Source organism: Phoxinus phoxinus (assembly GCF_949152265.1).
Source record: "Phoxinus phoxinus genome assembly, chromosome: 4".
In the NCBI taxonomy this organism is placed as follows: domain Eukaryota; kingdom Metazoa; phylum Chordata; class Actinopteri; order Cypriniformes; family Leuciscidae; genus Phoxinus; species Phoxinus phoxinus.
In genome coordinates, this window is record NC_136879.1 from 15,415,997 (window position 1) to 15,488,085 (window position 72,089).

Consider the following 72,089-nt stretch of genomic DNA (forward strand, 5'->3'; position numbering starts at 1 on the left):
GCCATTACTATGGAAAGCTTGTTTCCGCCACAGAATAAAAATTAAAAAAGGTAATTGTGACTTTTTATCTCACAATTCAAACTATTTTTCTCAGAATAGCAAGATAATATAAACTCGCAATTTTGAGAAGAATTGTGAGAGAAAAAGTCACAAAGTTTGTTGGATGAAGAATGCAAATAGTGTGTTTTTACTTCACTCTCGGTGTAAACAGGCCCTCACCACATTTAAGGTCAAAGACATGGCTTTGCTAATATCTTTTTCACGTGAGAAGGAATACCTGCTGAGATCTCATCTGCATGCTGTTGACCTGGACTTACCTGTGTAGACTGGATGACAGTTAGGTCATTGATGCGAGCAAACCCAGCTCCCATCGGGGCTCTCAAGCCTGCTGTCCCAAACGTCATCCTGGAGCACAGCCTCCTCCTCAGCTCCACCGCACGGCCCTCTCGCACCAGACACTCGATCTGTTCCCGAGTCTGAGGATTCTACAGGCACAGAAACTCATGTTGTCAGTTTAAATTTCATGCAAGTTTTTTGAAAGGGTTAGTTCACCCAAAAATGACAATTCTGTCATCATTTACTCACACTCATGTCAATCAAAAACCAGAAGACTTCGGTTAATCTTCTAAACACAAATTAGGACACTTTCAATGAAACCGGAGAGGTTTTTGACCAGGTAACCAACCAAACTTAGAAGATCCAAAAAGGTCATAAAGGCATCATAAAACGATATAAGCGGTTTAATCCAAGTCTTGTGAAGTTACAAACACTTAATATGATGAAGAGATGACATTTAGATTTTTATTTAGATCTAAACAATAATTGACACATAGCCTACATAGAGTGAATCACATACAGTAAACAAGGAAGCTCAAACGTTGTGTGTGTGTGTGTGTGTGTGTGTGTGTGTGTGTGTGTGTGTGTGTGTGTGTGTGTGAACCACTGAAGTTTGTTCTAGCATGTGAACGCACAAGCTTCTTTGTTTATGTGATGCACTATGTATGTATGTTTGTTTATATGTGAACGAAAGCATAAATTAAATACGTTCATCACATAAAGTGGTTGTGTCTCCGTCCTCACAAAACTTGGATTAAACCGTTCGATTTATTTGGATTCGTTTTACGACGTCTTTATAACCTTTTAGGAATTTTGATAACCTGGACAAATCGTCTCAGGATTCATTTAAAAAAAAAAAAAAAAAAAAAAAAAGTGTTATTTGGAAGGGATTTTTAAGGACAAACAGGATTCTGGTACACCGCAGGCCATATCAAATGTTAAACAATTGATCAGATCAAAAATCAATAATGTGCTCGCATATAAAAAGTGGGAAGCACCAGACACTCTTCCCAGCATTTGTTCGGATCAGTAATGATGAGTCAGCGCTAATGCATCTAATCAGATTTTATTTCAACAGTTTGTTTAAAAAATAAAATCTGTTGCTTGAAAGCTTATCTGTGGCCTAGACTGAACAGGCTTTCAAATAATCCAAACATGTAAGCTAGCTGAGCCACCCAAATATGTGAACACATGAATGTCTAAATAGCATTGGAAGTACACAATCAGTAAAAGTACCGCTTAAACATATCACGAAAGGATAAAGAAATGTGTTACTTTCCGTCTATTTTTGCTGAGCTAATGGCATTTTATTACAACTTCCAGCTAACAGCTGTGGTGTACTACTATACACACCAGTCATCCAGTGCAGGCCGAGTTTGACATTTGCAGGAAGAGGTCAGCCAGACATATGACTATTATATTTGCCTCAGCTAAAAAGAACAACAACAAAAAAAACTAAAAAAGAGCTGCAAACTGTACTTATATCAATACAAAACAAGGTGTAATTTCTGAGAATATCAACAAAAAAGCTTTTATAATAATGGATCACATTCTCTGAAGGCGCTCAATATTTAATGTGCAAGCTCCCTTTGGCATCAAATCTCTCTCTCTAAAGAATAACAGATTGACAGAGAGGCTGGTCACAATGACTATGACATCCAGTCATTCAGGACAGGTAACAGACATGCAGGATGACACTTACTCCATAGTACTTACTTCGATCAACTCATATAGGCTAATGTAATTATTATTTTTGGACAAGTGCCTTACAAAAAAAAGTATGTAAATTGACCACCAGAGTTTTTGGTAACATGTTTCTGGATATACTGTCATAGAAGCATTGTATTTCTGGAAGAATCTTAGAGAACCATGTAGAAATACCATGAAGCAACTATTTTACTGTTGGCCATCTGATTTCATCACTGAGTCATGGTACAGCCACAGTACTAGTTGTAACGGGGACATTACCATGCTTTTTGTAGACAAGTACCAGATAGTACCATCTGTGAGTTCTTGGGCAGTAAGTTACCATGGTACAGCGATAGATAGATACAAATACAATGTGCTTTTCATACCATGGTCCTTAAATTCACACGCCACATGATGTACATGGTACTCCAAGGTGATTCCAGGAATACTGGTACTACTATGGTACATTATTCATAGTGTTTCAAATTACCATGGTATTACATTCTGATCTACCACAGGCCAATATTTGAATGACTCAAGTTGGTACTGCAATGCAGTGAAATGCAACGTGATATTGAATGTTGCAGAGGCTTTATCTCTCAACTTTGCATTTTATGGTCATGACACAAAAATGAATAGCATTTATGAGCAGATGCCCTACTTAAAAATGCATGCACAGCCTCACAAAAACAAACAACGTCTGAACAATATGAAAACACTTTACAAAGCGCCTGCCAGTCGCAATGGTTGGCATTGGCAACCAGTCCTAATATCAGTGTGAGGTTTAAAACTAGTTGCCTTCTCACCTTATCCCAGGTCATCCATTGACTGATCGCTTTGTCCAGGACCGGGTCCCCAGTGCTACTGAGACACTGTGAGTTTGCGTTGAGGTCTCCGTTAGACCCCATTTTAGCGGTAGATCCCAGACCTCAGATTCGTGCGTTACCTCAAACCCAGCTGCTTCGTTCAAACCGGTGCGACTGAATGTTATTGCGCACAGCGTGCTCGGAAATTAAAGATTAACGGCGTGACGTCACCATTCAAATAGGTCACAGAACAGACCTTCAAGTCAACTCAAAACAAGACTGGTGTCCGTCACGTTAGCGTTCATGTCCACAGGGCGAAATGCGAATCACATTTGAATCCAAATGGTTTTAAAAGCTAGATTTGCTGATGACTACAACAAATAATTCAAGACTAAACTCACTGCAGCTGAATAGTTTACTTTAGAGCTAACAGCATTTCCTCAGTAAGGGCAGCTAGTGAGCCACATGCAGTTAGCATTGATGGCTTTAGCCGAAGTGCGTTTGTTGATAATCGGAGGACAGTTCCGTTATGAACGCACGTTACGTCACAAAATATTCTGTAAATGTTTCTCTGTGTCTATAAGAGTGTTGATGTGGCTTATATCACGTAAAACTTACTGCGGTGTCCATCAAACTTTTTAGCTAAGATGTAAGGTTAGAGACATGGGTGGGATGGGCTTGGAGGATGCTGGGAAATTGATTTCTTCCCCCCCAATGTTTTCAACATGGTATTGAGCCCCAGTGAATTTTTAACACTGCTTCTTGTGGTTGTTTATAATGTTATATTGTAATATTTAATATTTTAACGGGACATATTATTGATCTTTAAGATGACAAAAGTTTAAAAATATTAATTTTTAGATTATGTAGGCAGGTGACCATGCAGATTTCTGAAATGAATATGAGGACATGTCCTAGCTCAGGGGTCAAAATGTCATTAAAATCTCACTTTCTATAACGCTTCAGTTTTAACTAAAGTGTGAGGTAAAATGTAGCTAAATAATATTTAACAACTGTTACAATAGAAATGAGGACCAAGAGTGACTCAAATTACTTTTTTGTTCGTTTGTCAAATTTCACCATTTCAAATTTTCAAAAGATGAAATGGATGAAAATAACCCAAATATAATGGTATAGTATATTCATCATCAACTAAGAACAAGTCCATATTTGACAATAACATGTTTCCATTTGTATCAGATTCTGGCTCTGAAACTTTTGCTTTTTATATATTTTATTATTTTGCCATTGCCCCACACTCAAACCTTCAATTGCACGTATAAACGTTGATCATCTAAACAATAAGTGATACAAATGAGTGAAAATTTCATAACATTTAATTACATTTAAATTTAAAAATAAGATTTGGCAGATTTGACAGACTTATGTTGCATTCTAGGTAGCCTATTTGTGTGCATTTTATCAGTTATTGCACTCCTTGAGAATTTAACCAGGATAGTCTACTGTTCGATCAGGAACACTTGGTGGTAGAAATTGTCATTACTTTGATTTTATAGATATTATGGATTTTTATATTAGTTTGGTAATATAAGTACAATGTGATGGCTTGAGCCAACATTTACCGCACTGTACAATTTCCATTCAGCAACTCTAAGGGTGATTTGAAACGTGTCTTGTTGCTGCTACTGGTAGAATTTCTAAACTGAAATCAGATCAATTATTGAACTATGGTCAATTTCTGATGCTTAAAGGATTAGTTCACTTTTAAAATGAAAATTCTGTCATCATATACTCACCCTTAAGTTGTTTCACCCTTAAGTTGTTACTGACATTCTTCTAAATATCTTCCTTTGTGTTCAGCAGAGGAAAGAAATTCATACAGGTTTGAAACAACTTAAGGGTGAGTATATGATGACAGAATTTTCATTTTAAAAGTGAACTAATCCTTTAATTTATGGATATTCCTTATGTTTGATAAAGATGTCTCAGAGTCTGTTGCTCAGTTCTTGGGCTTGTGTGAGGCGTTCCAGTCGCTTCTTTAGATCAGCTCTCCTGCGTCCTCGCTCTGAGTCTTCATTCAGCAGTTGGACCACATCTGCCCCGTTCCTCAATTCTAGCATCTGATGCCGCAATTTCTTAGCTGCGTCCTTCAGCATGAAGAGAATTATCAGCATGGGCACATAGTCTGTAAGGCGTTGATAGACAATCCATAGAGATAGGACAAATTACGATGGCATTCACTTGAAAAATAAAGATATTTGAGCCACCTTTTGGGGTTGATCGGCCCTTTGGTGAACCTCTAGTGCCAATGCACTCACCCAATACATCTGACCTGGATCACATAAAAAAACAAACAAGGGGTTTTCACAGCAATGCCATATAGAAAATTATTTTTGGTTTCCCAAATAACCTTTTTTCCACCACAAAAAAAGGTTTAATGGATGACAGGTTCATACATAATGGCAACGAATAACCTTTATTTAGAACCTTTATTTAAATATAGTGTATGTTTAGGTACCCTGAAATGCGTAAACACTGTGACGATATGAAAACATAACTGTTTGTTTGGTTTCCCAACCAACACGATACAGCAACACTGACACAACCAGCATTTTGGGAAGTTGTGGTCAACCAGTGCCAGATGAGTTGGCTGTTTGCATTTTTGTTTGGAGACACATAAAGAACACACTTAACCTTTAACCCTTACAGTAAATGCATACCTTGGGTCTTTAGTGACCCGGGATGTCATTCACTAAACCCTCCCCCTCATTTTTATAATTTTTTTAATTAGACATCAACATTCTTAGAATTATTCCTCAATCTATTCATTAAAAACAATACAACAAGAAAAAAACATTTATATAAAAGAATGTATTTTTTATGATTTATTTTTGTAAAATGTGTTGCTAGCGACCTGAGGTATGCAATAGTGTAAGTATATTACTGTGCAACAATAATTTATCTTCTGGTCACTCAATAAGTGCAAATCACCTTTGTTCCTCCAGGTGGCAATGTCTGACAGACAATGATGATGTTGTGGAAATTGCAGTAATTTGCAAGAGACAACTTCTCACTTTGAGCACACAAGTAAGTGTGTCGTTTATTTAGAAAGTAAACAAAACAACCGAGCAATGGCGCTGACCAGCGTCATACGTCATCACGCTTACCGAACCTTTTAAAGGGACCGCGATCCCTGAACAGTTATGCAGAAACACAGTGTACAGAACTACACTTAATAACAAAGGTGAATTATGTATGTCACATCCACTACACACGTCCCCCCAGAATTCACCATATCAGAAAAAACAAACAGTCAACGGGGAGGTGGGCGTATCAACCGGCCACAACGACTGCGCTGCACCAGAGGTCGAGGAGACCCCACTGCAGCCGATGTACTGTCATTACACGGGTGAGGGTCATGGAGCGTGAGAGGCTTGGGTGGGATGGGAGCACGGGGTGGGGGCAGAGCAGGAGGCCGTCCACGTCGTGGGGGCTGAGCCAGGTCAATGGGCCTGGTTACGTCCAAATGAGCTGGTTTAAGGCGGTCAATGGAGAGTCGCTCCGGTTTGCCACCCCTGTCCACCACAAAGTGTTTGTCCCCTGTCTCCAAAACCCTGAATGGGCCCTCGTAGGGCGGACGTAGCGGTCCCCTGTGGGCATCGTGGCGAATGAAAACATAGTCAGCTGTTTGAAGCCCAGCGGGGATGTGCGACTGAGGGAGGCCGTGACGGGAAGTAGGAACAGGTGCAAAAAACCTAGCATTATCCAGTAGCGTAGACCGCTGGAGAGTAGCAGACCAGGGAACCGTGGTGCTAGGGACGAAATCCCCTGGCACACGCAGCGGCTGTCCGTAAACAAGTTCCGCTGATGAGGACTGAAGGTCCTCCTTTGGTGCAGTCCTGATGCCCAGCATCACCCACGGGAGCTTGTCGACCCAGTTGCTGTCTTTGAGGCTGGCACGCAGGGCAGCCTTCATCGATCTATGAAAACGTTCACAGAGTCCGTTAGCCTGCGGGTGATATGCAGTCGTGCGGTGGAGTTTCACTCCGAGGCTCTGTGCGACAGAGCCCCAAAGATCAGACGTGAACTGCGCGCCTCGGTCAGAGGATATGTCCGAAGGGGTGCCGAAGCGGGCAATCCAGGTGCCAATAAATGCCCGTGTCATCTCAACAGACGCCACCGATGTCAGAGGCACAGCCTCAGGCCAGCGGGTGGTCCTGTCAACCATGGTTAACAGATATGTGAAACCTTGAGAGGAGGGCAGAGGACCAACCAGGTCCACGTTTACGTGGTCAAAACGCCTCTCAGGAACCGGGAACAATTCTAACGGGGCTTTAGTGTGGCGGTGTACTTTGGCCCGTTGGCACTCAACACAGGTGTTAGCCCAGTCCCTAACGTCCTTCTTGAGGCCGTGCCAAACAAACTTTGCTGCAACAAGTCTCTGTGAAGCTTTCACACCTGGGTGGGAGAGACCATGGATGGCATCAAAAACTTGTCGTCTCCACTCCGAGGGAACGATTGGCCGAGGACTACCTGTGGAGATGTCACACAGGAGCGTTGTGCCAGCATCGCCAAAAACCACGTCCTCGATCTGCAGCCCTGTAGTCGAGGTTTTCAGATGTTGCACGTCTGGGTCTGTGGACTGAGTCGTGGCCATGCGGTTGTAATCCAAACCAAGATGGACCGCCCCTGCCACAGCCCGTGATAAGCAGTCCGCCACGTGGTTGCTCTTACCGGCAACGTGCTGCAAGTCTGTGGTGAACTCTGAAATGTAAGACAAATGCCGTTGCTGGCGGGCGGACCACGGCTCAGCCACCTTGGCCATGGCAAAAGTCAGCGGCTTGTGATCCACAAAAGCAGTGAAGTGTCGGCCTTCCAGCAGGGAACGGAAGTGTCTAATGGCGAGGTAGAGACCCAGCAGCTCCCGGTCGAAAGTGCTGTACTTCCGCTCACAAGGGCGCAGCTGACGGCTAAAGAAAGCCAGCGGCTGCCAGGCCCCGCCGACCCACTGCTCGTAAACAGCACCGACAGCGTAATCCGAGGCGTCCGAGGTGATGGCAATGGGGGCTGTATGAGAAGGATGCGCCAGCATGGTGGCGTTCGCTAGTGCTGTTTTAGTGGCATCAAAAGCCTTGACTCTGCTCTCAGTCCAGTCCACAACGTGTTTGGGTTTGCCTTTCAAGGCCTCGTGCAAGGGCCCCATGAGCTGAGCGGCTCGAGGGATGAAACGGTGATAAAAATTCACCATGCCGAGGAACTCCTGCAGGGATTTGACAGTGAGAGGGCGTGGGAACTGTATGACTGCCTCCACCTTTGATGGGAGAGGAACTGCCCCGTCCTTAGTGACTCTGTGACCTACGAAATCGATGGTGGAGAGACCGAACTGGCACTTGGCGGGGTTGACAATTAGTCCATGGTGGCTAAGCCGCTCAAAAAGGGTTCGGAGGTGCGCCAGGTGCTGAGATTTGGACGTGCTCGCTACCAGGATGTCATCCAAGTACACAAAAAGGAAAGGCAGGTCCCGCAAAACAGAGTCCATGAGGCGCTGGAAAGATTGGGCTGCGTTTTTAAGGCCGAACGGCATGCGCAGGAACTCAAACAGATCAAACGACGTGATCACTGCCGTTTTAGGAATGTCCAGTGGGTGTACCGGCACCTGATGATATCCCCGGACGAGGTCCACCTTGGAAAAAATCACCTTGCCAGCCAGATGTGCTGAAAAATCCAGTATGTTCGGGACTGGGTACCGGTCAGGTGCCGTTGCCTCATTAAGCCGCCGGTAGTCGCCACACGGGCGCCAGCCGCCACCAGGTTTAGGGACGATGTGGAGGGGTGATGCCCACGGGCTGTCGGATCGGCGTACTATGCCCAGGCGTTCCATGTTTGCAAACTCAGCCTTTGCAATGGCAAGCTTGGTCGGGTCGAGGCGCCGAGCGCGGGCATAGACAGGTGGACCAGTAGTGGTGAGATGGTGCTCGACACCATGCTTTACAGTAGATGCAGAGAAAGTGGGCTGAGTGAGGGCTGGGAAACTGGCCAGTAGACGGTGGAAATCATCGGAAGCTGAGAGCATGCTAGACAGTCGTATGGAGTCTGCTTCGCTGAGCGTGCACGTATAAGAACAAAACGTGACAGCATCAATCAGACGGCGGTTCTTTACATCCACCAACAGTCCATGTGCACACAAAAAATCAGCGCCGAGGAGGGGAACGGCAACCTTTGCAGTGACAAAGTCCCAACCGAACTGCTGTCCTCCGAAACACAATTCAACATACCTCGTTCCATATGTGCGGATGGGGCTACCGTTGGCAGCTTCCATAGGGGGTCCGTGGCTGTCGGTCACCATGTCCAAACGGGATGCAGGCAGGACGCTCCTTTGTGCTCCCGTGTCGCACAGAAAACGGCGTCCGGAGATGCTATCGCGGATGAAAAGCAGCCTGCCTACGCGGCCGACACTCATGGCCACTACTGAGCGCCGGCCCTGGCATTTCCCGAAACACTGAAATTGCATGGTGGACGGCATTTGTTAGCCTTGGTTCCAAACTTTGCATGATAGAAACACAATCCTGAGGGCTGTTGGGTGCCAGAAAACTGCTGCCGACGAGCAGTAGTCGCAGCAATGAGTGCGGAGTCGTCCCCCGTCACCGAAGAGATGTGCGCGGGAAACAGCGCAGCCGCACAATGTCCCTGACTCGCCAGGAAAAATTTATCAGCCTCTTCAGCTAGTCTACGACAGTCAGTGATTGTGGTGTTGGCTAATGCAGCTCTCACTTGGGAAGGCAGCTGACGCAGGAAGAGCTGGATGAAAAGAAAATCAGGTCTGTGTTCACCCAAAAGATCCAGCATACGGTCCATGAGCTCGGACGGTTTGCTGTCACCCAGTCCTTGAAGTGAGAAAAGCCTGCTGGCTCTCTCAGTGTCCGACAGTCCAAACGTTTTCAACAGGTGGGCTTTAAGAGCTGTACTTCTCATTTTCGGGAGGATTTGTAAGAAGGCTCACCACTCTGGATGCTGTTGAATTTCCGAGAGCAGACACAACGTAGTAATATTTTGTTGTATCCGCGGTGATCTCACGCAACGCGAACTGCGCTTCAGTCTGGGCGAACCATGCCGATGCAGACGATTCCCAGATTTCGGGGAGTTTGAGGGTGACAGCGTTCGCGGTCATGATCGCGTTGTGTCTCTGGATGCGTCCAGCAGACTAATGTCGGGGTCACCAGTGTGGAAATTTCAGTAATTTGCAAGAGACAACTTCTCACTTTGAGCACACAAGTAAGTGTGTCGTTTATTTAGAAAGTAAACAAAACAACCGAGCAATGGCGCTGACCAGCGTCATACGTCATCACGCCTACCGAACCTTTTAAAGGGACCGCGATCCCTGAACAGTTATGCAGAAACACAGTGTACAGAACTACACTTAATAACAAAGGTGAATTATGTATGTCACATTCACTACAATGTGATGTTTAACTTATGATTACCTTAGGTGTTTAAGAAAAGAATACATAGTAGCATATCATCAGCAAAACTTGAAATGGTTTAGCAATTTTGCTACCCACCTCATAATAAAGAGACTGGAACTAGATTTCAATTCTCTGCCACAATGCATCTCATTATACTTGTATATCATTTCCTTCACTTTTGCATTGACTACATTTGTATTCACGAGTTCACAGGTACATGAAATCCAATTTTTGGCCCGAACCCAGAGTACTCCCCCCTTTACTGGGATAGAATGAATGAATGAATGAATGAATGAATGAATGAATGAATGAATGAATGAATGAATTGAATGATTGAATGAATGAATGAATGAATGAATGAATGAATGAATGAATGAATTAATTAATTAATTAATTAATTAATTAATGAAACCAGCTGATAGTGAGGTGATGGGGTGGTGGAGGGATGCTGTGAAACTGTTATGGGACAGAGGTGAGGGAAGGCTATATTTATGCCGGCTTCCTCTTGTGCTGATTGGTTGATTACCTTAACGTGCTCCTCCCCAACTTTGTTACATTAAACTTCATATAAATATAAAAGAAAGTCAGGTTTAGGGACCTTGCACAGTCCTAATATGTAACCATTGGTTTTTACATATATTGAGTCACATGATTCTTCAGTGCCTGTTAGGTAGATGTCCCATTTCTTGAACACAAGACGTAGAAGTGCATGAACGTTTTTATAATTTGAATATCCTGTTCTACTCAGTTCATTTATTTGATTGATGAACTCTATTATTATCTATATAGAAAAATCTTAATCAATCAATCAATCAATCAATCGACATTCAATAAGTAAATACAATGCCATAAGATTATTTAAAGAAAAGATAAGATTTAATTTGCTTTATTCACAGAGTTCTTACCTCACTGAGAAAAGCTCACACCTTTTCTTCTTCCAGAGGTGGATCTTGATTGTACTTTTTAAGCTCTTCTCACACACTGGGTAGCCTGGTATCAATCTGCTCAATTAAGTGTGATAGCGATTTCTGTATATTTTGATGAATATCAAATGTAACATTTAGTTCAGTTTCTGTTTCCATTTTCATAGATCACACTTGTAGTTCAGTTTTCTTGATTCTTTTGGTCCGAACCAATAAATTCTTTTTTTTTTTTTTCATAAACGGACATTTTTCCCCTCTCCGTTTTCAAAAATCACATCGTGCACACCTGTCAGTTTTCAGAAAAGTGTCCGTTACACGAACTCGTGTATATGCCGTCAAGAGCATGCCAAGCCTGTAGGTGGCAGTGTAACGAGAAGCTCAAGCCCACGTTAGCCAATCAGAATCCCGAAAATAGTCACATACTGTGACGTCGGCTGCCTAAAACTCAGTTTTGCATTGTAAATAAAAGTTTTGCTGCACTAAGGCTACGTTCACACTGTCAGATCAAATATGATTTTTGTGCATATCCTAATGAAAAACCAATCAGATTTAGCCAGTGTGAACGGCAAAAAAAACACATGAAATGCATTTCAAGCTACATACACGTTTCAAGCTGTGGTTTGAAATCCTATTCAAATCGCATTTCTGGAAATCCATTCTACGTTTACATGGACACTTTTTGTTTCAATCTGAATGAATTCATTCCGATTGATGAATCCGAACGAAGTGTTTACATGAATGCTAAAAAAGTGATCGGGTTGATGTGTGTCACACATCGTTTATATGGCACAAGCTTCTTATTGGATTTAATCTTTTGACATGCACACACTGCACGGATATACTGAGTTTCCTGCTGTTTGTGCATAATAACCATCCCACTTTTCTTTGTTTTAAAAAGCAGACTTAATATTTATCTATTTCGGGTCCTAATTATGGCGACGACGAGCACATGAGTCGTGCTGCTTGTATTTATCAAGCAGTAAAGCGCCCCTTCCCATGTCCAAAAATCTGTGGATGAGAGTCTGAAACGAGGACTGTGCTGCTCCACTTCACAGACGATGAGTGGTAAGAGAATTTCAGATTTGACGGGACAATCATTTATGACACTTTATTCAACAGGAAGAACAGCTCGTTCAGCTCGACGTTGTTATAGGAAACCTGCTAAAAAGTCGCTGCTGAAACAAGGGTGTGTTGTTGAAAAGTGCCAGACGAACAGAAAATGACGACATGTTTTGTACCAGCCTTCTATGTTTCTGCTGCTGCTTCATACGACGCAAGTAGTGCGCGGTGGCTACACATTGTCATGCTGTAAATAAGACAACATCTGTATTACAAACCCCTCCATGTTGCAGGTGTTGTTGTTGTTTTTGACGTATACCTACCATTGCAACGTCATTGCCATAGAAACCAATGCAGATATTCCGGAAAAAGAAAGAGTGGCATGGACACACAAATCGGATCTGAACAGTTGCGATACATAGTGTGGACGTCAAGAATTTTAGATCAGATTACAATCGGACACACATATAATCGGATTTGGACTGAGAGTGTGAACATAGTTAAAGACCACCTTTTCCTTGCTGTTACGTGACTGTGGTACTTAGATAAGCTCACGATGAAGGATACTTTAGAAGGAAGACTTTAAAGTCCCTGTAAAGGTAATTCTAAAAAAAAATTCTAAACACATTATACATGTTAGAAATGTATTGCTAAAACATATTACAAAGACTGTGAACTGCGAAGTACTGAATTGTGGAGTTAGACCGTTAAACAGTTTTTCACCATTGCTATTTTTCGGATTTTTTGGGCGGGGCTAAAACGGGGGCTCGATGACGCACTGGAGCCCCTGAGCTACTGGACACGCCCCTACTTGATGACGCACTGGAGCCCCTGATGCTGGCCGCGGCGCTCCCTAACAATATAAATATAGCACATTCACATCAGTTTGCCGCTCAATCGCGAGTTACTGTCAGTCAGTACTATTATTAGTTACTACAGCCTACAGTTTGCTAGTTAGCAGTGGTGGGCCGTCAGGGCCAGCAAGGCCTTCTCTGCTGGCCTAAACATTATCAGAATCACTGACTTGAACTTTAATATATATATTTTATGAATGAGTATTACATGATTCCCAATAGTCCATTCTCGTAATGTCATAGCTTTTCTCTTGGTTGCGCTGCTTCCAGTAGTGTATGTTTATTTTAGCGCTTTTATCCAATCATATTTCAGTCATCATGTGTTGCCAGGGTCATATATATCTGCCTCGAGGCCTTCAGAATCGATAGTGCGGGCGCCTGTAGCTTAAAATGAATGGCAATGAAACTGTTGCTTTAACCAATCAGATAATCAGTCAGATTTAATAAGCCAATCAGATTTCGAGTTGACTGCACCGGGGCCATCTAGCAGGCATACAATAACGTAAGCATTTTCACGCCCTTTGATTGGATGGTCAGAGCGCGTATTATTACTGGTAGTCAGAGATAGCTAACCGCATCTGTAGCGAACTGTGTAAACTAAAATATATTCCTGTCGATTTAATAGTTTTTCAACCCACAAATTAATGTTTCTTTCCTTCCTCGACCACCAGCAGGTTCAAACCTACCGGAAAAAATCCCTTATTCAGCTTACGCAGAGTCTCGGATCTCTATCGATCTGTCCCGGGTAAAAACAGAACTGACTGCAATGTATGGCCATGACTGATTTTGAAGCCAAAAGTCGCGCTGATCTCATTGATATCGTTCAAAAATCTGTGTGAGAGCTTGTCTCGGCTGTAACGTTACACATCGTCATGTTTTGCGGTGTTTTCCCGGTTTACTGCTTCTGTCGAGCAGACACTTGCAGCACTAAAGCCAATTAAAACTTATGCCAGAAATACGTCGGGACAGACTCGACTTTCAGCACTTTATAGCCTCGATGGCAATAGAAAAGGTTGTTGGGACTGAAACGCACAGACAACCTGTACATCCAAGTAATTTAAGTCTTTTTGAGGAAAGAAATTAGAATGGATTTTGTATTAAAAAAATAGGCAGTAGTTTTGGTGAGTATAATGCATTTTTTGCCCCCGTTTTTGTCCGTGCATAATATTTTCTTCCTAATTTTTCTTGTAAATTTATGATCGAAGCAACTTCTTTTTTCAAACATTAATACTATTGTAACCATTGAAGGACAAGACAAGGGAGTTTCCTTTTCTGAATTTATAATCAGAACGCAAGAACCACTGTAGCCTACACTTTAAAGCCGAACGCACTCGCTCGTTTCTCTCTACCCAGCCTTTCCCGAACTCACCGCATTAACCCTATAACTGCCGGTGCAAAATAAAAACAGGAATTTCACTGTTTTTCGTTATTAATTCAGGTTGGACATCACTGAAGGCCTAGGTGTGAAATGCACGGCCCGCCACTGCTAGTTAGCTATGCCTTCGTCACAGAAATGCGTACTACCTGGATGCGATCATGTACGAAACAGATCGGTGTCCTTATTTAAATTTCCTAAAAACGATCACATCAAGAAGAGGTGGATTAATTTTGTGAAGAGCCACCTTGATGGAGAGCTGAGGATCACCACCAAAACCCGCCTCTGTAGTGATCATTTTACACGGGATAGTTTTATAAACTTTCGTCGGAGACAACTGCATGCTCTGATAATCCGCTGTTACTGGCGAATGGGGCCGAACCGACTATCTCCCGCCTCGGCCTTCATCCTCCCGTCGCGCCGACACCTGGTGCCATCCTCGGCAGTGCGTGCCCACCAATGAGGGTAAGCTGCCTTGTGTGCTTATGTTATAATTATAAACCTAATAAGCTGCTAGGAGCATCCATTCCGGCTGTAGCAGTGACAGTTGAGTGTGGCGACGGCAGCTTCCCCGCGAGTGGGCGTGGTTTCAGCGCAGCCGGCGGACACGCCCCCAGCGTTTGAGAGCAGAGACCACTGCTCATTTTTTCAAGATTTTGATAGCTTATTTTATGTTCTTGCCGGCTTTTTTATCATTCAAATTTGGCTGGGTGGCTAATAACAAATTTTTCTGTGATATGACAAACTCAGAACACATACTTAATTTGGACTTTACAGGGACTTTAATGAACAAACACATTGGAACTAGGAAGAACGCAGGAGAAAAACACAATCAACCGTTAATGAAAACCATCAAGGACTGAGGGAAAATACAGAGTATATATACAGAGCCCCTTACACACAGCGCATTGATCCTGGGAAATTGCCAGAGTTCCTTCTGTGTGAACGCAAACACAGGATTGTTGCCGGGATCGATCCCGGGTTGGGGACCTAGTAACATTGCCGGTATCAGTCCCGAAACGCGCTCTGTGTGAACAAGCCGTAATCAATGCCGTAAGGTGTGTTTTAGGGATGATGCTGAAGCTGGGATCGTTCGCCAGCTATGAAACGGTACGTAATGCGCTAGTTTATGATCGAATCCTTTCCTGTAGCTCAAACAGTAGAGCGTTGGTGCTTGCAACGCCAAGGTCATGGGTTCGATTCCCAGGGAAACCAAGAACTGATAAGAATGTAAACGTGTACCTTGAAATGCAATGTGAGTTGCTTTGGATAAAAGCGTCTGCCAGATGCATAAATGTAAATGAATCAGAAAAAAAATGCACTAGTGAGAGAGAAATCGCAGCTCATAAGCAAACTTAAGACGCTGGAGACATTACATGTCACATCGATGCAACGTGTCTTTACGGGATCTTTGTGTGTGAACGCACTCACAGATTCTGGAAAATTGCTGGCAGTGTGAATGAACCAAAATCAAACAATCCCGGGTCACATTATCCATGTATTTTCCGGAATCTCTGTGTGAAAGGGGCTCAGAAGACAAACAAAGGACCTTAACAAGATAATTAATTACACACAGCTGAACTAAATAAACTAATGAAGACGGTGACCATGGAAACAAAGGAGTGCCGGGAAACTGAACAAATTCAAAGAGAAAGTTCAAAACACAAACTGACATGTAACACTTGCCTTGCTTGCCCTTAAATGGGAACTCGCACTGCGTCCTCTGGAGGAGAGTATGGGGAATGCCTGCAGCATGACCAGTGTCTGAAGCACGTGACAATGTCATTGGCCGACCACAGTCCATGACGTCACTACCGTGAGTTTAAAAGGGAACCTGTATTAGATATCAACAACTTTCTTTGTCTTCAGAAACTGTTTGTTTGCGTACATGTGAACTGGTCCACCTAAGTAGTTCATATCTAAGTCCACCAAAGGAGGGAGAGCATTTTCACATTTAGCTCCAAAACTCTGGAATACTCTTCCTGATACTGTTCGTTGCTCAGACTCGCTCTCCCAGTTCAAAACTAGATTAAAGACGCATCTCTTCGGCCAGGCATTCATATAAATGTTTGGTAACGCTTTAGATTACAGCCCGGAAAGTACTGCGTAATTACAATGAAATTACAGTGTAACTTTCGGTAATTACAGTGTACCTATAAAGTACTTATGTGTAAGTATAGGGGAACAATATGTAAAGTCTTGGGAATAAAGGGGTAACAACCAGGAAAATACTGCGTAATTAAAACTAAATTACAGTGTAACTTTCGGTAATTACAGTGTACCTATAAAGTACGTACGTGTAAGTATATAGGGGAACAATGTAAAGTTTTGGAATAAAGGGGTAACAACCAGGAAAAAAAAAATGTTATTTAGGCAAATTATTTATACTGTAAGTATTTTAGAACTACGGGGTACTTGTTATACTATAATACAATCTTACTTTTGGGAGCAATTTAGCGAGTAGGCTACATACACCTTTTTGTAATAATAGTGTATACAAATACATAAAGGCTTTTTTCAAATTATGGGGTAGCCTATATATCAGTGCATTTATAAAGTAGGCTAATTTGTTTTTATTGCAAAGGTGCACTGATTAAGTTGTTTCAAGGCAAGTAAAACTACAACTTTTTTTTTTTTTTAAATGCTGGGGAAATATACTCTTGTTTCTTGTAGTTACAGGGTAAGTATGACATTGCGGGCCGTAAATTAAAGTGGTGCTTCTTACCCTCTTGTTTCTTGTAGTTACAGGGTAAGTATGACATTGCGGGCCGTAAATTAAAGTGGTGCTTCTTACCCTTTTGTTTCATGTAGTTACAGGGTAAGTACAATAAAAACACATGTATACACACAATCTGATATCACTTGGAAAACTTTATTTGAAAAACAACTTATTTCAAAAAAGATTTACAACATATTACACTTATTATTCTTTATTCCTTTTTTTAAATCAACTTTTCATTTCAAATACTAAAGTCCTGACAGAAAGTATAGCTGCTACATTTTTGCATGGCTTCCTACTTCCTCCTCCTCCTCTTGTTCCTCTTCTTCTTTTTCTATCATTCCACTGATTAGCCTAATCTTAAGAATGAGTATTTTGCTATTCTGTATTATGTATTAAAAGAAAATACAGTACACCCAGAAATGTTCTCGTAATTTACTCATCTTTTCGCTACCGACCAACTGTCACCAGCGTCCAGCGAGTGCATGAGAGTCGGCTTGGCTTCGTGTTTGGTGAAGCTTCACGCGTTCATTACGTTCTCGCGGGAACTGCCATCTCTCTTCTTCTGTATTGTTTGTTTTTCATTATTATTATGTGTTATTGTTTGTATTTTGTTGTGAGCATTAATAAAAAAATAAAAAAATCGACATTCGGTTTCTCGGCGCGCTTTACGTCACGCGTGTCAAGCGTGAACTCAACCCTCTCATGCACGCGCAAGTGACAGTTGGTCGGAACGGAAGCGATAGTCTTTAAAATGTTTAAATATTTGGTATTTTTCTTACAAACACTTATCGTCTCACTTCAGAAGACATTGATTCATCCATTGGGGTCGTATGGATTACTTTAGTTATTGCTGTATGTGCTGTTTGATGTCAACTTTTAGGAACACATGGGCTTGCATTATGCATTCACAGAGATTATATATTTTTCTAAAAAAAAATTTTTTGTTAATCTGAAGAAGGAAATTCATATACATCTCGGATGACATGAGGGTAAAAGATGAGTAAATGGTGAGGACATTTCTGTACTGTATTTTCTTTTAACACATAATACAGAATCCTTCTTAAGATTTATCAGTGGAAAGAAAGAAGAAGAGGAACAAGAGGAGGAGGAAACCAAGCAAGAGAAAGTGTTGTAAATCCGTTTTAAAATAAGTTGTTTTTCAAATAAAGTTTTCCAAGTGATATCAGATTGTGTGTTTACATGTGTTTTTATTGTACTTACCCTGTAACTACATGAAACAAGAGGGTAAGAAGCACCACTTTAATTTACGGCCCGCAATGTCATACTTACCCTGTAACTACAAGAAACAAGAGGGTAAGAAGCACCACTTTAATTTACGGCCCGCAATGTCATACTTACCCTGTAACTACATGAAACGAGTATATTTCCCCAGCATTTAAAAAAAAAAAAAAGTTGCAATAGTTTTACTTGCCTTGAAACAACTTAATCAGTGCACCTTTGCAATAAAAACAAATTAGCCTACTTTATAAATGCACTGATATATAGGCTACCCCGTAATTTGAAAAAAAGCCTTTATGTATTTGTATACACTATTATTACAAAAAGGTGCAGTGTATGTAGCCTACTCGCTAAATTGCTCCCAAAAGTAAGATTGTATTATAGTATAAGTACCCCGTAGTTCTAAAATACTTAATAATTTGCCTAAATAAATTTTTTTTTTTTTTTCCTGGTTGTTACCCCTTTATTCCAAAACTTTACATTGTTCCCCTATATACTTACACGTACGTACTTTATAGGTACACTGTAATTACCGAAAGTTACACTGTAATTTAGTTTTAATTACGCAGTATTTTCCTGGTTGTTACCCCTTTATTCCCAAGACTTTACATATTGTTCCCCTATACTTACACATAAGTACTTTATAGGTACACTGTAATTACCGAAAGTTACACTGTAATTTCATTGTAATTACGCAGTACTTTCCGGGCTGTAATCTAAAGCGTTACCAAATGTTTTAATCTTAGTTAAATCCGGCCTGTAGTTCATAACCGCCAGAGGAGAACTGGCCCCCGACTGAGCCTGGGTTCTCACAAGTTTTTTTTTTCTCCATTAGGTCACCTGATGGAGTTTTTCGTTTCCTTGCCACTGTTTCCTTTGGCTTGCTCAGTTGGGGATGTTCAATTTAATGAACGCTTGACAGATACTCTCTGCCAAGCGTTTTCAGGAAGCGTGTGTGGAGCACTTGCGTTTGGTTCACGAGGGAACTGAATGCACGCCATAAGCAGGCAGCTCCCTTGTGGTAATTGAGTCGTAGCTGTCTCCCCCAGAATTGGGGTTCCCTAAGCAGGAGGCTCCTTCATTTATCTAGATGAAACTGCTTTCCCTTTTTCAGATTCTTTTAATAGGCAGCTTCCTAGAATGCAAACTTTAACATATTCGCAAGGCCGTAGCTGCCTCCCCTATAATGGGTTCTTAAGCAAGGCAGCTCTTTTGTGTGCACTGGAGATTGATAACTTGGTTGGGCTCTGCTCCCAGAAGAGAGCATGGAATGATCCCCAGACTGCATGGGAGGATGTGGAGTGGTACCCTACCCGTTCTGGGATACCTTTTCTTTGGGTCCTCCACGCTCTGCACCAGCGCAGGTGATGATACTAATGCAGCTGCTGTGTCCTCTGGTGAGCTTCCTTATGTTTTTCCTTTTGCCCCTGGCTCTAGCCTAGTCGAAGTTCGGGATCACATAGTCTTGGGTGAGCGATGAACTGCCCTCACTCGGAGTCCTCAGCTCCCCAGAGGAACCCATCTCTGGGCCCTGGTGAGAAGTGGTTTTTGCCTGATATAGCATCCCTTTTTACCTGTCTGTCTAGTTCATGACTAATATACAGATGCCCTTTTATACTCATGGCCGCACCAGGATACTCATTATACGTCACGGACTGTCACTGTTGCATTTAAACACATACTTCAGACATTGGTCATGCTGAAGGCATTCCCCATAGTGTCCTCTAGAGGATGAAGTGTCTCATTCCCCTTCTCAGGGAACCGTGGTAACTGAGTTTTTATTTATTTTATTTTTTACTTTATGCCCCTGGGCTCCAGCCCTGTCCATAATATATTTCACACTGAAGACAGTGTCTTAGATTTGTTCTATAGCAAACATAAAAGGGTTAAAGTGTAAAGTAAGCAGTCAGTCAAGTTAACATTATTTAGTAAATGGATTTCCAACAGATACAACAGTAGAGAGACAGTTAAACCTGTTAACCACGGTGCACTGAAGCGTTTGTGGAGTGCACTGGAAACTGGAAAGCCATAGGACATCAGAAGACAAAAATACTAAACTAAGCTTTGTGCTTCACTCGTGTCAATATTCACGTAAAACAGCATTCACATACAAAAAAATGTGTTTTGGCGGACTATTACACGTGGAGGAGTGTGTGCACGTGGAGGAGTGTGTGCACGTGGTGAGCATGAAGGATACTAGGAAGTGTAGTGCTGAGGGGGACTGAGCTGGTGACTGTGACACATGCATTAATGACACAACACACTTTAATCATTAGATTAAGTGATCAGTGAATTTGGCCACTTGATGATGATGACCATTTTATTTTATTTTATTCTGGTTTATTTCGCCACAAATACATGTGTGTTTTAAACACACTGTTACAACAGCCAAAGAAAAATATAATAAAAAATCAAGGGTCAAGTGCCCAACTAAGGAACAGAAAATTACAACATTGGTGATTAAACATTTTCAATAAAACCTCAACATTAACAAGAGCCAAACCTCTGTTAATTCTCTATAAGAACTTTTGTATTAGAATATTGTTAAAATCCAAACATAATTTAAGATGCGGGTTAAATTTGTATGGATGCATTTGGCAGACACTTGTATCAAAAATCAAATACAGTGCATTCAAGATATACATTATGGGCCCTATCTTGCACCCAGCGCAATTGACTTTGAACACCGACGCATGTATCAATCCTATTTTGCACCTGCGCACAGCGGACTTTTCCCTCCACAGACGGACGTCGGTAAATTAGGGAATGAACTTGCGCTCGCGGGGGCGGTTCAGCGCAAAGAGGAGGCGTGATCAGGCGTGAAGATGTGAAAAAGATATATCTAGATTTTTAAAAAAAAATCTAGATTAGGCTACACATTTACCCAAATTATACGCCTGTTTAACCGAAGCTAATTTGGGTGGGTTTCTCCCATCATCCCCAATGTCACTTCTCTGTGTTTTACGGCCCTGACGAGAACGTCGGTCTCCTCGGCTGTGAACTGCTCCTGGCGTGCGCCGGCAAATCCGCCGTTATAATAGCAATCCGCGTTGGAACAAGCGCGCCTGCTCTTAAAGGGAATGTGAGAGGACGCTCTGATTGGTTTATTTCACGTTACGCCCAAACCATACCTATGAATAATGAAGCGACTTCAGACCAACACATTTTAGATTTGCGCCAGGCGCAAGAGGCATTTATCCCGCCGGGAAAATAGCAACAGCGCCGGGATCCGCCCACAAAGTTACTTGCGCTTTGCGCTTTGACACTTGCGTTTCAGATCGTTAAAATAGGGCCCAATATCAGTTCATACGTTCCATGGAAATTGAATGATCATAGTGTAGCTATCTTTATGGTCTTCTGTTTGATCTACAGGAACGCCTGAAGTAGAAATAATTGGTTTGATAATGTAAGTCAATTTGACAACCGTATACATTATACATTACAGTAGCCTACCGTACAATTTCAAGATTTTAACAATTTATCTAATATTGTGTGTTACTGATTTAACTGATAGAATTACTAAACTGAAATAAGGTAAATTATAGAAATTATTAGGTAATTATAGTATATCCGGTAGCAAATTTCTGCAGCCCTGATGCAAAATTTCTGCATATCCTTTATGTTTGATGAAGTTGTCTCAGAGTCTGTTGCTTATCAGTTCTTGGGCTTGTGTGAGGCGTTCTAGTCGCTTCTTTAGATCAGCTCTCCTGCGTCCTCGCTCTGAGTCTTCATTCAGCAGCTGGACCACATCTGCCCCGTTCCTCAATTCTAGCATCTGATGCCGCAATGTCTTAGCTGCGTCCTTCAGCATGAAGAGAATTATCAGCATGGGCACATAGTCAGTAAGGCGTTGATAGATAATCTATATGGAGACAGGACATGGAAAAATAAAGATATTTAATCCACCTTTTGGGGTTGGCTTCCCTTTACAGAGATATCTCTGGTGAATCTCTAGTGCCAATGCACCTGCAGTATGTGTGGTTTGGTTGCACATACTGACTCAATTTAAAATTGTTATTAATTGATCTGATCATAAAAATAAAAGTGCCTGGTAAAACCAAAATAGGGTTTGTTACATTGATTTCTTATGAAGACCCTTCTTGGTTCCTTGAAGAACTTTCCACTAAAAAGAATTACCGGTATGATTACCGGCAATGATTACTGGCAATTTGATGCCTCATAAGCAACCACCTGCGTCATCATAGCTCAGATTTCTCTTCTTCAAGAATAATATTTATTTGCCCATGGTAGTTGGTTTATAGGCAATATTAGAATTCGTTGTGTTCATTGAATGGATTATTCTCATTTTCTCAGGGTGAGCAAAATACCATTTCAGAAGGGTGTGGCTCTTCATTACGAGCGAGGACACACATTGTCCTCACACACTTAAGTCCATTAAGTTCTTGAGCTTTCAGTATGCTCACTAAAAGCTTAGTGACTCATCTAATTGTCCACACTGAAAAAACTTCAGGGTGAAAGTGTTTTGTTCTAATTTCTCTTAGGAAAGGTCTTTAGGTCTTTTTAGGAAGGAAGGAAGATCAGCTAACCCCCAAGTCTGGAGGCTCGCAGTGAGGTTTTGTTTAGCTTGGATGAGGATGATGTTTTGTCCTCGACTTCTGAGGAGCATGCGGGTCGAACTGGCATGCCTCCCCCGAGTGGGCAGGAAGCGCATCCATCTCTGGCTTATACAGAGTTGTTTGATGTGATTTCATGTGCTGTTGACAAGTCGAAGCTGCACTGGGAGGTACAAGCTCAACCGCAGTCAAAGTCCAAGTTAAATAAGTGCTTTCTGGCTGGCCAATTACCTATCCATCTGTTTCTGACTTCACCACCATTTCTAAGATGGCGGTACGCAGAGATTCCAGCAATTGAGGATACTCCCGCGACTCATTCTTCGCCATCCTCTGTGTCATCTTGGAAGTCACGGCCTACTATTCTGTCCAAGCCTTGTAGGACTCTGTCCCTGATTGGCAACTCATAAATGGTTGCTGTTCAGGTGGGTGCGGTGCTCCACACACTGGTGGTTTTGCAGGTGTACCAGGCACATGTCCTCAAGGAAATAAATGAGGGCTCTGGTTTGACCCAAGTGGCAGTCGTTGATCTAAGAAGAGTAACTTTCTTAGCTCTTTGATTACTGTCCTTTACTACACGGTGTAGTAAAGGACAGTAATCACAAAACTTACCATGCTTTTTTGTGGTGAAACAAGGAATGTGGTGTATAATTGTGTGAAATGTATGATGGAAATTGGCTAGCAATTTCGCCAAGCAAATACCAAGAAATAGGTTGCAGCAGTTTGTCTTTCGACTACACTTGAAAAATCCGCGATGGGACTGAGCTCGAATAGCTTCAGCGACTTTTTATTGTTCAAAATCGCTGTCAATCAAAGGGAAATGCAGTCTTTCGAAAGACCCTCCAATCATCACGCAGAAGCCCGGAGTCCAGGCCAGACCACTCCTTCATTCACCCCCAGAGACGCTGAGCGTCTGTGGGCGGAACATCATAGCAGCATTTATTCAATGACCGGCTAGTTTCTAAGCACTGAAAAAAATGGTTTAAAACAGCCCCATTGAAGTCAATGGACTCTCGGCTTCAACAGGGAAATGCACGTACAAACGCTACGGGAATGTATGAGAAGGAAATCGAATCAGCCGACCTCCTATAAGATTCTGAACAAACTCATCTTCAAGATGAACGTGTTCTAACACAATAGTATATTTCTCTTCTCCACCAGTAAGCTGGTGTGTGGTGGGCGTTCTGGCGCAATATGGCTGCCGTCGCATCATCCATGTGTTCATCACACTTTTACAGTATGTAAATTTATAACTACTGTATATTACTGTCAATAAATAAATACATTTCATAGTATGAGTTGCAACCCACCTCATAATACAGAACCAGTTTGTCTGGAACCAGATTTCTTGAATCCAATATCGCACAGTCTTTCGAACTGAAAATTGTGTCATCATCGTCATAGAAGTTCTCGTCACTAGAGTCCATCTCAGTCTTCTGAGGGATGTCAGAGTCATCAAGTTTCTTTTGTAATACCTTGTCCTGAGTGAAGACCAGTTTCTCCATATCAATGAACTCCTTGATTCTTTTCTCCACTTTGGCCTCTTGTTTTGACTCAATGTCATTAATCATTTTCTGAGAAGTACAATAATACATGTTATATATTACTATTACTACAAATAATAATAATAATAATAAAGTTGTACTTACAGATACAGTGTATCTCAGAAGAGGGTACTGGTCAAAAGATAAATAACATATATCTCTGAGCACATTCTGAACAATCTCTGAAAATAAAATTGTAGTTTATGACAAGAAGAATTGTAAATTGTTAATGGGTATAAAACTTAACATTTACAATCAGAATTCGAGATATTACATAGTTTGTAATGTTTGTGTATTTTTTGGTTATCTTTAATGAGTGCTGAACCTTGATTTTTTTTTGAAAAAAAAAGAAGTGTATTACTAATAATATCTGACTATAGTGTATATTTATAAAATACATACTAACCTCGTACACGCTTCAGTGTATCTATAGCTGGCTCTTGAAGGGCTGCCACATGGTCTTTGATGACACATTCAAATTCACAGAAGTCACTGAACGTAAGCAGTTCTCTGCCACGATGCATCTCATTATACTTGTCTATCATTTCTTTCACTCTTGCTGTGACTACATTTGTAATAACAAAAAGGGAAGGTCTGTTTAAGGGATTTTGGTACAATCCTAAAAAGTCACATGTTTTTAACATCTTGACTTACATGATACTTCAGTGCCTCTTAGGTAGATGTCCCATTTCTTGAACACAGGACGTAGAAGTGCATGAACGTTTTTGTCTCTTAAATGTCCCGTTCTACTCATTTCATGTATTTGATCGCTGAACTCCATTATTATCTATAGGAAGAAGAATCAGTTAGAAAAAAGGCCTTAATATAGGGATAGATATGTAAAGATAAGGTGGTTAGATGGATAGATATTGTGCTTTATTCTCAGAGCTCTTACATTACTGAGAAAAGGTCCCATCCGCTCTTCTTCAACAGGTGGACCCTGCTCGTAGTTTTGAAGCTCCCTTTGAACGTTGAGTAGTTTAGTCTGAATCTGCTCAGATAAGTAGGGTAGCGATTTCTGTGTCCATAAGAACATATAATTAAACAGCTGGCTAATTTTAAATAGTATTTAACCCTCCTATTAAATTAATAAACTGCGACCACATCTGACAAACTAAAAATCCCCACTGTTTTTATGTTCTGATGAAGATTATTGTATATTATTTAAATAAATAAAAAAGAAAGAATGAGAAAAAAAAAAGAAAGAAAGAGGCTAGGAGCATAATAATAAAGTGCTTGCCTTGATATGATCAACCAGTTCTTTGGTTAAGTTGTCTGCCAAGCATCGAGTCGATGCTTTACCGTCATTCAAAAGAGAGCTTTCAAGCAAAAAAAGAAGGTTATTATTATTATTATTATTATTATCTAAAAGTTAAAATTACCTGAAATATCGGTGGTTCTTGAAAAAATTCATTTCCACTTCCATGGCTTTAGAAAGAGGGATTTTGTTATTGATGTCACTCTGACCACGACATCTCACAATAATGAAGCCCTTGCTGAGAGGAATGACTTTGCCATGGACAATGTTCAAAACATCAGTCTCTGCTCCTCTGTCAATAAGGTCTGGTTTTGTGAGAATTGCTAATCCATGCATTCAACAGAAAAGAGATTAGGATAAGTTAGGAAAAGCATGAATCATAATGCTACAGGTTGGCCTGAAGACATATATTGCAGAAATGCAAAAGTTGGCAAACCAAGAGTTCTGTGTCCATCTGGGTCTGCATCTTGTGCCATTCTCAGCGCTTCTGTTGTCGCTATGTCAACATTGCAGGGCACAACAGCTAAAATTATGGTTTCACTTTTGGCAATGTATTTCAGAATCAAGTTTTTGATCTAAAAATAAAAGATAAAATGTCCTTTGGTTAAGAAGATGTGAATCTTTAAGCCAACACCATAGAACCCATTATACTTATGCAATATAGAATACAACATTGTCAATAAAAAAATAAAAAATGAACAAGTACTAATGCATTGAATGTGTATTGAATTATGAAAATGTATTAAGAAAGTATTTCTCTCTCTCTCTCTGTCGCTCTCTCTCTCTGCTTGAGTTCATGTTGACTTTAAGTTTCATCTGTCAGCTACAAATAGACTACCTAGGGCATGAAAACAAGTATTGATTAAATCCACTGATTTAAAACTGAATTTGATATTTGTGCAGGTGCAGGTTTACAGCTTGAATGCCTGTTAACACAAATGTTCATATATTAACATGATTTCAAACAGCCATTTAGATTTTTGTTTTAACACTTTATTCGCTCACCTGATCGCCAATATCATCAGGTTGACCATGTACAGGTACACGGGTTATACCAGGTAGATCGATCAGCGTGAGGTCACACACATCAGTAGATGAAATTTCCAAAGAGATGAGTTCATCACATATTCCAACTGTATTTCCAGCAAGCTTGTTTTGAGCTGTCAAATATACATAGGTTTTCAGCAGAATCAAACAAGACTAGTTTTGGATTTTCAAGTAGTATTGGTCAATTCAGCTTAAATGCAGTGTGTTTATCGTGCAAAATACGCGAAAATTTGTTTTTACGTGCATATGATATGCAGATTTCGCGTGCATTTGATACACTTCATTGCATGAAATACACACACACCCCACACCACTAATCCTAACCAAACATATAATACACACGCACCCCACACCACTACTATACCTACCCTAACCTACCCATGCGTATCCAATGCACGTAAAAACAAATTTTCGCGTATAAAATTACACGATAAATACACTGCGTGCTATAGAGACATTTAGTGTGATCGGGTTTGGTGAATTTGACCCAGGAAAATCCACCTCAGGACAACAGACAACAGGGTTGTGCAGCATTCACGGCTGAATGGAGAAACTCTTTTAAATTACAATTGACTTTCTGAATTTGAATTGAAGAAGCAAACATTCAGAATTTTGCTCAATGGTGTTTTTTCAAAGATGACATTCATCAGAGCATCATTACAACTGATGCTGGTTATGATCTGTTTCTGTTCATACTGACCTTCTCTGACAAGGTTATCCACCAATAATGGGTCATGAAAGGTTTCGTTGTAATCACGGTAGGTAATGGTCCCTGACCACGGTCCTTTCTTTAACTTCCGTAATTTCAACTCAAGAGGACAGCGAGTGACAATACCTTAAAAGAAAAAAAGAAAGCACAAAGTTTCTCGAGGATCTCAAGGTTTCAAATCTCATTTATTTCCTCACATTGTGAAGTGCAAATGCTCCTCCTCTTCTCCTTATATGGTATTGAGTGCACTCACTGCACTACGCATATGTTAGAATAGACTTTTCTTGGATGTGCCAATAATGCGGAAGATTAACAAAGAGCAACATTTTAGTAAATATTTACAGTGAAGATTTTGACTGTAGCACACAAGCCGTATGGACTACTTTTATAATGATAATTAGTTTATTTGATATAGTTCCTTTAAAAGTTGCTTTCTCAAAGCTCTTTACAAAAAAACACAACAAGAAGAAACAAACAAATAACACAAGATATGCAGACAAGGGTGAAACAACAACAACAACAACAACAGTATTATACCAGAAGCAAAATGTTTTAAGACAAGATTAAAAAGTGCCAAACAATTTTCTCTCCCTAATATAAGCCTGGAGAGAATTCAATTCAATTCAATTCAATTCAATCAACTTTATTGATCCCACACGGGGCAATTGGTTAAGAGCAGCGTGTCAACAACAATAAATAATACAAATCACACACATTATCCACACAAGTAACAAGTTCATCGCACACATACATAACGTACAGCAGTACAAGTTCATCATTATGTGCATTTTTTCCTTTCTCCAGGAACTTTATGCGGAATTTAAGAGTTTAATCGCATAAGGAATAAAAGATTTAGAATGACGATTGGTCTTACATGCCGGGAGCGCGTAGCGACGCCCAGAAGGCAACAGAGAGAATTCACCTGCCAGAGCATGGTCCGGGGCGGCCAGGATGCTCATTGCCTTCCGCAGTATTTGCTGGTTACAGAAGACATTTAGGTCTCTCTGTTTCACACCGATAATTTTAGAACAAATCTTTACAATATTATTCAGGCTATTCCTGTCTTTGATGCTCAAATTATGAAACCAGCAGATTGAAGAAAAATTTAAAAGACTCTCAATAAAAGACTGATAAAATCTGCACAGGATGACCGGTGAGACGGAGAAAGTATTTAGTCTGCGAAGAAGGTGAATTCTCTGTTGCCCTTTCTTTACAATGGTAGCACTGTTAAGATCAAATCTAAGATGCTCATCAAAAACAGTGCCCAAGTATTTATATGAGGAGACAATTTCAACCTTAGCATTGTGTATAGTGCTGTTAAAAACTGTATCTCGATTTCGCCCGAAGTCAATAATTATTTCTTTAGTTTTGGATACATTTAGTTCTAAACAATGGTTATCGCACCATGAGATGAATTCATTTAGAGCATTTCCATGATCAGATGATGGCCTCTGTAATAGTGACAGCAACACAGTGTCGTCGGAAAATTTAACCAGGTAGCTGTTCTCCTGGGTACTTCTACAATCATTTGTGTACATAATAAAAAAAAGGGGTGAAAGGACACACCCTTGAGGAAGTCCTGTGGAGAGCAGTAAGGGATCTGATAATTTGCCGTTTACTGATACCCTCTGTTCTCTGTCGGTTAAGAAATTTAAAATCCATGAAACAAGTTGATGAGGCAGGTTAAAATCACTTAACATCTTATTAATTAAAATACATGGTTGTACGGTATTAAAAGCTGATGAAAAATCTGCAAACAGAAGCCTTGCGTGTGATTTTGGTTTATCTAAGTGCTTGTATATGCTGTTCAAAATAAACAACTTTGCGTCCTCCACTCCCCTCCCTGCTTGATAAGCGAATTGCAGGGGATCTAATCTCTCTTCTACATATGTTTGCATACAATTTTTAATGATTTTTTCAAATATCTTCATAATTAACGAAGTTAGAGCAACAGGCCTAAAATCGTTAAGTGTCCCTGGTTTGCTAATCTTTTTAGGAATTGGAATCACTATGGAGGATTTCCAAAGAGTGGGAACCACACTACAATTCAGTGACATCAGAAATATGTGCTGGAATACGCTGCTCAGCTGATCAGCACAATAGCGCAGTGTCCGCCCGCAAAGCAAATCGGGACCAGGTGCCTTCCTTATATTTACTCTCTTCAGATGGTCCCTAACGCATTCTTGACTGATTGTGACCTCATTTTGAGACAATATTGTTTCTCCTATACAAGTAATGTTTCTCGAAGGGTCATTTTTTTCAAAGCGAGAATAGAAAGTATTAAAAACGTTCGGGAGATTAGCTTCATTTGTCCCCATAATTGTTATAGGTTTCCTACTGTCTCCATTTCCCTGGGTGACTGAGGACATTTCTTTAATTCCCCTCCAAGCTGCCCGAAGATCTCCACTACTATACTTGTGCTCTATCTTATCTTTATACGCCCTTTTTGCTTTTCTTATCCCGTTCCTTACTTCTCTATTAATTTCTTTCTTTTCCTGGCTACTCCCTGTATAAAAAATACGTTTCTTTTTATTTAGAACGCTCTTTAATTCTTTAGTAACCCATGGTTTGTTGTTAGGGAATATTGTTATATTTTTACATGGGATATTACTATCGACACAGAAAGATATATAAGATGTGACAGTTTGTGTTAGTACATTTAAATCATTGCAGGAGCTGTAAAACACGTCCCAGTCTGTACATTCAAAACATGCCTGTAAGCTGGCAATGCTATTATCTGTCCAGCATTTCACTGTTTTCACAGTCTTCTCCTGTCGCTTGCAGATGGGACTATAAGTAGGTATCAGGAGAACACTGTTATGGTACGATGCACCAAAAGCAGGTTTGGGCATGGATTTAAAAGCGCCGGGTACTGAGCCTAGGCACAAGTCAAGAGTGGTGTTGTTTTTAGTTGTTGCGCAGGTGATATACTGCTCGTAAGTTTTTAATGTCTTGTGAATCTGGCAATGGTTAAAATCTCCCATAATAAACTTTGGAGCATCGGGTGATATAGCATCGAGTCTGTTAGTCACTTCTGAGATTACGTGAGCAGCTGAGGAGGCGTTTGCACGCGGGTGTATATACACCAGGGTGAAGAATAGCTGTGGAAACTCCCTTGGAAGATAGAAGGGGCGAAGAGAGATAGATAGTAGCTCGAGGTCAGGAGTACAGATTTCCTCTCGAACAGTAACGGTGTTACAGTACCTCTCATTGATGTAGAAGCAGACTCCTCCCCCAGTGGATTTGTTTGTTGTTACAGGTGACCGATCCATGCGCACCGGGCACCCGAAGCCACTAATGCGCAGATCCTCATCCCTGTCAGCCTCTCCCAACCACGTCTCCGTGAAAGCCAGCATGCATGTGTCTCTGAAGTCACGCTTAAACTTAGCGTGAGCCTCTAGTTCATCGACTTTGTTACGGATGGATTGTACGTTAGAGAGAAGAATGGAGGGGAGCGGAGGGAGCCGGCTTCTATCGGCCAACCCGCATCTCCTTAGTCGGCGTTGGACACCCCCTCTCCTACCTCTCTTCCTTCGATGATTTTTGGGAGCTTTGTCGATATCCTCTGTTCCCACACTGTCCTTGCTGCAAGCCAGATAAGGGCTGTTGTCCCTAGTAGCGGGTGCAAATGGACGGAGTTCGAGCAATAGCTCACGGGAGTAAATAATCCTGTGACCAGCCCCGCCGTCGTCATCGCTTCCCCAGGTAAAACGATTAAGAAGAGTGATCAGAACGACCAAGTAGATGCAATTCATGGCTCCGGGTTGACAAAATGTTTTAAAGTTTAAAAGTGCGCATCAATGTACAACATGTACTTAAGAACATAAACAAACATAAACAAACAAGCGTTCGGCATTCACGCTGCTCATGAGAATACCATAACTTTGAAGCAAAGCAATGCAATGTATGTGGAACAAGGCTATATTCAGACTGCCAGAAAAAGTCTGATTTTTTGCATATTCAGATTTTATCCAGATAGGTTTTTGATTTGGATGTGGTTTGAAATGCGAATCCAATCAGACTTTTACAGATGCGTCTCAATCTGAATGCTCTGGCTGCTCAAAATGGTCTTTTTCGTCACTCATAGTACAAAACACATCAATAACGTCAAAACCGGTGACAGAAATGTCGGAAGTATTCATACGGTATTCAAACGATAATGTCTAAAGATTTCGGATACAAAGATACGTCAAAATATATACCAGTCTGCATTACTGTTATTGAGTTTTTCTTCTGCCGCGTGGAGTTTATTTAGAGAGCAAGATGAGGCACCTCCATTTCTCCTCCATCTGTTATGAAAGCTTAAAGGGGGGGTACAATGGTGTTTCATGTATTCAGAGTTGTTTACAGTGTTAAAGAGATGGATTCTCATGCTAATAATGGCCAAAGTCTGAAAAGTTATTTTGAACGAATAACAGAGAATTTCTGTGCTGAAAATCATACTTCCGGGTTGCAACACGTTTCGGCTGGTTTTTTTCTATCGTAGATCTAATGACGTAGACCAGAGTGGAACTCCTTATATGAGCATTGCTCTCGGAAAAGCGCGTTCACGCACACGTCGACCAGAGGAGAGAAAGGCCGCGCTCATCGACGCGCTACTACCGGAAATCATCATCATCAGCGCTAAATAGGAATGGTTGATGTCAAGAATGTCTCCAAAAAAGTGTGTTTTGGGATGTGAGGGAAAGTTTACCTTGTTGAGCTTCCCAAAGAACCCAGTGTTACTGGAACAGTGGATGCAGTTTGTATTTCCGGGACAGCAAAGGAGTGTGGCAAGTGCGGTTTTGTGTTCTGGTCATTTCAGTGACGAATGTTTTATTAACAAGGCCCAAGTCGTCGCTGGATTTGCAAACCGGTTGCAATTAAAACCTGGCGCGGTCCCAGTGCTAAAACACCCCATTCATGTAAGTACAACGGTATCACGCGCTCCCGCTTGACTCTATAGCTCCGCCCACGCCCAGATCAAGGACCTCGGCTTTTTCCGGATAGAATCGGAAAGCTGTATTTTTATTTTATAAATATGATGAAACTAAAGACTTTTTGGAGATATGAAGGACGCACTATTACTCTATAGGTACTCAAGATTAACATGAGATTGACTGAAACTAAGTATTTTACCCCCCCTTTAATCACATACAGTACATGGGTACGTTGCCAAAGCAACTGTATTAACTGAGAGCGAACCAGACACAAATGTCTTCTTCAGAACTGTTAAAAGAGCAAATTCCAAACCAACATTTCCAAATCTGGGGTGCGTTTCCCGTACAACTATAACTCGCTGCTTCACTACCATATTATGATGCATCGTTGGAGAAATCAACTAGCTAGTCACGACTGTTTCCCGAAACCATGTTGTTGCAAAGTGGTCGTTCAACCACCTTGATTTATGACGTCACGCACGTGGTGGAGTAATAACTTCTTTAAATGAAACTGTTTGAGATCGAATTAACGCTAGTTTTGATATAAATTACAGACATGACATCTGAGGACTATTTCTCATTTATGTCAGTTATTTAGCTTTATTTCCAGATTCAATCATAGGCTCGTTCTTACCTACTAGAGCACGTTCGCACATTCGCACTCTTCAAAAAACGACACTTTAAATCTTTTGACAAACTAAAAGACGTAAATGACATTTGATTGTATTCTAAATAAAAGATACAGATTTTACTGAATGTCAGTTTGCTTATTTGGCTCAAGATAAGGATTTATTAAGTCCACATGTCATTTAAACTAGAAACTATGCTTCTAAACACAGCTCGAGAGCTGTCGTTCCAACCAAGTTTGCGATGCTGTTTGCGAATGCTCGTTGGAGCGATGCTTTCGGGAAACACCGACTCATTGAACTGGTGATAACGACGGAACTTGCTAACATTGTTGGCTAACGATGCTTTTGGGAAACGCACCCCAGATTATCTGTCATTGGACACCATTCAGTCTGAAACTGACTAACTCCAAAACAGAAAACACTTGTAAAAATCCAAACTTGAGGAAAGAACACTTAAGACGTCAACGTTAGGCATTTTTTTAAAGATGGGTTGGTTTAGAGATGCTTGAGCCTCATGAGGAAAACGTCAAGAAACTTGATTTCACTCATTTCACTGATCAGTTCACTCTCTTAAAACTCATTTTTGCCTCACTTTCTTTCTGTAACTTGTGTGACTGTGTGTGCGTGTGTTTATGTGTTAGAATATAAAATAAAGTCACGTTTATATTTAAAGAGAAGTGCCTTGTATTATGTGCTTACAAATTTAATGTCTTAAACTGCTGATCTTGTTACCTTGCTAATAAATTGTGTTTTCACAATAGTTTGGGTATTAAATATCTGCTACAGAGCTGATGTTATGGCCTGTTTCCCTCACAGCAAACCATGCAGAAGGTTTATGTCAGGACACACAAATCTTATTTAAACACTAGCTATTAAAAGTGCGGACAGTCGGCCTAAAAAGATCAGATTTGAGAAAAAGTGTGACAAGTGTAACGGAAGCCAGCTAGGAGTTGTGCATGTAAGATCTCACTCCCCTGATCCCAAGAGACAGCAGTCTTTAGTCTCCTTGTTAGAGGATTTTTTTTTACGCTAACCTTAGATATCAAAGGTAAAGATACACACCAAAGATAAAATATTTCACTTTTCTCTAGGGAAGTATTAAAACTATTTTTGCAAACAAATATCTGATTAATAATTAATAATTAAAATAAATCATTGCTGTGGTAATGAAAGTTTGTGTCGGTAAGGACACAATGTTAATGACACATGTGTCACGGTGTCTGGTTCATGTTCCTTGGTGTCCACTAGAGGTCCTCGTCCCCCATGGTGTCTGTCACATGATGAACTACATTCCCCACAATCCTTGTCTGTACCATCACTGTTCATTGCACTCAGCTGTTCCCCTTCATCATTGTTCCCAGCTGTTCCCTGTTCTTTGTTAGTTCTGTGTGTGTATATATACCCTGGTTGTTTCAATGTTTCTCACGGAGTCCTTTGCTATTATCACGCCACTTCTGTTCCCTGTTTGTGTTCTTGTTTTTTGGATTGCCCTATTGGATTTGTCCCTTGCCTGGACTTGTTTGTGAGTACGGATTACCCTATTAATAATAACTTACTGCTATTGGATCTCCCTTGTCTTCTTGAGTGTGGATCGTGACAGAAGGACTCCGTCACACTTAGATCCAGCGGTATGGATTTCCGTGGCTCTTCCCCAACTTGCGAGAGTTCGCAAGCTATAGAGTTTCCACCTCGTATGAAAATTTTTCAATGCTTTGCGTTGTGGGCCCGTCTGACTGAGGAGACCATGGCGGTAGAATCTCCCGATTCCCTAGGTTTTCTGGGACCCGTGGAGGTCGCAGGAGAGGAGGGGCTAGAGATGAATCCCGGCACCACTCTCCGCTCCGGTCTCGCTTCGACCCTGGGCCGGGGATGCCCAACCCAGAGCTCCTTTCACCGCTGGTCTTTTCCAGCCCGGAGCCTGCACCTCGCCATCAAAGACGACAGAGGGGGAGACTTCCTGCCTCCCCAATGAACCAGAGGCCGTCCCCTCCGAGCAGCCCGCTGTCATCCCGGAGGCCGTCCCCTCCGAGCAGCCCGCTGTCGTCCCGGAGGCCGTGCCCGTCCAACCCGCTATCATCCCAGAACTGCCCATCATCAGTCCTGCCATGGTCAAGAAGGTGGTCTTCCTTTTCTATACATTGACTGTTCTACATGCATGGAGGAAGCACAAATCTGCCGAGCCTGAGCGTCACGTCACGTCTGCCGAGCCTGAGCTTCACGTCACGTCTGCTCCTGAGCCTGAGCTTCACGTCTCCTCCTTCGCCCTGACCGCCCAATGGACTGTCGTCTGCTTCGCCCTGGCCGCCCGATGGACTGTCGTCTGCTTCGCCCTGGCCGCCCGATGGACTGTCGTCTGCTTCGCCCTGGCCGCCCGATGGACTGTCGTCTGCTTCGCCCTGGCCGCCCGATGGACGGTCGTCTGCTTCGCCCTGGCCGCCCGATGGACGGTCGTCTGCTTCGCCCTGGCCGCCCGATGGACTGTCGTCTGCTTCGCCCTGGCCGCCCGATGGACTGTCGTCTGCTTCGCCCTGGCCGCCCGATGGACTGTCGTCTGTTTCCCCTGTTCCCCTTCATGGACCTGTTTTTTTTGGATTGCCCTATTGGATTTGACCCTTGCCTGGACTTGTTTGTGAGTACGGATTACCCTATTAATAATAACTTACTGCTATTGGATCTCCCTTGTCTTCTTGAGTGTGGATCGTGACAACATGTTAAAGGGGTCATGACATGAGAAACCAAATTTGCCTTGATCTTTTGGTATATAAGAGGTGTTTGTACCATTAAAACGTCCTGCAAGTTTCATAGCTTAAGACGTCCTCCCCATTATAAACGAATCATTTATTTAATCAAGCTCTAAATACAGCTCGTTCTGGATCCATGGTAAGAAGTGACGTCACGGTGCGAAGTGACGTACCAGCGTTTGCATATGACCGCCTCCAGAACAAGACAACTACGCTTTAAGCGCAAGACAACTACGCTCATTTTGTATCGCCGCTCGCCTCACAAGTGTTCAGTCGACGGACAGCGAGTGGGTCTGTGTACAGTCAAAATACGATGCCACTCAGATGTGCTGTTCCTGGCTGTGGACAAACAACATCTTTGAATACGCTGCCGAAAGATCCAGACGTCAGGGAAAAATGGATGCACTTTATTTTTTGCGGACGTCCCAGTCACGGCAGTGTTAATTTAAGCGTTTGTTCTATACATTTAAGCATGACTGTTTTGAGAACAAATCCCAATATGATGTTGGCTTTGCCAGAAAACTGTTGCTCAAAGATAAGTTCGTGCCGACTATTCTGGGCTCAACAACGACGACGCAAACTTACTTTTTATCACTGGCTAATATAAACACATTTGTATAAGAGAATCTTGAAAATATGTCGCCTTTCTAGTAGGCCTACATGTGATAGAAAATTACAAATGTTGCCTTATCAATGCTGCATCTTCAAAGATGGCCTGTGCATGCATTTTTGTCCGTGGTACACCCTATCATTTCATTGAAATTAGTTAAATAATGTTAAACTGTTAGCAAATTAAGCTATAGGATAATTATGCATCAATAATCCGTTTTCAAGTGTCTCGGGTTACAATTTTTTTATTAATTCAAAATAGTTTCACTTTCCATGTGGACACGGGCTGATCCAGTCTTCGTTGTTGTGGTGATGGTTCATTTTCCTCTGATTCCGGCTCAAACATATAAGGTTTTATCATTGCAAGAGCCATCGCTTCGCATGCATCACCTGCTACTAAACAGTTGCGCCGAATCCGCAAAAGTTCTGGCTGGGGACGTTAATAATTGATGCATAGGCACTGACGTTAGCCAATCATAACAGTGTGCGTTAACACTGAACTCATAAAGGTGAAACACCCCCAAAACAGACTGTTTGAATCAGAGGATGAGAAACAGGGTGGGAAAGGGACATAAATCACTACATTTTAAAAGTTTTTTGTAAAAAAAACTATAGTAATATTATAATTGCACCTAAGGGAACATAAAAAAAATAATAAAAAAAAACATGTCATGACCCCTTTAATAATGTAGCGTTACAGTTACATTAAAGGCTAGGTTACTGTAAAGAAAAAAAGTAACAGACAAAAACAGAATATATTTTGTCAAAGATAGTAGAGGTAATCACTGTAGTAAGTCAGTCTTACTAGTTGGAACCTACTACAAGATTTGGAATTTAAAGATGTCTGTTTTTAAATGTTAAAAGTCAATTTAATTAATACAAATTATACGTTTAAACCACTTGGTGGAATTGGCAGATGTTTTTCACCCTTAGGCAAAGCACACGGCCAGTGAAAAACACAAGCTTCGTGCTACACATCACAAGACAATACACAACACAAGACAGTGACGCGGATGTAAACATGAACTGCGTACGTACTACACAGAACTCAACTCGCGTGGACAGAACAGCGTACGCCTCAAGCGCACTCAATACCGCGCGCTCACACAAAGACAAGACAATACAGAAGCGTCAGGGTTCTGTCATGAAACAAAGAATAAACTAGACCGAAGTGACAGAACACTAATAGAGCATGCATGAGAATATTTATAAGCTAAATGTAGCCCCATTGGGAAGGAAAAAATGTGTGAGTATAGGAAAGAGGCTAAATGCATTTTACAGAAGTAATTTGAGGCAATTATAACTAATCATCATAATTTCATGTGTAAAGCCACAGTTCACTTCCGGGTCAAAACAGAACCAAACACAAAATGTGTAACAATTTAGTTTAATGGTTATATCTCTTACATTAAAAAAGTGTATTTTGACAGTCTAAACACATTCCAAAAAGCTTAATTTTCACACTAAAACCTGTTTTTTTATATGCCTTTTTAGGTCAAAATGGACACGAATAACAAGATCTTGATAGGTGGTGCAGCCTGCCATTATCCTTATTGGGCCATATTAATCTCCATGAGAGGAATATTCTTCCACATTTTTTTTTCTTTACCTATTTCAAATGCTCCCAATTAAAATTAGGAAAAAAGATTTGATTCAATTAAACAGTTGAAAAATGTGATTGATTTGGGTTAAAAAAAGACCTAGTATAATGTAATATTCTATGCCTATTCTATATCTGGTGGGTTAGCGGCACCATCCTTCTTTTATCAGTTGGCTGCTTCATTCACTAATTTTGATGCATCAAGTTTATCCTTTGTGTCCTCTTTTTATCCATAATGCTCTTCCCACATTCCGATTCATGGAAAAAGTATTTGGCACTGAACTCATCCAATTTCATTATATAATACAAGAAAAAAAATATTTTGAAGATGAAAGCATTATGTTTTTGTTGCAAGGTATGTTGTTACGGGAAGAAGGAAGCGGGAATCGGCGAACATTTAATGACTTTAATAAATAAAGAAGACACAAGACAAACACACATCAACAAAACATAACGTAAAATCCAGGCCTGGTCTTCTCTCGTCCTAGCCTGGTCCTACCAGACTCTCGTACATTTAATTTGTACAGAGTGTCTGGCCACTCTCCATTGACAAGCATTAACTTCCTTGAAGGCGGATACTCGGTTGAAGTTTAAAACTATTGGATTATAGCCACTCTGGATCTGCCATAACCAATCGCTAACGTTTGGTCATGAGTCTCGTAACGTATGTCAACTCAAACTAGCGCACAACGTCAATGTCATCGGTCTCAACCACTCCCCCTCTGTTCGCTGGTTGGACTAGTAAAAAATGTATCGGAGAAAACCCAAGAATATACCGCAAGCCCAGACGCAGTACTGAAAGAAAATGAAAATTGAGCGGAAGTATGTAGGAGGGCGGAGCCAGGCTACTCTCGTCCTTCACTGCCATCACTCCTCCTTTAATGCCTCCGAAACTCCTCCGTGAGAGATACGAGTCCAGTGTGGCGTGCTGGTGACGCTCATTAGTAATCACGCCACCGGCCTTGCGCCATTCTCTCACGGCTCTCAGCCCCATCCGGCTCACGAGATTAGATGTTGTAGTAAGAAGGAGGTGGGAGTCGCGGACATTGAAACTCTTTAATCCAAAATAAACACAAAACGACAATAAAAGCGGCAGCCCCTCATGGACAACTGCCGCAAACACATAAACAAAAGCTGCCCAATCCTGCTTGCCACAGTTTTCTTTTCTTTTGTTTTACATGAATCACATCATGCTAATCTATCCGTAAAATAAACCACTGGGAGACACAGACAGTGTCTTTTTATAGACATTTAATTTATAGAAAATCAGTTAATATAAAGATTTTTTCACAAGAACTTTTTTAATGTATTTTCATGCCATGACTGTGGGTTCAAAAACATTTATAATGTAACCATGCACACTTACTCCTTTTTTATCCCAATGAATAATAAACAGTAGGCTTGTTCGACTTGAACCGGTGCTGCACAGACCGATCGGTGAATAACATCAAAATACTGAGTAGACAACTCCGTATGCTTTTCAATCGCTCTCGCGGTACTTTAATGTCATAAACTGATCGGTCTGTGCAGCGCCGGTTCAAGTCGAACAAGCCTAGTGTCTCAGAACAAGCCGTCACTTTGTACAAGCCCCACCCACGACTGTTGCCGTATTAGCATTGATCCCGCCCTGAGCAGGTTGTACACTATCCGCCATTTTCTCAGTACAGCAGGTCTGTATATTTGTTTACTGTTAGTTGTAATGAGTGTTTTTGTGTAATGTATGTTGATGATAATGCAAGGGAGAGAGAGAGTTTATGTTACTGTGTTTTATTCAGCTCTTACAGTGACTTTCGAACAGTTTCGGTTCATCTTTTGCGTGAAGTACAATAAACTTCATAAAACTCATCAGTAAAGTTTTGACCATCATTCGGACGAGGTCCGCTAAAACAAGCTTGAACTAATTGATAAAAGCAAGATGACAACATAAGTTATAACAGTAATTAAACTACATGTTCTATATCCATGCAGCATATATTCTCTGGCTCTGTGGGCATTATTTTCCGACTCTGGTTCGAACCGAACACCGCTACTGAGAGTTTCTGTCACCTGAGCATGAGCTCTTGAAGCTCCGCTCTCTTCTTGAAAGAGGCCGGGAGCACCAGCTCATTTGCATTTAAAGGGACCAAAAAGTGTCCATTTTAACATGCTATAAAAATTATCTGTGGGGTATGTTGAGCTACAACTTCACATACACACTCTGGGGACATCAGATACTTATTTTACATCCTGTAAAAAGGGGCATAATAAGTCCCCTTTAATTACATTTAAAATAATAATTATGAAGGTAATTTTCCACAATCCTCCCAAGTGCCCTTTTTGTGGGGGTTTGTGCTACTGTCGTGCATAATTTATAGGCAAGACCCTGATTAAACTTATAATTATGTATTTTAACAACACAGAAAGGTCAGAGGAAAAAAAAAGTTAATTCAGTTTAACTGTTTTCAATACACATTGTAGGCTAATGCTTTATTTAAAAAAAAGAAAAGAAAACCGGAAACTGTGCAAACTGACAGAAAATATGCAATTAAAACCATTTTTAAGCCTGTAGTTTTTCTCCGGCAGGTTTCAATAAAATCTTTAAACCATAACTGCTGTTGTCTCCTTTATGTGAAATTGCTTGTTTAATTTTTTATGCTTGTTTTATTTTTTATATACAGTATATATTTTATAAAATAACATTTTATATAAATGTAACAAATTATTATTATCATTAAAGCTCATTGGACAAAACCATCAGCTACATAAACAAATGTAAATTAGTTTCATTTTAATTGATGGGGAGATGGCAATAACAGCACCACTGCAACAAATAATTCCTGTCATTCTCATTTAGTTACAATGAGCTGAAGTAATTTCAGAGTCTTACCACTTCCTCGAGGCAAAGCCACCCCAGAGAGAGCCTCCAAAACAGAACTCTTCCCAGAACTCTGATCTCCCACCACGGCAATGGACGGTAGATCGATCTCCTTATCAATGGCGATCATCCTCAGAGAGTCAATCAACTCAATCAAAGGCTGAACAGACTCAATGAAATGACTGTGGAACGCTCCATGAGTTTGTGATTCCGAAAAGGAGCTTTACAATAAAAACATATTATTTAGATCTTGTTTAGATGATTAATTTGATTATTTAAATAGTTTTTTCTGAGCTTTCAATTTTCAAACCAACAAACACATCTCAAATTATGTATTGTGTTTAACAGCATTCTGTGGTAGAAATAACTTGATGAAAATTACATTTTCATAAGACTAATTTTAAAGTTGTCATATTACAATATATACACAATTACATATTTTCATGTTTAATTTGCAACAAAGAACAGTCAAATCTATACAGAAAATAAAGCTGAATACTGTACCTCCCTTCATCTTGGGAAACATAGTCTTTAGATTTGCCTGGGTGATCCATGGTTCGTCTGACAGTGAATTAAGAATTCTAAGCTGATATTACTGAAATAATTAGAAAGAATGATTAGGTGTCTGCAATAAGCCAAAATAACATGTTAAGTCTATGCAAACTGCATGTCCAATGCAATACTTTCACTTAACCCACATAGAAATGTAAAAGAAAGAAACTGTTGTCTCCTTACCTTATGCTTGGGTTGTGTGTAACAGTTTAACATCTGAACGGTATATGAGGGTTGCTTTTCTGTTATTTATTAACAGAATGAACACCAATCTAAAGTTGTAAGGAACTGGATATGACTCATGACTTGACTGTATTATCTAGACATTATCTGTAGACAGGTTCAATCAGAATTTATTAAAAGATCAATTCTTAGTTTTGTTAATCCTAATCATGTTTATCAAGGCTGCCAATAAAACAGTAAAGATAATTTTCAGTTTTGTTTTGCTTTCTTTTGTAATCTCGCTCACTGTGCCTATCCTACAAGTATTCTACATTCTGTTCCTTAATTACTATGTTGATTTTTTTAAATGAATACTTTGTGGTGGTGTGAGTCATTTGGCAAGTTTTTATTTATTATTTTGTTCTGAGGACATTTGAACAAAAATATGTAGATTTTCCCCCCTATGAAACGAACTCTAATACTTCCCCCAAATGAAGGCCTTTCTTAAATGAGCTAATTGTTACTGCCTTAAATGAATGCATTGTTAGCTAACTGTGTGATTTGCATATGTACTGGGACACAGTCACCTCTGATAACAGATCACTCTAAATTGTAATGTAGAAACATGCATTTTCTGTTAAGCTGCTTTGAAACGATATGTATTGCAAAGTCACAGTTCGTTGCAGGAAGAAGCATGGCGGTAAAGAAGTAGAAGTGAGGCGGGAAAACAGCAAAGTCCAAACATAATAGATTTGTGACAATTATATATAGTTATTGTATAGAATTAAGTATGGGTTACATATGTCTGTCCATTCACTGGGCAGGGAAGTCCACAAGTGATGGAGAACCAGTGAGTAGAAGAACATTAGGCTGGGAGGACAAGAGCAAGACTAGCAAGAGCTGCTGGCAGTAAGCTTAGAAGATACAGGCCAAAACAATCCAGCAATAACAAGAGTAAAGGAAGACAAACAAATAGGGAGGAACATAAGGAACAGGTCGAAAACATTTAACTAAAAAAGGACATGACAAAGGATATTAAGAGGTGTGGTAAGAGGAATCAAGGAAGAAGGAAAATGGTCACATGGCAGACTAAAAAACAAAGCAGTTCTACTTTGGTTTTGTTGTTGTTTTTACTGCACTATGCATATCATATGAAATCATAATATTAACCGTCCATCTTCAAATTCACTTGTCCTATGTAGGGGCCTGGAGATGCTGGAGGGAATCAACCTGGATGCATGGCAAGCCCTTCACAGGGAGGGCTAACACACACACAAACACACACACACAATAGGATTTATGTCTTTTATTTTTCTCCACCCTCTGATAAAGCAATTGCTCTGGCTGCCACCTTTGTAAAGTCAGACTAAATAAGTTACTAATTCAGAGTCATGAATAGCTGCTGGAAAAATTTATTGCTTTTTGAAGGTAAAGAACTATTACACCTTATCAACCTTATCTGGCCTATTAGCTGAATTGACCAAATTAACCCATCTTAAGGAGGTCGACCGAAATTCCCACCTCTAACCAATTTATTCTTGTCTAGAAACTTTCTTTTTGTTGTCGCTTTATTTTTGTTGTTGTTGATTCATGATTTCATTTTGTTTTAAATGTGCTCTTGAAATAAACTTGACTTTGTCAGAAATCTGTTTATGCTGCAGGAGAAGTTGGGGCGGAATCCACTTGTTATTGTGGTTGAGAGAAGAGTATGCAAAGGTGAATATATTTGGAATACGGTAATACAAGTCTTTTAATAATTAATGTAACCCATGTTAAAAATGGTGCTAAAAAAATAAATACATAATAATATAGCTGCAAGCAGCGATTACGGGCCCAAGCCGGTGGCACCGCCACCCTGGTGCCTTTAGTTACACTAAAGGCACCGGGCTGGCGCTGCCACCGGCTTGGGCCCTCCATCGCTGCTTGCAGCTATATTTATTTATATATATATATATATATATATATATATATATATATAAAAAGCCGCCACCCCCGTTGCCTTTCGGGTTTCTGTGCACGACGGGCAATAACGTAACCCCGCTTTGACTGTCGAGAAGAAGTCTGCTTTAGAGCTTGTATCAGTGTGAGTCTTTCTGCTCCCCTACAAACACACACAGAAAAGGGGGGGGGGGCTGTCTGTGTGTGTGCCCTCCCTCCTCCCCCCCCCCCCCCCCCTCCTCCTCCAGTATCTCACTGGACTAACACACACACACACACACACAGAGAGAGAATGGCAGGGGGAACTCTGTCAGAGAGAGACAAAACCACATTCAAACCAAAATATCTGACTTCCTGTAAATGAGAAAGATGTCCGGATCGATAAGCACAATATACAGACCGAGTTTTGTGACTGTAGGTAAAAATAACCCCCCCACTTTAGTCAAAAGTATCTTGAAAGTAACACACTTCCTGCTGGCAGTTGGTGGCGCTATAACTTTGACTCACAATAGCCACATCCATGTGATCGCCCTCTTACAACAAACACACTGCTGAAGTTTCATCAAGATCAATAAATGTATGAAGACGTTATAACACATTGTGTTTTTCTTTTCTCGCCATAACTTTGTTTCCTCGCCACGGCCAAACCGTTCGAGATATCAAAAATCCGTCCGCAATTTAGCGTCCTCAATGTCTTTACTTCATGCTGACTGAGTTTGGTGGCGATAGGATAATTTTTCTTGGAGGAGTATATCAAATTCCAGGGGCATGCGTTTTCATACAACCCATAATAGCCGACTTCCTGTTGGACTGGCGTAAAACTTAGAGCACGAAAGTTGTTCGGCCCGATGATATCTAAATGTGTACCGAGTTTCATATTATTACATGCAAACGTGTTTGATATATGGACCAAGTTTTTCGGACCACGTTCAAGGGGGCGCTGTTGAGCTCCCCTGCCACGCCCGGGTACCAGCTTCAGTCCGGCTCTAATGGCCGCAGGTTCTGACCTGTGTGCAAAGTTTCAAGAGTTTTCGAGCACGTTAAGGGCCCCAAAAGTGCCCGAGAAGTCCCACACAGCAGAGAAAGGGTTAAAATAAAGCCCCCCTCCTCTCTCACACACACAGACACTGAGAGAGACTGGCAAAATTCCCATCAAATCACATTCAAACCAAAATATCTGACTTCCTGTTGGTCGGAGCTAATGACTGTAAATTAGAAAGTTGTCCGGCTCGGGGAGATAAATATAAATACAGATTTTTGTTACTGTAGGTAAAACTAATACCCCATTTTTGACTAAAGGTGGCGCTACTGAGCCCCTTACCACGCCCGTTTCTGAAACTTCACACATGCCTAGTACCTAATAAATCTGATATGCATGTTGAGTTTCATGCAATTTGAAGCATGTTAAGAGCCTCAAATGCACCCAAAAAGAATATTAAAGTTTGATGCGTTGCCATGGCAACAGTATTTAAGATATCAATAATCCTTTCACAGGTCTACATCTGCCGTGTGTTTACATTATACAGATGAAGTTTGAAGCAAATCGGGTAAAAATAAGAGGGTGATTTCAAAGCATTTTGAAAGTGACACACTTCCTGCTGCCAGTTGGTGGCGCTATAACTTTGACTCACAATAGTCACATCCATGTGATCGGCCTCTTACAACAAACACACTGCTGAAGTTTCATCAAGATCAGTTAATGTATGAGGATGTTATAACACACTTCCTGTTTCCAATATTCGCCATAAATTCGTTTCCTCGCCACGGCCAAACCGTTCGAGATATCAAAAATCCCCTCGCAATTTAGCATCCTCCATGTCTTGACTTCATGCACACCGAGTTTCGTGGTCATCCGATGAATTCTCTAGGACAAGTGTTTCAAATGCCAGAACATGCGTTTCCATCCAGCCCATAATAACCGACTTCCTGTTGGACTGGCGTAAAACTTAGAGCACGAAAGTTGTTCGGCCCGATGAGATCTATATGTGTACCGAGTTTCATATTATTACATGCAAGCGTGTTTGAGATATGGACATGTTTTTGAATCCCATTCCAGGGGGCGCTGGCGAGCCCCCCTGCCACGCCCGGGTCCCAGCTTCAGTCGGGCCCTGATGGCCGCAGGTTCTGACATTTGTGCAAAGTTTCAAGAGTTTTTGAGCACGTTAAGGCCCCCAAAAGTGCCCAAAAGGTAGTAAAATAATAATAATAATAATAATTAAAGCTGCAAGCAGCGATGAAAGGGCCCTCGCACCCGTGCCACCGCCACCCGGTGGCTTTAGGAAGACAGAGCACGGTGGGCAATGTGCATTTAAGTAGGTAAAAATAGGAGTAGTATGTCAAAGTCAGTTACAAAAATGTCCTTTATTATGGGTATAATAGCATGCGTTATCACTCAGATAAGTGTTGCTAGCATGTTTTAGCATGTTTCTAGCGTGTTTAGAACTCAATGGCATATTAAATATGTCGCTAGCAATGCATCACAGTTTAAAACGTGTCACTTCCTGTCGACGGTAGGTGGCGCTATTACTTTAACTTAAAATTGTCATGTAGATGTGTTCAGGGCAGGACTCTTATCAAACATGTGAAGTTTGGGGCAGATTGGACATTGTCTTCTTCAGTAACAATAACTTCCCGTTTCATTGCATTAGCATGCTTTAGCACTTAGCTAAGAATTGCTAGCATGTTTTAACAGGTTTCTAACATGTTTATTACTCAATGGCATATTTAATATGTTGCTAGTACTGCATCACAGTGTTAACCATGTCACTTCCTGTTGCCAGTAGGTGGCGCTATTACTATAACTGAAAAGTGTCATGTAGATGTGTTCAGGGCAGAACTCTTATCAAACGTGTGAAATTGGGGCAAATTGAACATTCAATGCCTGAGTTACAGCAAATTCCTATTTAATTGCAGGAATAGCATGCTTTAGCACTTAGCTAATGTTTGTTAGCATGTTTTAGCATGGTTCCCGTATGTTGTTAACATGTTCAGCACTTGCTGGCAATTTTTTATATGTTATTAGGAGTCCAAAATGGTGTTAAACATGACACTTCCTGTTGCCAGCAGGTGGCGCTATTACTCTAACTGATTATTCTCATGTAGATGTGTTCAGGGCAGGACTCTTATCAAACCTGTGAAGTTTGGGGCAGATTGGACATTGCCTACTTGAGTAACAACAACTTCCTGTTTCATTGCATTAGCATGCTTTAGCACTTAGCTAAGAATTGCTAGCATGTTTTAACAGGTTTCTAACATGTTTATAACTCAATGGTTTATTTAATATGTTGCTAGTACAGCATCACAGTGTTAAACATGTCACTTCCTGTTGCCAATAGGTGGCGCTATTACTATAACTGAATATTCTCATGTAAATGTGTTCAGGACAGAACTCTTATCAAACGTGTGAAGTTTGGGGCAGATTGGGCATTCAATGCCTGAGTTACAGCAAATTCCTATTTAATTGCAGTAATAGCATGCTTTAGCACTTAGCTAATGTTTGCTAGCATGTTTTAGCATGTTTCTAGTATGTTGTTAACATGTTTAGCACTTGCTGGCAATTTTGTATATGTTAATTAGGAGTCCAAAACGGTGTTAAACATGTCACTTCCTGTTGCCAGCAGGTGGCGCTATGACTGTAACTGAATTTGAGCATGGTCATGTGTTCAGGACAGAACGCTTATCAAACGTGTGAAGTTTGGGGCAGATTGGACATTGTTTGCCTTAGTTACAGCAACTTCCTGTTTCATGGCGAAACATCAAAATTTGTCAGGCCGCCGAGGACACGCCCTTCGACGAAAACTCTAGATCTTCGCAATTTAACGTCGCAAAGGCCTTAAGATTACACTCACCAAATTTGAAGATGATCAGATTAAAACTGTAGGAGGAGTTCGTTAAAGTACGAGGCCTGAAAATGGCAAAAACTGCACAAAAATCAGAGAGGAAGTTCAAAATGGCTGACTTCCTGTTGTGTTTAAGGCTATGCTCCAAGAGACTTTTTTGTAGGTATTGGGTCATTACATGTATGTACCGAATTTCGTACACGTACGTGAAACGTAGCGGGAGGCGCACTCCGTTGAACCTTTATAGGTGGCGCTATCGAGCCATTTTACCCCGCCCAATTCTGAAACGCATATCAGATGTCAATTTTCGCCAGTTCTGACGCGTGTGCAAATTTTCGTGAGTTTTCGTGCATGTTTAGGCCCTCAAAAATGCGATCAAATGCGGAAAATAATAATAATTAAAGCTGCAAGCAGCGATGAAAGGGCCCTCGCACCCGTGTCACCGCCACCCGGTGGCTTTAGGAAGACAGAGCACGGTGGGCAATGTGCATTTAAGTAGGTAAAAATAGGAGGAGTATGTCAAAGTCAGTTACAAAAATGTCCTTGATTATGGGGATAATAGCATGCGTTATAACTCAGATAAGTGTTGCTAGCATGTTTTAGCATGTTTCTAGCATGTTTAGAACTCAATGGCATATTAAATATGTCGCTAGTAATGCATCACAGTGTAAAACGTGTCACTTCCTGTCGACGGTAGGTGGCGCTATTACTTTAACTTAAAATTGTCATGTAGATGTGTTCAGGGCAGGACTCTTATCAAACGTGTGAAGTTTGGGGCAGATTGGACATTGCTTTCTTCAGTAACACCAACTTCCTGTTTCATTGCATTAGCGTGCTTTAGCACTTAGCTAAGAATTGCTAGCATGTTTTAACATGTTTCTAACATGTTTATAACTCAATGGCATATTAAATATGTCGCTAGTAATGCATCACAGTGTAAAACGTGTCACTTCCTGTCGACAGTAGGTGGCGCTATTACTATAACTGAAAAGTGTCATGTAGATGTGTTCAGGACAGAACTCTTATCAAACGTGTGAAGTTTGGGGCAGATTGGACATTGCCTACTTGAGTAACAACAACTTCCTGTTGCATTGCATTAGCGTGCTTTAGCACTTAGATAAGAATTGCTAGCATGTTTTAACATGTTTATAACATGTTTATAACTCAATGGCATATTTAATATGTTGCTAGTACTGCATCACAGTGTTAAACATGTCACTTCCTGTTGCCAGTAGGTGGCGCTATTACTATAACTGAAAAGTGTCATGTAGATGTGTTCAGGGCAGAACTCTTATCAAACGTGTGAAGTTTGGGGCAGATTGGACATTGCCTACTTGAGTAACAACAACTTCCTGTTGCATTGCATTAGCGTGCTTTACCACTTAGCTAAGAATTGCTAGCATGTTTTAATAGGTTTCTAACATGTGTATAACTCAATGGCATATTTAATATGTTGCTAGTACTGCATCACAGTGTTGAACATGTCACTTCCTGTTGCCAGCAGGTGGCGCTATTACTACAACTGAATATTCTCATGTAAATGTGTTAAACATGAGAATATACAACCGTGTGAAGTTTGGGGCAGATTGGACATTCAATGCCTCAGTTACAGCAAATTCCTATTTAATTGCAGTAATAGCATGCTTTAGCACCTAGCTAATGTTTGCTAGCATGTTTTAGCATGTTTCTAGTATGTTGTTAGCATGGTTAGCACTTGGTGGCACTTTTTTATATGTTATTAGGAGTCCAAAACAGTGTTAAACATGTCACTTCCTGTTGCCAGCAGGTGGCGCTATGACTGTAACTAAATTTGAGCATGGTCATGTGTTCAGACCAGAACTCTTATCAAACGTGTGAGGTTTGGGGCAGATTGGACATTCCATGCCTGAGTTACATTAAATTCCTATTTAATTGCAGTAATAGCATGCTTTAGCACTTAGCTAATGTTTGCTAGCATGTTTTAGCATGTTTGTAGTATGTTTTTAACATGTTTAGCACTTGCTGGCAATTTTTTATATGTTATTAGGAGTCCAAAACAGTGTTAAACATGTCACTTCCTGTTGCCAGCAGGTGGCGCTATGACTGTAACTGAATTTGAGCATGGTCATGTGTTCAGGACTGAACTCTTATCAAACGTGTGAAGTTTGGGGCAGATTGGACATTGTTTGCCTGAGTTACAGCAACTTCCTGTTTCATGGCGAAACATCAAAATTTGTCAGGCCGCCGAGGACACGCCCTTCGACGAAAACTCTAGATCTTCGCAATTTAACGTCGCAAAGGCCTTAAGATTACACTCACCAAATTTGAAGATGATCAGATTAAAACTGTAGGAGGAGTTCGTTAAAGTACGAGGCCTGAAAATGCCAAAAACTGCACAAAAATCAGAGAGGAAGTTCAAAATGGCTGACTTCCTGTTGTGTTTAAGGCTATGCTCCAAGAGACTTTTTTGTAGGTATTGGGTCATTACATGTATGTACCGAATTTCGTACACGTACGTGAAACGTAGCGGGAGGCGCACTCCGTTGAACCTTTATAGGTGGCGCTATCGAGCCATTTTACCCCGCCCAATTCTGAAACGCATATCAGATGTCAATTTTCGCCAGTTCTGACGCGTGTGCAAATTTTCGTGAGTTTTCGTGCATGTTTAGGCCCTCAAAAATGCGATTAAATGCGGAGAAGAAGAATAATAATAATAATAATAATAATAAACAGAGCAATTCCAAGAGGGTCCTCACACCATCGGTGCTCGGGCCCTAATAATAATAACAAGCAGCGATGAAAGGGCCCTCGCACCCGTGCCACCGCCACCCGGTGGCTTTAGGAAGACAGAGCACGGTGGGCAATGTGCATTTAAGTAGGTAAAAATAGGAGGAGTATGTCAAAGTCAGTTACAAAAATGTCCTTGATTACGGGGATAATAGCATGCGTTATAACTCAGATAAGTGTTGCTAGCATGTTTTAGCATGTTTCTAGCGTGTTTAGAACTCAATGGCATATTAAATATGTCGCTAGTAATGCATCACAGTGTAAAACGTGTCACTTCCTGTCGACAGTAGGTGGCGCTATTACTTTAACTTAAAATTGTCATGTAGATGTGTTCAGGGCAGGACTCTTATCAAACGTGTGAAGTTTGGGGCAGATTGGACATTGCCTTCTTCAGTAACACCAACTTCCTGTTTCATTGCATTAGCGTGCTTTAGCACTTAGCTAAGAATTGCTAGCATGTTTTAACATGTTTCTAACATGTATATAACTCAATGGCATATTTAATATGTTGCTAGTACTGCATCACAGTGTTAAACATGTCATTTCCTGTTGCCAGTAGGTGGCGCTATTACTATAACTGAATATTCTCATGTAAATGTGTTAAACATGAGAATATTCAACCGTGTGAAGTTTGGGGCAGATTAAACATCCAATGCCTGAGTTACAGCAAATTCCTATTTAATTGCATTAATAGCATGATTTAGCACCTAGCTAATGTTTGCTAACATGTTTTAGCATGTTTCTAGTATGTTGTTAACATGTTTAACACTTGCTGGCACTTTTTTGTATGTTATTAGGAGTCCAAAACAGTGTTAAACATGTCACTTCCTGTTGCCAGCAGGTGGCGCTATTACTATAACTGAATATTCTCATGTAAATGTGTTAAACATGAGAATATTCAACCGTGTGAAGTTTGGGGCAGATTAAACATCCAATGCCTGAGTTACAGCAAATTCCTATTTAATTGCATTAATAGCATGATTTAGCACCTAGCTAATGTTTGCTAGCATGTTTTAGCATGTTTCTAGTATGTTGTTAACATGTTTAACACTTGCTGGCACTTTTTTGTATGTTATTAGGAGTCCAAAACAGTGTTAAACATGTCACTTCCTGTTGCCAGCAGGTGGCGCTATTACTATAACTGAATATTCTCATGTAAATGTGTTAAACATGAGAATATTCAACCGTGTGAAGTTTGGGGCAGATTAAACATCCAATGCCTGAGTTACAGCAAATTCCTATTTAATTGCATTAATAGCATGATTTAGCACCTAGCTAATGTTTGCTAACATGTTTTAGCATGTTTCTAGTATGTTGTTAACATGTTTAACACTTGCTGGCACTTTTTTGTATGTTATTAGGAGTCCAAAACAGTGTTAAACATGTCACTTCCTGTTGCCAGCAGGTGGCGCTATGACTGTAACTGAATTTGAGCATGGTCATGTGTTCAGGACAGAACGCTTATCAACCGTGTGAAGTTTGGGGCAGATTGGACATTCAATGCCTGAGTTACAGCAAATTCCTATTTAATTGCAGTAATAGCATGCTTTAGCACTTAGCTAATGTTTGCTAGCATGTTTTAGCATGTTTCTAGTATGTTGTTAACATGTTAAGCACTTGCTGGCAAATTTTTATATGTTATTAGGAGTCCAAAAACAGTGTTAAACATGTCACTTCCTGTTGCCAGCAGGTGGCGCTATGACTGTAACTGAATTTGAGCATGGTCATGTGTTCAGGGCAGAACTCTTATCAAACGTGTGAAGTTTGGGGCAGATTGGACATTGTTTGCCTGAGTTACAGCAACTTCCTGTTTCAAGGCGAAACATCAAAATTCGTCAGGCCGCCGAGGACACGCCCTTCGACGAAAACTCTAGATCTTCGCAATTTAACGTCGCAAAGGCCTTAAGATTACACTCACCAAATTTGAAGATGATCAGATTAAAACTGTAGGAGGAGTTCGTTAAAGTACGAGGCCTGAAAATGGCAAAAACTGCACAAAAATCAGAGAGGAAGTTCAAAATGGCTGACTTCCTGTTGTGTTTAAGGCTATGCTCCAAGAGACTTTTTTGTAGGTATTGGGTCATTACATGTATGTACCGAATTTCGTACACATACGTGAAACGTAGCGGGAGGCGCAATCCGTTGAACCTTTATAGGTGGCGCTATCGAGCCATTTTACCCTGCCCAATTCTGAAACGCATATCAGATGTCAATTTTCGCCAGTTCTGACGCGTGTGCAAATTTTCGTGAGTTTTCGTGCATGTTAGGCCCTCAAAAATGCGATAAATGCGGAAAATAATAATAATAATAATAATAATAATAATAATAAACAGAGCAATTCCAATAGTGTCCTCGCACCATCGGTGCTCGGGCCCTAATAATAATAATAATAATAAACAGAGCAATTCCAATAGTGTCCTCGCACCATCGGTGCCTCGGGCCCTAATAATAATAAATAAATATAGAGCTGCAAGCAGCGATTACGGGCCAAGCCGGTGGCACCGCCACCACTGGTGCCTTTAGTTACACTAAAGGCACCGGGCTGGCGCTGCCACCGGCTTGGGCCCGTAATCACTGCTTGCAGCTATATTTATTTATATATATATATATATATATATATATATATAAAGCCGCTACCCCGCCTTGCCTTTCGGGTTCCTGTGCACGACGGGCAATAACGTAACCCCCGCTTTGACTGTCGAGAAGAAGTCTGCTTTAGAGCTTGCATCAGTGTGAGTCTTTCTGCTCCCTCCAAACACACACAGAAAAGGGGGGGGCTGTCTGTGTGTGTGCCCTCCCTCCCTCCCTCCCCTCCCCCCCCCTCCCTCCCTCCCCCCCCCCCCCCCCCCCCACACACACACACACACAGAGAGAATGGCATGGGGGAACTCTGTCAGAGAGAGACAAAACCACATTCAAACCAAAATATCTGACTTCCTGTTGGTCGAGAGCTAATGACTGTAAATGAGAAAGTTGTCCGGATCGATAAGCACAATATACAGACCGAGTTTTGTGACTGTAGGTAAAAATACCCACCCACTTTAGTCAAAAGTATCTTGAAAGTAACACACTTCCTGCTGCCAGTTGGTGGCGCTATAACTTTGACTCACAATAGTCACACATCCATGTGATTGCCCTCTTACAACAAACACACTGCTGAAGTTTCATCAAGATCAATAAATGTATGAAGACGTTATAACACATTGTGTTTTTCTTTTCTCGCCATAACTTCGTTTCCTCGCCACGGCCAAACCGTTCGAGATATCAAAAATCCGTCCGCAATTTAGCGTCCTCAATGTCTTGACTTCATGCTGACCGAGTTTGGTGGCGATAGGATAATTTTTCTTGGACGAGTATATCAAAATTCCAGGGGCATGCATTTTCATACAGCCATAATAGCCGACTTCCTGTTGGACTGGCGTAAAACTTAGAGCACGAAAGTTGTTCGGCCCGATTAAATCTATATGTGTACCGAGTTTCATATTATTACATGCAAACGTGTTTGATATATGGACCAAGTTTTTCGGACCACGTTCAAGGGGGCGCTGTTGAGCTCCCCTGCCACGCCCGGGTACCAGCTTCAGCCCAGCCCTGATGGCCGCAGGTTCTGACCTGTGTGCAAAGTTTCAAGAGTTTTCGAGCACGTTAAGGGCCCCAAAAGTGCCCGAGAAGTCCCACACAGCAGAGAAAGGGTTAAAATAAAGCCCCCCTCCTCTCTCACACACACAGACACTGAGAGAGACTGGCAAAATTCCCATCAAATCACATTCAAACCAAAATATCTGACTTCCTGTTGGTCGGAGCTAATGACTGTAAATTAGAAAGTTGTCCGGCTCGGGGAGATAAATATAAATACCGATTTTTGTTACTGTAGGTAAAACTAATACCCCATTTTTGACTAAAGGTGGCGCTACTGAGCCCCTCGACCGCGCCCGTTTCTGAAACTTCACACATGCCTAGTACCTAATAAATCTGATATGCATGTTGAGTTTCATGCAATTTGAAGCATGTTAAGAGCCTCAAATGCACCCAAAAAGAATATAAAAGTTTAAAGCGTTGCCATGGCAACAGTATTTAAGATATCAATAATTCTTTCAGAGGTCTACATCTGCCGTGTGTTTACATTATACACATAAAGTTTGAAGCAAATCGGGTAAAAATAAGAGGGTGAATTCAAAGCATTTTGAAAGTGACACACTTCCTGCTGCCAGTTGGTGGCGCTATAACTTTGACTCACAATAGTCACATCCATGTGATCGGCCTCTTACAGCGAACACACTGCTGAAGTTTCATCAAGATCAATTAATGTATGAGGATGTTATAACACACTTCCTGTTTCCAATATTCGCCATAAATTCGTTTCCTCGCCACGGCCAAACCATTCGAGATATCAAAAATCCCCTGGCAATTTTTCATCCTCCATGTCTTGACTTCATACACACCGAGTTTCGTGGTGATTGGTTGAATCGTCTAGGAGGAGTATTTTAAATTCCATTGCATGTGTTTTTTAAACTACGCCAAATAGCCGACTTCCTGTTGGGCTGGGGTAAAAAGTCAGAGCACGAAGGATATATGAACCGATGAGATCTATAAGTGTACCGAGTTTCATATTATTCCACGCAAGCGTGTTTGATTTATGGACCAAGTTTTCGGACCTCGTTCCAGGGGGCGCTGTCGAGCCCCCCTGCCACGCCCGGGTACCAGCTTCAGTCCGGCTCTAATGGCCGCGGGTTCTGACATTTGTGCAAAGTTTCAAGAGTTTTTGAGCACGTTAAGGCCCCCAAAAGTGCCCAAAAGGTAGTAATATAATAATAAATATAGCTGCAAGCAGCGATTACGGGCCCAAGCCGGTGGCACCGCCACCCTGGTGCCTTTAGTTACACTAAAGGCACCGGGGTGGCGGTGCCCCCGGCTTGGGCCCTCCATCGCTGCTTGCAGCTATATTTATATATATATATATAAAGCCGCCACCCCCGTTGCCTTTCGGGTTCCTGTGCACGACGGGCAATAACGTAACCCGCTTTGACTGTCGAGAGGGCAATATAGCCCTATGTATCACTCGATTTTATTTAACCAAATGTTTACTAATACTATATTATATTTCATCGTTTTCATGTCTTGCCCTCAAACATATCTGTTTAATCTGCTTATTTTTAAGTTACACATAATACATTGATTGAAAAAGAAACTCAAACTTTTTGTTTATGGTAATATTATTTGATACAGAAAGAAATAAGTGAGACTGTGGGAGTGAGGGGAGGGTAATGACAGCCAAAGGGAGACAGAGACAGATAACTTTTGAAACTAAAAAAATATCTGACTTCCTGTTGGTCGGAGCTAATGACTGTAAATCAGAAAGTTGTCCGGATCGATAAGCACAATATACATACCAAGTATTGTGACTGTAGGTAAAACTAACCCCCCCACTTTTGTCAAAAGTAACACACTTCCTGCTGCCAGTTGGTGGCACTATAACTTTGACTCACATTAGTTACATCCATGTGATCGCTCTCTTACAACAAACACGCTACTGAAGTTTCATCAAGATCAATTAATGTATGAAGACGTTATAACACATCGTGTTTCTCTTTTCTCGCCATAATTTCGTTTCCTCGCCACAGCCAAACTGTTCGAGATATCAAAAATCCGTCAGCAATTTAGTATCCTCAATGTCTTGACGTCATGCTGACCGAGTTTGGTTGCGATTGGATGAATTTTCTAGAAAGAGTGTTTCAAATTCCAGGGGCATGCGTTTTCATACCACCCACAATAGCCGACTTCCTGTTGGACTGGCGTAAAACTTAGAGCACGAAAGTTGTTTGGCCCGATGAGATCTAAATGTGTACCGAGTGTCATATTATTACATGCAAGCGTGTTTGATATACGGACAAGTGTTTGAATCCCATTCCAGGGGGCGCTGTCGAGCCCCCCTGCCACGCCCGGGTACCAGCTTCAGCCCGGCCGCGGGTTCTAACCTGTGTGCAAAATTTCAAGAGTTTTCGAGCACGTTAAGGGCCCCAAAAGTGCCCGAGATTTTGCACACAGCAGAGAAAGGGTTAAACTAAACTAGCCCTTCCTCCTCACACACACACATACATAGATCCCCCCTCCCCTCCCCACCCCACACAGACAGACACACACACACACACAGAATAGCAGAGAGACAGAGAGAGACACAATTCACATTCAAACCACAATATCTGACTTTCTGTTGGTCGGAGCTAATGACTGTAAATTAGAAAGTTGTTCGGCTTGATAATATCAATATACACGCTGAGTTTTGTAACTGTAGGTAAAACTATAACTAAGTTATAACACACTTTATGCATCCTTTTTTAATCATAAATTCGTTTCCTCGACCGTTCGAGATATCAAAAATCCGTCCGCAATTTAGCATCCTCCATGTCTTGACTTCATGCACACCGAGTTTCGTGGTCATCGGATGAATTCTCTGGGAGAAGTGTTTCAAATGCCAGAACATGCGTTTCCATACAGCCCATAATAGCCGACTTCCTGTTGGACTGGCGTAAAACTTAGAGCACGAAAGTTGTTCGGCCCGATGAGATCTATATGTGTACCGAGTATCATATTATTACATTCAAGCGTGTTTGATATATGGACATGTTTTTGAATCCCATTCCAGGGGGCGCTCCCATTCCAGGGGGCGCTGTCGAGCCCCCCTGCCACGCCCGGGTACCAGCTTCAGCCCGGCCGCGGGTTCTAACCTGTGTGCAAAATTTCAAGAGTTTTCGAGCACGTTAAGGGCCCCAAAAGTGCCCGAGATTTTGCACACAGCAGAGAAAGGGTTAAACTAAACTAGCCCCCCTCCTCACACACACACATACATAGATCCCCCCTCCCCTCCCCACCCCACACAGACAGACACACACACACACACAGAATAGCAGAGAGACAGAGAGAGACACAATTCACATTCAAACCACAATATCTGACTTTCTGTTGGTCGGAGCTAATGACTGTAAATTAGAAAGTTGTTCGGCTTGATAATATCAATATACACGCTGAGTTTTGTAACTGTAGGTAAAACTATAACTAAGTTATAACACACTTTATGCATCCTTTTTTAATCATAAATTCGTTTCCTCGCCATGGCCAAACCGTTCGAGATATCAAAAATCCGTCCGCAATTTAGCATCCTCCATGTCTTGACTTCATGCACACCGAGTTTCGTGGTCATCGGATGAATTCTCTGGGAGAAGTGTTTCAAATGCCAGAACATGCGTTTCCATACAGCCCATAATAGCCGACTTCCTGTTGGACTGGCGTAAAACTTAGAGCACGAAAGTTGTTCGGCCCGATGAGATCTATATGTGTACCGAGTATCATATTATTACATTCAAGCGTGTTTGATATATGGACATGTTTTTGAATCCCATTCCAGGGGGCGCTGCCGAGCCCCCCTACCACGCCCGGGTCCCAGCTTCAGTCGGGCCCTAATGGCCGCGGGTTCTGACATTTGTGCAAAGTTTCAAGAGTTTTTGAGCACGTTAAGGCCCCCAAAAGTGCCCAAAAGGTAGTAAAATAATAATAATAAAGAATAATAATAATAAATATAGCTGCAAGCAGCGATTACGGGCCCAAGCCGGTGGCACCGCCACCCTGGTGCCTTTAGTTACACTAAAGGCACCGGGCTGGCGCTGCCACCGGCTTGGGCCCTCCATCGCTGCTTGCAGCTATATTTATATATATATATATATATATATATATATATATATATATATATATATATATATATATATATATATATATAAAAAGCCGCCACCCCGTTGTCTTTCGGGTTCCTGTGCACGACGGGCAATAACGTAACCCCGCTTTGACTGTCGAGAAGAAGTCTGCTTTAGAGCTTGCATCAGTGTGAGTTAGAGGATGGATACCCGACCCGAGCCCGACGAGACCCGCCGGTACCCGACGGGCCGGGCCGGGTTCGGACAGATATTTAGAAATGATGTTCGGGTTCGGGTCAGGCTCGGTCACATCAGCGCGATAAGGCATTGAACATTTTAAATTTAAAACAGCTTATTATGTAGGTAGCCGATGTGCCTGATGCTTTCACTTGATGCAAACGTTCGTTTTTGTGATTAAAATACATGTAAAATATTACCATAACATCCGTCTTCCTGTGTGCGGACATTTGTTTATGTAGCCGTGACAACGAAACGCGTGCATAATGTGCGCGCGCCAGGTGTTAAGAGCGCTTGTTGCTCCGCGCGCTGATGCGCTTGTCCTGTTGACATTTCCGATTGCCTTCCTACAGTTGCTTAATAAAAGCGGGCTTTCCACACAAAAAAACGTACAATTGTCATTAGTATGAGAAAAAAATGGGATTTTAACTGTCGGGCTCGGGTCGGGCTCGAACATAAATATCTTTATGCCTGTCGGGCTCGGGTCGGGTTCGGTTACTGCTCTGTCGGACGCGGGCCGGGCTCGGACTGAAAAATTTGGCCCGATCCGCACTCTAGTGTGAGTCTTTCTGCTCCCCTCCAAACACACACAGAAAAGGGGGGGGCTGTCTGTGTGTGTGCCCTCCCTCCCTCCCTCCCCACACACACACACACACACACACACACACACAGAGAATGGCAGGGGGAACTCTGTCAGAGAGAGACAAAACCACATTCAAACCAAAATATCTGACTTCCTGTTGGTCGGAGCTAATGACTGTAAATGAGAAAGTTGTCCGGATCGATAAGCACAATATACAGACCGAGTTTTGTGACTGTAGGTAAAAATAACCCACCCACTTTAGTCAAAAGTATCTTAAAAGTAACACACTTCCTGCTGCCAGTTGGTGGCGCTATAACTTTGACTCACAATAGTCACATCCATGTGATCGCCCTCTTACAACAAACGCACTGCTGAAGTTTCATCAAGATCAATAAATGTATGAAGACGTTATAACACATTGTGTTTTTCTTTTCTCGCCATAACTTCGTTTCCTCGCCACGGCCAAACCGTTCGAGATATCAAAAATCCGTCCGCAATTTAGCGTCCTCAATGTCTTGACTTCATGCTGACCGAGTTTGGTGGCGATAGGATAATTTTTCTTGGAGGAGTATATCAAATTCCAGGGGCTTGCATTTTCATACAGCCCATAATAGCCGACTTCCTGTTGGACTGGCGTAAAACTTAGAGCACGAAAGTTGTTCGGCCCGATTAAATCTATATGTGTACCGAGTTTATATTATTACATGCAAACGTGTTTGATATATGGACCAAGTTTTTCGGACCACGTTCAAGGGGGCGCTGTTGAGCTCCCCTGCCACGCCCGGGTACCAGCTTCAGCCCAGCCCTGATGGCCGCAGGTTCTGACCTGTGTGCAAAGTTTCAAGAGTTTTCGAGCACGTTAAGGGCCCCAAAAGTGCCCGAGAAGTCCCACACAGCAGAGAAAGGGTTAAAATAAAGCCCCCCCTCCTCTCTCACACACACAGACACTGAGAGAGACTGGCAAAATTCCCATCAAATCACATTCAAACCAAAATATCTGACTTCCTGTTGGTCGGAGCTAATGACTGTCAATTAGAAAGTTGTCCGGCTCGGGGAGATAAATATAAATACAGATTTTTGTTACTGTAGGTAAAACTAATACCCCATTTTTGACTAAAGGTGGCGCTACTGAGCCCCTCCACCGCGCCCGTTTCTGAAACTTCACACATGCCTAGTACCTAATAAATCTGATATGCATGTTGAGTTTCATGCAATTTGAAGCATGTTAAGAGCCTCAAATGCACCCAAAAAGAATATTAAAGTTTGATGCGTTGCCATGGCAACAGTATTTAAGATATCAATAATCCTTTCACAGGTCTACATCTGCCGTGTGTTTACATTATACAGATGAAGTTTGAAGCAAATCGGGTAAAAATAAGAGGGTGATTTCAAAGCATTTTGAAAGTGACACACTTCCTGCTGCCAGTTGGTGGCGCTATAACTTTGACTCACAATAGTCACATCCATGTGATCGCCCTCTTACAACAAACACACTGCTGAAGTTTCATCAAGATCAGTTAATGTATGAGGATGTTATAACACACTTCCTGTTTCCAATATTCGCCATAAATTTGTTTCCTCGCCACGGCCAAACCGTTCGAGATATCAAAAATCCCCTCGCAATTTAGCATCCTCCATGTCTTGACTTCATGCACACCGAGTTTCGTGGTCATCCGATGAATTCTCTAGGACAAGTGTTTCAAATGCCAGAACATGCGTTTCCATACAGCCCATAATAACCAACTTCCTGTTGGACTGGCGTAAAACTTAGAGCACGAAAGTTGTTCGGCCCGATGAGATCTATATGTGTATCGAGTTTCATATTATTACATGCAAGCGTGTTTGAGATATGGACATGTTTTTGAATCCCATTCCAGGGGGCGCTGGCGAGCCCCCCTGCCACGCCCGGGTCCCAGCTTCAGTGGGGCCCTGATGGCCGCAGGTTCTGACATTTGTGCAAAGTTTCAAGAGTTTTTGAGCACGTTAAGGCCCCCAAAAGTGCCCAAAAGGTAGTAAAATAATAATAATAATAATAAAGAAGAATAATAATCCGAAGAAAAACAATAGGGCCTTCGCCCTTTCAGGGCTTGGGCCCTAAATATATATATATATATATATATATATATATATATATATATATATATATATATAAATAAATATAGCTGCAAGCAGCGATTACGGGCCCAAGCCGGTGGCACCGCCACCCTGGTGCCTTTAGTTACACTAAAGGCACCGGGCTGGCGCTGCCACCGGCTTGGGCCCTCCATCGCTGCTTGCAGCTATATTTATTTATATATATATATATATATATATATATATATATATATATATATATATATATATATATATATATATATATAAATAAAAAGCCGCCACCCCGTTGCCTTTCGGGTTCCTGTGCACGACGGGCAATAACGTAACCCCGCTTTGACTGTCGAGAAGAAGTCTGCTTTAGAGCTTGCATCAGTGTGAGTCTTTCTGCTCCCCTCCAAACACACACAGAAAAGGGGGGGGCTGTCTGTGTGTGTGCCCTCCCTCCCTCCCCACATACACACACACACACACACACACACACAGAGAATGGCAGGGGGAACTCTGTCAGAGAGAGACAAAACCACATTCAAACCAAAATATCTGACTTTCTGTTGGTCGGAGCTAATGACTGTAAATGAGAAAGTTGTCCGGATCGATAAGCACAATTTACATACCGAGTTTTGTGACTGTAGGTAAAAATAACCCACCCACTTTAGTCAAAAGTATCTTGAAAGTAACACACTTCCTGCTGCCAGTTGGTGGCGCTATAACTTTGACTCACAATAGTCACATCCATGTGATCGCCCTCTTACAACAAACACACTGCTGAAGTTTCATCAAGATCAATAAATGTATGAAGACGTTATAACACATTGTGTTTTTCTTTTCTCGCCATAACTTCGTTTCCTCGCCACGGCCAAACCGTTCGAGATATCAAAAATCCGTCCGCAATTTACCGTCCTCAATGTCTTGACTTCATGCTGACCGAGTTTGGTGGCGATAGGATAATTTTTCTTGGACGAGTATATCAAATTCCAGGGGCATGCATTTTCATACAGCCCATAATAGCCGACTTCCTGTTGGACTGGCGTAAAACTTAGAGCACGAAAGTTGTTTGGCCCGATTAAATCTATATGTGTACCGAGTTTCATATTATTACATGCAAACGTGTTTGATATATGGACCAAGTTTTTCGGACCACGTTCAAGGGGGCGCTGTTGAGCTCCCCTGCCCCGCCCGGGTACCAGCTTCAGCCCAGCCCTGATGGCCGCAGGTTCTGACCTGTGTGCAAAGTTTCAAGAGTTTTCGAGCACGTTAAGGGCCCCAAAAGTGCCCGAGAAGTCCCACACAGCAGAGAAAGGGTTAAAATAAAGCCCCCCTCCTCTCTCACACACACAGACACTGAGAGAGACTGGCAAAATTCCCATCAAATCACATTCAAACCAAAATATCTGACTTCCTGTTGGTCGGAGCTAATGACTGTAAATTAGAAAGTTGTCCGGCTCGGGGAGATAAATATAGATACCGATTTTTGTTACTGTAGGTAAAACTAATACCCCATTTTTGACTAAAGGTGGCGCTACTGAGCCCCTCCACCGCGCCCGTTTCTGAAACTTCACACATACCTAGTACCTAATAAATCTGATATGCATGTTGAGTTTCATGCAATTTGAAGCATGTTAAGAGCCTCAAATGCACCCAAAAAGAATATAACAGTTTAAAGCGTTGCCATGGCAACAGTATTTAAGATATCAATAATTCTTTCACAGGTCTACATCTGCCGTGTGTTTACATTATACACATAAAGTTTGAAGCAAATCGGGTAAAAATAAGAGGCTGAATTCAAAGCATTTTGAAAGTGACACACTTCCTGCTGCCAGTTGGTGGCGCTATAACTTTGACTCACAATAGTCACATCCATGTGATCGGCCTCTTACAACGAACACACTGCTGAAGTTTCATCAAGATCAATTAATGTATGAGGATGTTATAACACACTTCCTGTTTCCAATATTCGCCATAAATTTGTTTCCTCGCCACGGCCAAACCGTTCGAGATATCAAAAATCCCCTCGCAATTTTTCATCCTCCATGTCTTGACTTCATGCACACCGAGTTTCGTGGTGATTGGTTGAATCGTCTAGGAGGAGTATTTTAAATTCCATTGCATGTGTTTTTTAAACTACGCCAAATAGCCGACTTCCTGTTGGGCTGGGGTAAAAAGTCAGAGCACGAAGGATATATGAACCGATGAGATCTATAAGTGTACCGAGTTTCATATTATTACACGCAAGCGTGTTTGATTTATGGACCAAGTTTTCGGACCGCGTTCCAGGGGGCGCTGTCGAGCCCCCCTGCCACGCCCGGGTCCCAGCTTCAGTCCGGCTCTAATGGCCGCGGGTTCTGACATTTGTGCAAAGTTTCAAGAGTTTTTGAGCACGTTAAGGCCCCCAAAAGTGCCCAAAAGGTAGTAATATAATAATAAATATATATATATATATATATATAAATAAATATAGCTGCAAGCAGCGATTACGGGCCCAAGCCGGTGGCACCGCCACCCTGGTGCCTTTAGTTTCACTAAAGGCACCGAGGTGGCGGTGCCACCGGCTTGGGCCCTCCATCGCTGCTTGCAGCTATATTTATTTATATATATATATATATATATATATATATATATATATATATATATATATATATATATATATATATATATATATATAAAAAGCCGCCACCCCGTTGCCTTTCGGGTTCCTGTGCACGACGGGCAATAACGTAACCCCGCTTTGACTGTCGAGAAGAAGTCTGCTTTAGAGCTTGTATCAGTGAGAGTCTTTCTGCTTCCCTCCAAACACACACAGAAAAGGGGGGGGGGGGGGCTGTCTGTGTGTGTGCCCTCTCTCCCTCCCCTCCCCCCCACTCCACACACACACACACACACACACACAGAGAGAATGGCAGGGGGAACTCTGTCAGAGAGAGACAAAACCACATTCAAACCAAAATATCTGACTTCCTGTTGGTCGGAGCTAATGACTGTAAATGAGAAAGTTGTCCGGATCGATAAGCACAATATACAGACCGAGTTTTGTGACTGTAGGTAAAAATAACCCACCCACTTTAGTCAAAAGTATCTTGAAAGTAACACACTTCCTGCTGCCAGTTGGTGGCGCTATAACTTTGACTCACAATAGTCACATCCATGTGATCGCCCTCTTACAACAAACACACTGCTGAAGTTTCATCCAGATCAATTAATGTATGAAGACGTTATAACACATTGTGTTTTTCTTTTCTCGCCATAACTTCATTTCCTCGCCACGGCCAAACCGTTCGAGATATCAAAAATCCGTCCGCAATTTAGCGTCCTCAATGTCTTGACTTCATGCTGACCGAGTTTGGTGGCGATAGGATCATTTTTCTTGGAGGAGTATATCAAATTCCAGGGGCATGCATTTTCATACAGCCCATAATAGCCGACTTCCTGTTGGACTGGTGTAAAACTTAGAGCACGAAAGTTGTTCGGCCCGATTAAATCTATATGTGTACCGAGTTTCATATTATTACATGCAAACGTGTTTGATATATGGACCAAGTTTTTCGGACCACGTTCAAGGGGGCGCTGTTGAGCTCCCCTGCCACGCCCGGGTACCAGCTTCAGCCCCGCCCTGATGGCCGCAGGTTCTGACCTGTGTGCAAAGTTTCAAGAGTTTTCGAGCACGTTAAGGGCCCCAAAAGTGCCCGAGAAGTCCCACACAGCAGAGAAAGGGTTAAAATAAAGCCCCCCTCCTCTCTCACACACACAGACACTGAGAGAGACTGGCAAAATTCCCATCAAATCACATTCAAACCAAAATATCTGACTTCCTGTTGGTCGGAGCTAATGACTGTAAATTAGAAAGTTGTCCGGCTCGGGGAGATAAATATAAATACCGATTTTTGTTACTGTAGGTAAAACTAATACCCCATTTTTGACTAAAGGTGGCGCTACTGAGCCCCTCCACCGCGCCCGTTTCTGAAACTTCACACATGCCTAGTACCTAATAAATCTGATATGCATGTTGAGTTTCATGCAATTTGAAGCATGTTAAGAGCCTCAAATGCACCCAAAAAGAATATAAAAGTTTAAAGTGTTGCCATGGCAACAGTATTTAAGATATCAATAATTCTTTCACAGGTCTACATCTGCCGTGTGTTTACATTATACACATAAAGTTTGAAGCAAATCGGGTAAAAATAAGAGGGTGAATTCAAAGCATTTTGAAAGTGACACACTTCCTGCTGCCAGTTGGTGGCGCTATAACTTTGACTCACAATAGTCACATCCATGTGATCGGCCTCTTACAGCGAACACACTGCTGAAGTTTCATCAAGATCAGTTAATGTATGAGGATGTTATAACACACTTCCTGTTTCCAATATTCGCCATAAATTTGTTTCCTCGCCACGGCCAAACCGTTCGAGATATCAAAAATCCCCTGGCAATTTTTCATCCTCCATGTCTTGACTTCATGCACACCGAGTTTCGTGGTGATTGGTTGAATCGTCTAGGAGGAGTATTTTAAATTCCATTGCATGTGTTTTTTAAACTACGCCAAATAGCCGACTTCCTGTTGGGCTGGGGTAAAAAGTCAGAGCACGAAGGATATATGAACCGATGAGATCTATAAGTGTACCGAGTTTCATATTATTCCACGCAAGCGTGTTTGATTTATGGACCAAGTTTTCGGACCGCGTTCCAGGGGGCGCTGTCGAGCCCTCCTGCCACGCCCGGGTACCAGCTTCAGTCCGGCTCTAATGGCCGCGGGTTCTGACATTTGTGCAAAGTTTCAAGAGTTTTTGAGCACGTTAGGGCCCCCAAAAGTGCCCAAAAGGTAGTAATATAATAATAATAATAAATAATAAAATATATATATATATATATATATAATATATATATATATATATATATATATATATATATATATATATATAAAGCCGCCACCCCGTTGCCTTTCGGGTTCCTGTGCACGACGGGCAATAACGTAACCCCGCTTTGACTGTCGAGAAGAAGTCTACTTTAGAGCTTGTATCAGTGTGAGTCTTTCTGCTCCCCTCCAAACACACACAGAAAAGGGGGGGCTGTCTGTGTGTGTGCCCTCCCTCCCTCCCTCCCCACACACACACACACACACACGCACACACACACACACACACACAGAGAATGGCTGGGGGAACTCTGTCAGAGAGAGACAAAACCACATTCAAACCAAAATATCTGACTTCCTGTTGGGCGGAGCTAATGACTGTAAATTAGAAAGTTGTCCGGATCGATAAGCACAATATACAGACCGAGTTTTGTGACTGTAGGTAAAACTAACCCCCCCACTTTTGTCAAAAGTAACACACTTCCTGCTGCCAGTTGGTGGCGCTATAACTTTGACTCACATTAGTTACATCCATGTGATCGCTCTCTTACAACAAACACGCTACTGAAGTTTCATCAAGATCAATTAATGTATGAAGATGTTATAACACATCGTGTTTCTTTTTTCTCGCCATAATTTCGTTTTCTCGCCACAGCCAAACTGTTCGAGATATCAAAAATCCGTCAGCAATTTAGTATCCTCAATGTCTTGACGTCATGCTGACCGAGTTTGGTTGCGATTGGATGAATTTTCTAGAAAGAGTGTTTCAAATTCCAGGGGCATGCATTTTCATACCACCCACAATAGCCGACTTCCTGTTGGACTGGCGTAAAACTTAGAGCACGAAAGTTGTTCGGCCCGATGAGATCTAAATGTGTACCGAGTTTCATATTATTACATGCAAGCGTGTTTGATATACGGACAAGTGTTTGAATCCCATTCCAGGGGGCGCTGTCGAGCCCCCCTGCCACGCCCGGGTACCAGCTTCAGCCCGGCCGCGGGTTCTAACCTGTGTGCAAAAGTTCAAGAGTTTTCGAGCACGTTAAGGGCCCCAAAAGTGCCCGAGATTTTGCACACAGCAGAGAAAGGGTTAAACTAAACTAGCCCCCCTCCTCACACACACACATACACAGATCCCCCCTCCCCTCCCCACCCCACACAGACAGACACACACACACAGAATAGCAGAGACAGAGAGAGACACAATTCACATTCAAACCACAATATCTGACTTTCTGTTGGTCGGAGCTAATGACTGTAAATTAGAAAGTTGTTCGGCTTGATAATATCAATATACACGCTGAGTTTTGTAACTGTAGGTAAAACTATAACTAAGTTATAACACACTTTATGCATCCTTTTTTAATCATAAATTCGTTTCCTCGCCACGGCCAAACCGTTCGAGATATCAAAAATCCGTCCGCAATTTAGCATCCTCCATGTCTTGACTTCATGCACACCGAGTTTCGTGGTCATCGGATGAATTCTCTGGGAGAAGTGTTTCAAATGCCAGAACATGCGTTTCCATACAGCCCATAATAGCCGACTTCCTGTTGGACTGGCGTAAAACTTAGAGCACGAAAGTTGTTCGGCCCGATGAGATCTACATGTGTACCGAGTTTCATATTATTACATGCAAGCGTGTTTGATATATGGACATGTTTTTGAATCCCATTCCAGGGGGCGCTGCCGAGCCCCCCTGCCACGCCCGGGTCCAGCTTCAGCGCGGCCCTAATGGCCGCAGGTTCTGACATTTGTGCAAAGTTTCAAGAGTTTTTGAGCACGTTAAGGCCCCCAAAGTGCCCAAAAGGTAGTAAAATAATAATAATAAAGAAGAAGAATAATAAAATATATATATATATATATATATATTATATATATATATATATATATATAAAAATAAATATAGCTGCAAGCAGCGATTAACGGGCCCAAGCGGTGGCACCGCCACCCTGGTGCCATTAGTTACACTAAAGGCACCGGGCTGGCCGCTGCCACCGGCTTGGGCCCTCCATCGCTGCTTGCAGCTATATTTATTTATATATATATATATCTATATATATATATATATATATATATATATATATATATAATATATATATATATATATATATATATATTATATATATATATATATAAAGCCGCCACCCCGTTGTCTTTCGGGTTCCTGTGCACGACGGGCAATAACGTAACCCCGCTTTGACTGTCGAGAAGAAGTCTGCTTTAGAGCTTGCATCAGTGTGAGTTAGAGGATGGATACCCGACCCGAGCCCGACGAGACCCGCCGGTACCCGACGGGCCGGGCCGGGTTCGGACAGATATTTAGAAATGATGTTCGGGTTCGGGTCGGGCTCGGTCACATCAGCGCGATAAGGCATTGAACATTTTAAATTTAAAACAGCTTATTATGTAGGTAGCCGATGTGCCTGATGCTTTCACTTGATGCAAACGTTCGTTTTTGTGATTAAAATACATGTAAAATATTACCATAACATCCGTCTTCCTGTGTGCGGACATTTGTTTATGTAGCCGTGACAACGAAACGCGTGCATAATGTGCGCGCGCCAGGTGTCAAGAGCGCTTGTTGCTCCGCGCGCTGATGCGCTTGTCCTGTTGACATTTCCGATTGCCTTCCTACAGTTGCTTAATAAAAGCGGGCTTTCCACACAAAAAAACGTACAATTGTCATTAGTATGAGAAAAAAATGGGATTTTAACTGTCGGGCTCGGGTCGGGCTCGAACATAAATATCTTTATGCCTGTCGGGCTCGGGTCGGGTTCGGTTACTGCTCTGTCGGACGCGGGCCGGGCTCGGACTGAAAAATTTGGCCCGATCCGCACTCTAGTGTGAGTCTTTCTGCTCCCCTCCAAACACACACAGAAAAGGGGGGGGCTGTCTGTGTGTGTGCCCTCCCTCCCTCCCTCCCCACACACACACACACACACACACACACACACACACAGAGAATGGCAGGGGGAACTCTGTCAGAGAGAGACAAAACCACATTCAAACCAAAATATCTGACTTCCTGTTGGTCGGAGCTAATGACTGTAAATGAGAAAGTTGTTCGGATCGATAAGCACAATATACAGACCGAGTTTTGTGACTGTAGGTAAAAATAACCCACCCACTTTAGTCAAAAGTATCTTAAAAGTAACACACTTCCTGCTGCCAGTTGGTGGCGCTATAACTTTGACTCACAATAGTCACATCCATGTGATCGCCCTCTTACAACAAACGCACTGCTGAAGTTTCATCAAGATCAATAAATGTATGAAGACGTTATAACACATTGTGTTTTTCTTTTCTCGCCATAACTTCGTTTCCTCGCCACGGCCAAACCGTTCGAGATATCAAAAATCCGTCCGCAATTTAGCGTCCTCAATGTCTTGACTTCATGCTGACCGAGTTTGGTGGCGATAAGATAATTTTTCTTGGAGGAGTATATCAAATTCCAGGGGCTTGCATTTTCATACAGCCCATAATAGCCGACTTCCTGTTGGACTGGCGTAAAACTTAGAGCACGAAAGTTGTTCGGCCCGATTAAATCTATATGTGTACCGAGTTTCATATTATTACATGCAAACGTGTTTGATATATGGACCAAGTTTTTCGGACCACGTTCAAGGGGGCGCTGTTGAGCTCCCCTGCCACGCCCGGGTACCAGCTTCAGCCCAGCCCTGATGGCCGCAGGTTCTGACCTGTGTGCAAAGTTTCAAGAGTTTTCGAGCACGTTAAGGGCCCCAAAAGTGCCCGAGAAGTCCCACACAGCAGAGAAAGGGTTAAAATAAAGCCCCCCCTCCTCTCTCACACACACAGACACTGAGAGAGACTGGCAAAATTCCCATCAAATCACATTCAAACCAAAATATCTGACTTCCTGTTGGTCGGAGCTAATGACTGTCAATTAGAAAGTTGTCCGGCTCGGGGAGATAAATATAAATACCGATTTTTGTTACTGTAGGTAAAACTAATACCCCATTTTTGACTAAAGGTGGCGCTACTGAGCCCCTCCACCGCGCCCGTTTCTGAAACTTCACACATGCCTAGTACCTAATAAATCTGATATGCATGTTGAGTTTCATGCAATTTGAAGCATGTTAAGAGCCTCAAATGCACCCAAAAAGAATATTAAAGTTTGATGCGTTGCCATGGCAACAGTATTTAAGATATCAATAATCCTTTCACAGGTCTACATCTGCCGTGTGTTTACATTATACAGATGAAGTTTGAAGCAAATCGGGTAAAAATAAGAGGGTGATTTCAAAGCATTTTGAAAGTGACACACTTCCTGCTGCCAGTTGGTGGCGCTATAACTTTGACTCACAATAGTCACATCCATGTGATCGGCCTCTTACAGCGAACACACTGCTGAAGTTTCATCAAGATCAGTTAATGTATGAGGATGTTATAACACACTTCCTGTTTCCAATATTCGCCATAAATTTGTTTCCTCGCCACGGCCAAACCGTTCGAGATATCAAAAATCCCCTCGCAATTTAGCATCCTCCATGTCTTGACTTCATGCACACCGAGTTTCGTGGTCATCCGATGAATTCTCTAGGACAAGTGTTTCAAATGCCAGAACATGCGTTTCCATACAGCCCATAATAGCCGACTTCCTGTTGGACTGGCGTAAAACTTAGAGCACGAAAGTTGTTCGGCCCGATGAGATCTATATGTGTACCGAGTTTCATATTATTACATGCAAGCGTGTTTGATATATGGACATGTTTTTGAATCCCATTCCAGGGGGCGCTGGCGAGCCCCCCTGCCACGCCCGGGTCCCAGCTTCAGTCGGGCCCTGATGGCCGCAGGTTCTGACATTTGTGCAAAGATTCAAGAGTTTTTGAGCACGTTAAGGCCCCCAAAAGTGCCCAAAAGGTAGTAAAATAATAATAATAATAATAAAGAAGAATAATAATCCGAAGAAAAACAATAGGGCCTTCGCCCTTTCAGGGCTTGGGCCCTAATAATAATAATAAATAATAATCCGAAGGAAAACAATAGGGCCTTCGCCTTTTCAAGGCTTGGGCCCTAATAATAAAGAAGAATAATCCGAAGGAAAACAATAGGGCCTTCGCCTTTTCAAGGCTTGGGCCCTAATAAATAATAATAATAGTTAAGAAGAATAATCCGGAGGAAAACAATAGGGCCTTCGCCTTTTCAAGGCTTGGGCCCTAATAATAAATAATAATCCGAAGGAAAACAATAGGGCCTTCGCCTTTTCAAGGCTTGGGCCCTAAATATAGCTGCAAGCAGCGATTACTGGCCCAAGCCGGTGGCACCAGTGGTGTAGTCTACGTGATACGCAGGTATACGCCGTATACCCACTAGGAAATGCCAAGTATTTCCATATACCCACTAAAAAAACCGTGAGGATACGTAACAACTTCGTTTTGTGACAGAACTTTCACACTTTCATTCATAAATTCACCGCGTCTGTGTTTGCAATGGACACAGATCAAATCGCGTGAATATTAAAAACTCAAAGAGACTGCAGTTGTTCAACGCGTCTCTGGGAATGAGCGCTCAATGTGTGCTCTACTACACACACACACACACTGAAGCAAGCGCGTGCTTGTGTCAGCGCTTCACTGTAGCTATGAGGACATGATGTAGGCTACACATGACACATGAACTTCATCACAGAGCTGCTATGAGAGTCACTTCATGAGAATTTCACCATTTCATTTGATAAAACTATCGTCATTCATTCGTATCATACACACACAGAAACTGTAATGTCTTTACGACAACCTGTCAAAATAAAAGTTCGGTATAAACTCAAAGAAATTATGAAAGAAATTGCACAGTAAATGTACTGTAAAATAATAATAATGATGAAATCTATTAAAACTTATTTTAAAAAGGAATATCACACAAGTTTTCATACATGTTTTAATTTAAACAGTAAACTTGCCAAAACAATAACACAATTTTCTTTCAAAAGCACCATTTCTAAAAGTAAATTTGTATTTGTGCCTATAATGTTTTATTTTTATTTTTTTTATTGTCAGCTGATAAAACCTGTGCTTCAGGGACCATATTCATATAACATCTAAGGCTAAATGTAGAAAATCAGTCCAGTCTCCTCAGCTGTAAATGTCATTGGCTGTTAAAGTCTTGTGTTGCTTATAATAAATTGACATGTTGATAACACTAGTCTCATAATGCTCTCAATTACATGTCGTTGCATACTGTATGCATTAGTGAGTGTGGTGGTGCTTATGTGGTGATGAGACGGGTTAGTATGAGACGGGTTAGGCGGGGGGTGGGGGGGGGGGGTCACAGTATACTCACTACAAAAAACTAGACTACACCACTGGGTGGCACCGCCACCCCGGTGCCTTTAGTTGCACTAAAGGCACCGAGGTGGCGGTGCCACCGGCTTGGGCCCTCCATCGCTGCTTGCAGCTATATTTATATATATATATATATATATATATATATATATATATATATATATATATATATAT

The 72,089-nt window shown here is 41.7% G+C and overlaps 2 protein-coding genes across 3 annotated transcripts in view; both read right to left on the reverse strand.

The window, feature by feature from the left end:
• The window catches only part of pgm2l1 (phosphoglucomutase 2-like 1), an 18,477-nt gene extending 14,952 nt beyond the window's left edge, over positions 1-3,525 (reverse strand). For both annotated transcript variants that reach the window (XR_013797126.1, XM_079609330.1), the window contains exons 1-2: positions 2,832-3,525; positions 318-485 (exon numbers count right to left, since the gene is read on the reverse strand). Coding sequence is in view for 1 of the 2 variants with exons in the window: in XM_079609330.1 (XP_079465456.1) it covers positions 318-485; positions 2,832-2,933 (270 nt within the window). In the remaining variant the exon portion in view is untranslated. The remainder of the gene's footprint in view (positions 1-317; positions 486-2,831) is intronic.
• A 17,836-nt stretch (positions 3,526-21,361) lies between these two features.
• mxf (myxovirus (influenza virus) resistance F) lies at positions 21,362-41,462 on the reverse strand (the record flags this gene model as incomplete). Its single annotated transcript, XM_079610780.1, has 13 exons — positions 21,362-22,289; positions 24,309-24,572; positions 24,648-24,724; positions 24,949-25,107; positions 25,197-25,329; positions 25,438-25,560; positions 25,783-25,861; positions 25,925-26,123; positions 26,237-26,375; positions 26,806-26,960; positions 27,548-27,682; positions 40,921-41,129; positions 41,413-41,462. The coding sequence occupies 13 exons, from the start codon at positions 41,460-41,462 to the stop codon at positions 22,065-22,067; spliced, it is 1,947 nt and encodes a 648-aa protein (XP_079466906.1). The 3' UTR covers positions 21,362-22,064.
• Between the last annotated feature and the right edge of the window lie 30,627 nt (positions 41,463-72,089).